The sequence below is a fragment of the Panicum hallii genome, chromosome 1, assembly GCF_002211085.1.
Source record: "Panicum hallii strain FIL2 chromosome 1, PHallii_v3.1, whole genome shotgun sequence".
Lineage (NCBI taxonomy): Eukaryota > Viridiplantae > Streptophyta > Magnoliopsida > Poales > Poaceae > Panicum > Panicum hallii.
Window position 1 is genome coordinate 12,886,032 of NC_038042.1, and position 72,089 is coordinate 12,958,120.

Below are 72,089 nucleotides of genomic sequence, written 5' to 3' on the forward strand. Positions count from 1 at the left end.
TTTCTAAAGAACTCGGGGGCCTAAACAATAAAAATAGGGCCTGACTGTAAATATTTCCAAACGGCACAGGAGCGCGGGTTGATTTTTGAAAAGCGCAAGGGTTCTTTAGCAATTCTGGCAGGCTGAACCGGTACGGGGGAGTTCCATCCGCTGGATCACGATCTGACAGTCCAGATCAAAGGGGATGGGGGTAAGGGGTCCGGCGGCGGCGATTGCTCGCCGGAGTGCATCCCCGTGGCGGCGGCTCGCCGGAGATGGCCGATCTCGGCCTTCCGGGCCCCATTTTGGACGGGATCAGGCCCTGGAGGATGCTTGCGACACGCGTAACCCATCTGGGCAGTTGGCGCAGGTCTGCGGGGGTTGCAATGGCTCACGCCACGGCATGGGCGGCTCGGGTCAGCAAAGCTCGCCGGCGTGCGCGCGTTCCCGTGCCTACGGTGGTCTACGATCCACGACGGCTAGCGCTAATGGTCCGGGGGGGGGGAGATGCGATGCTCACCAAAGGCTTGCAGTGGCTGAAGCTGCAGCGAAAGATGGCCGACGGCGAGATCCTGCGGCTGAGACGGGTCGGTGTTCGTGGGGAGGGGTGTTGCCGAGGCTCTCCGGGCTCCTGGTCACCGTGGATCAACGCGTGGGGGTCCTGTGAAGGCACCAGGGGGATTAGGGGAGTCCGGGGATCACCGGCGACGAAGAATTGCGGGGGCGGAGTGGGATACCGGTGGCGGTCCTCGGCTCGATTCCCGCACGGCAGGGCTCGGGGTCGAGGGGTAAAGACTCGAGGAGCTTCCTGGCGGGGCGGCGAAGCTGCTGCGAGCCTCGGCCGGGGCTGGGATGCACCGGAGCGGCCGACCCACGACGGAGCAGAGGCGCTGCACGGCGGAGCAAGCGGGCGGCGGCGCTAGGGCTTCGGTGGCGGCTGTAGCAGCGAGGGTAGGAGGCAGAGGGAGTTGGGGATCCTACTTGTAGGGAGGCGAAGCACCCTTGGCGTGCGGGCCTAGCGCGGAAGCCTCACCGGAGATCTCGGGTGGCAGGTGCGCGTCGGGGAAGAAAGGAAGAAGGGAGAGGGAAGGGAGGGCGCTGACGCGTGGGACCGGCCTGGCAGAGGGAGAAAGGGAGAGAGGGCGCTCGGGCTGGGGACAGAGGGAGACTGGGCCGAGCGTGGCCCACGCGGGGAGAGAAGGGGGAGAGGGGAAATGGGCTGCCAGGGGAGAGGGCCGGCCCAGGAGGGAGGAGGGGAAGGAGAGCAGACCGGGCTGCTGGGTTGGGCTGCCTTCCTTTCTTTCTTCTCCTTTCCTTTTTCTTTTCTACACTCAAACTATTCAAACAATTCTATTTGAATTCAAATAAATTTGAATTCCCAGGTAGCCTCATCCTCTGTGTGATGACTCCACTGAACACGGCACATCTTGATCTTCTTGTTTCTGGTAACTCTCTCAGATGTCTCCAGAATCCTTACCGGATGTTCGGTGTAGGTCGGATCCTCCTGCACATCCAACCCTTCTATCGGTGCTTGTTCTTCTGGCACCCTCAAGCACTTCTTCAGCTGTGAGACGTGGAACACATCATGCACTCCTGAGAGATTGGGAGGTAACTCTAAATGATATGCCACCTCACCCTTCCGTTCCAGCACCTTGAACGAACCAATGTATCGAGGGGCTAGCTTCCCTCTCACATTAAACCTGCGGATTCCTCTCATCGGTGAGACCTTCAGGTACACATGATCACCCACTGCAAAGGTCAGATCTCGACGACGAACATCCGCGTAGCTCTTCTGACGAGTCTGTGCGACCCTCAGGTTCTCTCGCACCTGCTGTACCAACTGTTCTGCCTCCTCAACAATATCTGGACCAAATATCTGCCTCTCGCCAATCTGATCCCAATACAGCGGAGTCCTGCACTTCCGACCATATAGGGCCTCGAAAGGAGATTTCTTCAGACTGGCCTGATAGCCGTTGTTGTATGAAAACTTTGCATACGGCAGGCATTTATCCCAGCTGGTACCATACTGAATAGCGCAGGCTCGAAGCATATCCTCCAACACTTGGTTGGTTCTCTCTGTCTGCCCATCTATCTGAGGATGATAAGCAGTGCTGAAATGCAGCTTCGTATCCAACGAATCATGCAACTCTCCCAGAACCGTGAAGTGAACTGAGATCCTCGGTCAGATATGATCTTCTTTGGAACACCATGCAGACAGACGATCCTGGAGATGTACAACTCTGCGAGTCTAGCGCCGGAGTAAGTAGTGTTTACCGGAATGAAGTGGGCAACCTTCGTCAACCGGTCCACTACTACCCATATGGAGTTGTACCCTTTCTGAGTACGAGGCAATCCCACAATGAAGTCCATAGTGATCTCCTCCCATTTCCACTCTGGAATCTTCAATGGCTGCAATAGACTTGCTGGCCTCTGATGCTCTGCCTTGACACGCTGACAAGTGTCACAGATAGTCACGTACTCCGCAACGGAATGCTTCATTCCATACCACCAGAATCGTTCCTTGAGATCATAATACATCTTCGTGCTACCCGGATGAATGGAATATGCCGTATCATGAGCCTCGCTCAAGATCAGCTTCCTGAGATCCGCTACATCCGGCACACAGATCCGACCCTTGTACCACAAGGTACCCTGATCATCCTCTCTGAAATGAGGTGCCTTGCCAATCTTGAGCAGTTCACGGATCTCCTGCAGCTTCTTATCATCCTTCTGATGCTGCCTAATCTCTGCCTCTAGAGTGGGTTTTGCCTCGAATGATGTACCCGAGGTGTGATGCAAGAAACCCAGACTCAACTGCTCAAACTCCTCGCATAACTCCTGAGGCATCTGAAAAGCCACGGCCATGTTAACATAGCTCTTCCTGCTCAGAGCATCTGCTACAACATTGGCCTTACCCGGATGATAGTGAATCTCCAGGTCGTAATCCTTGACCAACTCTAGCCATCTTCTCTGGCGCATGTTCAGCTCATTCTGAGTGAAAATATACTTGAGGCTCTTGTGATCAGTGTAAATATCACACCTTTGCCCAAACAAGTAATGTCTCCATATTTTCAGAGCATGCACAACTGCGGCTAACTCCAGATCATGAGTGGGATAATTCAGCTCGTGCCGGCGCAACTGCCGTGAGGCATAAGCGATAACTCTGCCTTCCTGCATCAGAACGCAACCAAGACCATCCCTCGAAGCATCACAATACACTGTGAACCTCTTGCTCTGGTCTGGCAGAGTAAGGACTGGCGCCGTAGTTAACCTCTTCTTCAGCTCCTCGAAGGCCTTCTGACGCTCATCAGTCCAAGAGAAATCCACACCCTTCTCCAGCAAGGAAGTCAAAGGCTTCGCAATCTTGGAGAAATTCTCAATGAACCTCCGATAAGATCCTGCTAAGCCCAGAAAAGAGCGGACTTCCTTCACTGTCTGCGGTAATACCCAGTCAAGCACATCCTTCACCTTGCCGGGGTCCACAGCAATTCCTCCCTTGGAGATGACATGACCGAGGAATGGAACCTCGTCAATCCAGAATTCGCACTTGCTGAGCTTGGCATACAGCTTGTGCTCTCTGAGTCTCTGCAACACAAGCCTCAGATGCTTCTCATGCTCTGCTTCTGACTTGGAATATATCAGGATATCATCAATGAATATCACCACAAAGGTGTCCAGATAATCCATGAAAACTTTGTTCATCAGATGCATGAAGAAAGCCGGAGCATTGGTCAAGCCAAAGGACATGACCGTATACTCGTATAGCCCATACTTACAGGTGAAGGCCATCTTCGGAATATCCTCAGAACGAATCTTCAGCTGGTGATAACCCGAACGCAGATCAATCTTCGAGAATACACAAGCACCCTGAAGCTGATAAAAAAGATCCTCAATACGAGGCAATGGATGCTTGTTCTTGATGGTGACGGCATTCAGATCCCGATAATCGACGCACATTCTCTTCGCTCCATCCTTCTTCTCTACAAGCAATACAGGAAAAGCCCAAGGAGAGAAACTACGACGGATATAGCCCTTGGCTAGCAACTCATCGATGGTCTTCTTGACTTCCTCATGCTCAACGGGTGCCATACGATAGGCCTCTTAGCAATAGGAGCTGTGCAAGGCAAGAGATCAATAGAAAACTTAATGTCGCGATCAGGCGGCATACCTAGCAAATCATCCAGAAAGACATCTGGGAAGTCAGACACCACGCGAATACCATCCGTGGGTCTAGCCTCCATCTGACAAAGAATTCCGGAAGGCTCCGAAGCACTGACTGTGACCTCCTGTCCATCCGGCGCTAACAAGTGGACAGTCCTCTGAGCACAGTCAATCCTGACACCCCATCTAACAAGGGTCTCCATTCCTAAGATCACATCGATACCCTTGGTGTCTAGCACCATCAGATTAGCACTGAACTCTACCCCCCTTATGACAACACTGACTCTGGGACAGAAGATATGAGACCCCAACTGCCCTCCCGGTGAAGATACTAACATGCCCCTCTTCAGTGTGCTAGTATGAATGCCATGACGTTCAGCAAAAGACTGAGTAATGAAGGAATGCGTAGCACCAGTATCAAAAAGCACTGTAGCAGAGTGAGTATTGACCATGAACGTACCAATAACCACGTTGGGAGCCTTAGCCGCTGACTCGGCCATCACGTGGTTCACCCTGCCCTGGGATGGCGCCTTGGGCTGAGCTGGGCGCCCTTGCTATCCAGACTGCGCCTTTCGAGGACAGACGTTGGCGTAGTGTCCCGGCTCGCCACAGTGGAAGCATACCCGTGGGAGTGCTGGAGCCTGCTGCCCAGCAGGAGGAGTAGGCACTCCCTGCCGCGGAGCTGGTGGAGCGGGTGGAGCAGCGCGTGCCGGAGGCGCTGGAAGTCTCTGGCCCGGTCCCACCTGCTGCTGCTGCTGAGGACGAGGTGGGTACTGCTGCTAGCGCTGCTGGTACTGCTGGACCTGTCTCTGGTGCTGCTGCTGCTGCTGCGGGTACTGGTACCGAGGCCGGGTGTTGCTACCAGTCGCAGCAGGAGCCATCTTCCTCTTCTTGTCCTCAATCTCCCGGCGCTTGCGCTCGGTGTTGAGGGCAGCGTCAACCAGCTGGTTGAAGTTGTCGAAGCAGTGGTTCATGAGCGCGTACTCCAGGTGGTCATCGAGTCCCTCCCTGAAGCGCTCCTGCTTATCGCCATCATGGGAGACATCAGCGGGGGCATAGCGAGCGAGCTGGAGGAAATGGTCACGGTACTCTGTCACTGTCATAGCTCCCTGAAATGATAATCACCGGAAAAAGGAGAATGAAAATTACTCAGCATTCCCAATTCCACGAAGATAAACAAGGGTGGGCTTGAGCTCAAATAGGAATTGTGGAAAGATTTTACTCTAATGTACCTGATTAAGCGCAAGGAACTCCTTGTGCTTCATCTTCATTACTCCAGCAGGGATGTGGTGGATCCTGAAACGCTCCCGGAACTGGACCCAAGTGAAAGTGTCACGGTCCCGAGCTGGGTAGGACTCCCACCAATCGAGAGCTGAGCCTCGCAGCTGCCCTGCTGCGTACAGGACTCACTCCCTATCGTCGCACTGAGCGACATCCAACTGGCGCTCCACTGAACGAAGCCAGTCGTCAGCCTGAAGTGGATCAGCCGCGTGGGAGAACGTCAGCGGGTGTCCCCTCAAGAAGTCCGTGCGCCTGTCGCGGGGCTGCTGCGGTGGAGGAGGTGGCGGCTGAGCGTGGATCTGCTGCAGCGTCTGAACAGTGTTGTTCAGGGTGGCCATCATCTGCATCTGAAGCTGGAAGAACTGCTCTGGAGTCAGAGGTGGAGGCATCGGCAGCGGCTGGTCGGTACTCTGATTGTTCTGCCCTTGCTGGCCAGAACCGGTGCCGGTGCTCCTAGTGTTAACCATCTGTTTGCAGCAGAGCGAAATTTATAAGAGATAAATATTGTACAACTTCCGAGAAGAAAACTCTGACAAGATAAAATAGGGAGGAAGGATGTACGGTTTTACTCCCAACGTTCTAACTAGAATTTTGATTATTTAACTCCGGTTTGTATTAAGGTCGTCTTGCATGAACAAGTTCAACTTCTAAACTATGCAATCAACCAAAAATCCAAATCAAACATTTTGCACAATCACAAACATTCAATATTCAAGCGTTAACCGAGTTTATCACTCCACTCGACTAAAACAAACAAGCGCTCTAGCGTATTTTTACAAAGGCATCCTAGACTTATGAGGACAGTCAGAAAATTGCAGGCCACATCTACTGAAAATACCAGACTAATCCTCGGAAAATGCAGAGAGGATTAGCAAAATCGAGGTTTAGAGCTCAAGGAATAGGAGCAGAAACGAATGTTTGAGTTTTGCGGAAGCCAAGCAAGCGAAAGGAGATCCCTAAACTCGACCATTTCTATCTAGGCTTCGTCCTACAGTCGACACGGCTCTGATACCAATCCTGTCACACCCGATTTATAAGAATATAAATCGAGCAATCATATATGCGCCAGGATCAAGTCACGCATATATACAACAGAATCATCAAGATATCACAACACGTATCTCGAAAATAAAAGCATATAAATTATAAATGAATATCTTTATTACAACTGAATCAAGAATCAGTTCAAGAAATGCGGAAGCGTAAAATAAATACATGAAGAGCAGGGCGCCACAGGGACGTCGGCTGGGAGACAACGCCTAGAAATCGTCGAGTCCGCTGATGTAGTCCTCCACGTCGCCAGGTACTGAGCAGCAGTCGAAGATGTCCCAAAGAGAACAGAAGAGTAGAGGAGGCAAGTGTGAGTACACGACTTGTACTCAACAAGTATAACATGAATTATGAGGCTCTAGGGTTAGCTGACTCAACTTCATTAGCTTTTAATCTTGGCAAGTTTTATTAAAGCTAATCACTACAAGTGGATGAATTACCATAACCCGAATTACATAATAATTAATCAGGATTTATTAAAGCTACTGAGAAACCAAACCAAACCAACACACCAAGATAACCCCACTAATCAGACGGAGGATCTGGACCGCTCATGACTGTGAGCACAGCTGATATATCAGTTTTACACTCTCGAGAGGTTGCACAACTTTACCCACAAGTCATAAGCTACGCTAGTTGTCCATCACACTTCCTTAGGTGAGATGGCTAGCAAGCACACTACGAGACCGTTACAAAGGATCACGTTGGTAAGGTGTAACCGCTAAGGTTTTTGTATCAGCGACGATGGGGCCCACCTCCGGAGGTACAAGCACACAGCACAGACCAAGCCGGAGGAGCAGGGACCATTGAAGCTTACCACCCCTCTTGCCCACGCAGGTAAGTTACTCCCAAACCAGAATGACCTAATTAGTAAGTCAAGACCGTCCCATTCCAGTCTTGTGGTTGCGCGGTTATCCCATGTTGTCGCTCTATGAACCGGTCCTTATGGAGAGTGACCAACCAAGCACTAAGCACCGTGCTGGCCCCCTAAACCATGTTTCTAACAAAAACATTTTTTTAGGGAGACGTGAGCCACTCAAGCACACAGCACAGAGGGCCACTCTAAGAATTAAGTTGCATATAACCATTAGTCAAATTTAATTAAAAAGGACCGAGGTATGTGAGAGCACAGCACCTAGCACAACTAACCAAAATGCAACCCAAGGAGTATATATAAAGGATAAGGTGGCTAGGAAGTCCTTATAGGCATACAGAATTAAAATGCAATATGAAATTGTATTTACAAGTGATAGGATGTTCATGTTATACTTGCCTTCCTCGAAGTTCTCCTGCTGCTGCTCAAACTGCTCAGAAGATTGGGGCTCCTGGTACTCATCCAAAGGCTCAGCGTCTACGCACGATCGCAACGCCAAAACATGGTCCAGCACATACACATACATGCAAGCAAGGACAAAAGATAAGAAACAGTACAACATTACATAAAAACAGCACACTAAACTATGATAGAACCATTCTACGCATCACAACGATCGCGTGAGTGTGAGAATCACCTAAAACGGAGCTAAAACGCGAAATCTAGGGTTAAAACAAGGTTAAGGGCTTTTCTGCGAGAAAACAGAACTTCCAGGGGGGTTCCTGGCAAAAATCAGGGACCTAAACGTAATTAAAGGCTAGACGCAGGGGCTAACATGCAAAACTACTGGGACTGGACTGCGGGTCCTATTTCTAAAGAACTCGGGGGCCTAAACAATAAAAACAGGGCCTGACTGTAAATATTTCCGTACGGCATAGGAGCGCGGGTTGATTTTTGAAAAGCGCAGGGGTTCTTTATCAATTCTGGCAGGCCGAACCGGTACGGGGGAGTTCCATCCGCTGGATCACGATCTGACAGTCCGGATCAAAGGGGACGGGGGTAAGGGGTCCGGCGGCGGCGATTGCTCGCCGGAGTGCATCCCCGTGGCGGCGGCTCGCCGGAGATGGCCGATCTCGGCCTTCCAGGCCCATTTTGGATGGGATCAGGCCCTGGAGGATGCTTGTGACACGCGTAATCCATCTGGGCAGTTGGCGCAGGTCTGCGGGGGTTGCAATGGCTCGCGCCATGGCATGGGCGGCTCGGGTCAGCAAAGCTCGCCGGCGTGCGCGCGTTCCCGTGCCTACGGTGGCCTACGATCCACGACGGCTAGCGCTACAGGTCCGGGGGGGGGAGATGCGATGCTCACCAAAGGCTTGCAGTGGCCGGAGCTGCAGCGAAAGATGGCCGGCGGTGAGATCCTGCGGCTGAGACGGGTCGGTGTTCGTGGGGAGGGGTGTTGCCGAGGCTCTCCGGGCTCCTGGTCACCGTGGATCAACGCGTGGGGGTCCTGCGAAGGCGCCAGGGGGATTAGGGGAGTCCGGGGATCACCGGCGAGGAAGAATTGCGGGGGCGGAGTGGGATACCGGCGGCGGTCCTCGGCTCGATTCCCGCACGGCAGGGCTCGGGGTCGAGGGGGAAAGACTCGAGGAGCTTCCTGGTGGGGCGGCGAAGCTGCTGCCAGCCTCGGCCGGGGCTGGGATGCACCGGAGCGGCCGACCCACGACGGAGCAGAGGCGCTGCATGGCGGAGCAAGCGGGCGGCGACGCTAGGGCTTCGGTGGCGGCTGTAGCGGCGAGGGTAGGAGGCAGAGGGAGTTGGGGATCCTACTTGTAGGGAGGCGAAGCACCCTTGGCGTGCGGGCCCAGCGTGGAAGCCTCACCGGAGATCTCGGGTGGCAGGTGCGCGTCGGGGAAGAAAGGAAGAAGGGAGAGGGAAGGGAGGGCGCTGACGCGTGGGACCGGCCTGGCAGAGGGAGAAAGGGAGAGAGGGCGCTCGGGCTGGGGATAGAGGGAGACTGGGCCGAGCGTGGCCCACGCGGGGAGAGAAGGGGGAGAGGGGAAATGGGCTGCTAGGGGAGAGGGCCGGCCCAGGAGGGAGGAGGGGAAGGAGAGCAGACCGGGCTGCTGGGTTGGGCTGCCTTCCTTTCTTTCTTCTCCTTTCCTTTTTTATTTCTACACTCAAACTATTCAAACAATTCTATTTGAATTCAAATAAATTTGAATTCAAACCCTATGCACTCAACACAAATAAACAATGCTCCAGCATGAATGCACAAACAAGTTGATCCTATAATAAATTTTATTTTCTTGTGTCATAGAATTACTTTAAATGCAAGATAAAATTAGAGAAAGCCCTGGAAATTTTATTTAAGCTAAAATAAATTCATTAAAATTGAGGAAAATTACATTAGGGTGTTACATTGTGATGGCAACAATATTTGCCTCGTCCACCTTAATGCCCTGCGATGTAACAACATAACCTAGAAAAGACACACGATCGGTGCAAAAGGTGCACTTCTCAAGGTTACCAAATAAACGTGCATCGCGCAAGATATTAAAAACAGCACGTAAATTTTCAAGATGTGCCTCATATGACTTGTTGTAAACAAGGATATCATCAAAATAAACCACCACAAATTTGCCAACGAAAGCACGTAAAACCTCATTCATCAATCTCATGAAAGTGCTGGGCGCATTAGTTAAACCAAAAGTCATGACTAACCATTCATAAAGACCGAACTTGGTTTTAATGGCAGTTTTCCATTCATCCCCTAAAGCCATATGAATCTGATGATATCCACTACGTAAATCAATCTTGGAGAAAACAACAGAACCACTCAGCTCATCAAGCATGTCATCCAAACGAGGAATAGGATAGCGATATCGAATGGTAATGTTATTGATGGCTCGACAATCAACACACATGCGCCAAGTGCCATCTTTCTTAGGAACCAAAAGAACAGGAACAGAACAAGGAGTAAGGCTCTCATGAATGTACCCGCGGTCCAGAAGGGCCTGGACTTGCCGTTGAATTTCCTTAGTCTCATCGGGGTGGTCCTGTAGGCGGCACGGTTTGGCAAGCTCGCCCCTGGAATCAAATCAATCTTGTGCTCAATGCCTCGCACAGGTGGTAATCCGGGGGGTAGCTCCAACGGAAAGACATCCATATACTCCTGCAAAAGGTTAGGAACAGCAGGTGGCAAAGCAATGGACGCGACCTCAATGGAATATAAAGCATGTTTGCACACTAAAGCATAGCAATGTCCAGTAGAGGCAGATAACTCATCAAGATCGGATTTAGTTGCCAACAAAACAGGATTGTTTAACTTAATAGGCTGCTGATTTTCTGAATTGAAAACACCCTTTTGTTTAGCATTATTCTTTTTATCAGTCTCAAATTGCACAATTTCAGTGGAGTCATTGGCAGCAACACAATTTTCTTGCCCTTATGCATGAGAGTATACTTATTAGATCTACCATACTGAATAGCATCAGTATCAAACTCCCAAGGACATCCCAACAAAAGAGAGCAAGCATCCATAGGCACCACATCAAAATCAGCAAAGTCATGGTAAGACCCAATTGAAAAATGTATCCTTGCTGTTTTTGTTACCTTTACCTTACTGTTGTTGTTGAACCATTGAATGTGATAAGGATGTGGATGCTCCCGCGTGGTCAAGCCAAGCTTCTTGACCACCTCAACATTCACCAAATTGTTGCAGCTACCTCCATCAATGATTGTATGCACACGGCAGTCCTTGACGACAAGAAACATGTTGAAAAGGTTGTAACGTTGGCGTTGGTCGACCTCTCCCACTGTGACGCTCAAAGCTCGGTGCACAATTAAGATTCTGTAGTCTTTGGTCGCAGATGTACCAAGAACCTCCTCAGCACCGTCATCGGAACCTGAAATATTAGCTGCAATAATATGTTCATCTTCAATATTAGAAGCACTAGCGTACCCACCGTCGGCAGTAGCAATGATGGTCTGTTTGCTAGGGCAATCTCGCTGCATATGGCCAAATCCCTGGCAGCGGTGGCACTTGATGTCAGATGTGCCACCAGTGGAAGTGTTAGCCTTTGCTGCAACACCAGGAGGCGTCTAGGACTTGCTGCTATCTTGTCCCTTTGAAGTTGAAGGTGCGGTGCCGTGTACAACACCGGTGGAGGGAGGTGTGGCCGCAGAGGGCGCCGCTTTGGCTGGCGCCGGAAATTGCCGTGGCGTGAAGGTGTTGTTCCGCCGCTGCTGTTGGTGACCCTGCAGTTCTTTTTCTGCCAGCATAGCAAGTTGAAACAAATGTTGTATAGAATGATATTCCTTATAATCAACTATGTCCTGGATCTCATGCCGCAAGCCCCCATAAAACCTAACAATCTGGTCTTCCTGATCCTCAACTACCCCACAACAAAGCATACCCTTCTGCAACTCTTGGTAGTACTCTTGGACAGACATGTTACCCTGATCAAAGCATTGTACTTTCTTACGAAGATCACGTCTATATGATGGAGGAACAAACCTAGCGCGCATCTCTTCTTTTAACACAATCCATGTCTGTGGGGCATTACATGCACTGACAAGTTCATTCCACCAAATGATAGCGAAATCTTTAAACTCACTAGTGGCTTGTCTAACTCTATGATGCTCTGGAACTAGATGGGAACTAAATTTCTGTTCTACCATCATCTCCCAATCTCAGCATCATAAGATCCATAAAATGGTGGAATAGAAAACTTAATCTTAGCATAAGGATCATTATCTTGCTCAGGAGCATGAGGACGACGTCTACCATTACCTCCCATACCTTGACGATTACGCAGAAGGCGACGGCGCTGCTGTGCATCAACCTCGTCATCGTAGAACTCATCCTCTGTGTCGTTGTGGGCAAGGCCGCTGACAGCAGGGATGATGGGGGGTGGATCATGGTGTGGAAAATGAGCCTCCACCGCGTCTAGCCATGCGGCAAGACCATCAACACTTGTATGAATCCTCTGAAATGTGGCTGTTGTAGTGGTCTGGTACTTGTTGAAAGCGTCAGTCATTGCCCGCATCATGTCTTTTAGTTCCATATGTGACACACACTCAGTATCGTCCGGAAGTGTAGAAGGGGAGGTCTCGTCCATCGGCGCCTTTCCTGTCATAGTTAGAACAAAAAAGAAACGAAGGCAAAAGGTTGTGAACCCTACGACTACACTCTCTGAAGTGGAAGTGGAAAAACAAGTAGTAAGATGCATCTTACCCCGCTCTTACCACTGTCCTACCAGCACTGCAGGTGGCAAACGGTGACTGGTATGACAACATGAAGAGAGTGGATGTGATTGCACAGGGTACCTATTCTGCTCAGGAGAAGGTGGAGCTTGGGAAGGCTCAAGTGCATTATATGTATGTGGCACACAAGTTAGTAATAGATAGCAATGCTGAATAAGTGTCCAAAGAACCTGACCTAGTTGCTGGCCTAAAAATGTATTAGAACAGTTGTGGCAGCAAGCAAAGAACAAGGATCAAAGAAGATGAGCCACAAAGACAGTACCAGCAGGTATCCAACAATGCATCTAGAAAACAGCAAATTCCCCCTGTTTTGTCTTTTAGCACTAGTAGGAATCAAATTTTTGTTTTTTTGCTTTTGTTTTTTGATATTTTTGCTCAACTAGGGGCACAAGAGAGTGAACAGCACCAAATGTCAGCTCAAACCGATGAAAGATATGATCGGTACAATTTTAGGAGCGTTTGGGAAAACTGGTGCTAGAACTTCGTAGACCGAATCAAGTGCCTTCCTGACTTTTTTTAATTTTTTTTGAGAACACCGAACCTGGCATAGCGGGGGAATCATATGTGCAACTTTTTGAGAGCTTTCCGAAAAAAAACTTCACCTCAATCGGAGTTCAAAGCGAAAAGTTATGCCCGATTTAAGGAGGACTCTCCGAATTAGGGTTTGTGGCGATGGAAACTGATTCGGATACGAATAGGTGGATCGTGGTGAATGGAAAAATTTCTGTGGCAGAACCAACCTGAATTATACTAGCTCAAGTACGCGAGTCCACTCCCGAGGGCTCCAACGTGCTTCAAACGGTATAATCCCTTGGTCTGTCGGGTAACGTCCCGATAAACCACCGATACACAGGATCAAATAAGGTTACCTCACACGAAGGTGAGTCCAGAGATACAGTCACCATCATATTTTACATCACAGGGAAATACATTGCAAGAGTTTCCAAAAGTAGTATGAAGTTTCAAACTCAGAGAAAACATTACAAACTGTTAAAGTTATGATTTTTAGCAGCGAAAAACATACGCGATGATTTACAACACGTCGTCAAGTCGGATGTCATGCTAAGCCCGGGCACGACATCACTCGGGATCATCAATGTTGGCCGGGGACGGTTCCCAACCCACGGACCAACCTTCCGGAAGAGCACAGGGCCAAGACAGGGGAAGAGTACGGTCTTCAAGACACTACCTGCAAAACATATAACTAGCAAGGCTGAGTATGCTAATACTCGGCAAGGCTTACCTGGGATTGGGTATACTTTAGCCCATAACTAGACTCATGAAAGCTTGAAATGGTTCTGGGTTTAATTTCAGCTGAAAAGCGTTAAAGGGTAGATCCTTAATGTCAAACTTTTAGCTTTCAAATTCTATGTGATTATTCAATCTAGATGAACACCTATAGCTATTCAAGCATGGTAACATCTTTGGTCAAACATCATCTTTGATAACCATATAATTGCTCTTGTTACTCTATGTGGTAAAGGGAATAAGCAGTCTCATTCATCGTGAGAGGCGGACGATTCCTGAATCGAAATTCAACCTTGCAAGGTAAACCTAACTCACACGCTTGGAACACCAAAGGGTCGTTCCGAAGCAACCGTTTGCCTTTCATTCCGACTTACGGATCAGATCCACCACAAGCGACTGCAGGACCATACGCACTTCCAAAGTGCAGGACGTTCGTCTGTAGCGCGACTACAAAACCCGTACTCCTGGTTGCCCTTGCAACACATATTCCCACACGTCGAACTTAAGTAACCAGAAGAAGCAAGACGAGTGGTGGGAGGTATGTCCACTCCTCGGGCCAATTGGTTACTAGGCTTACCGCTTACCATATTTCACGGCATGTGGTTAGTACTTTCAAACGCTTAACCACCGCTACCACACACTGCGACCTTAACAGATTCAACAACACAGACGGGGTATCACCTCAACCATGATATCTCCCAAAACTCCCGTCCGTCATCCTTATAGTGATAACAGGAATGTAAACATTACAATTCCTATATCGCGCGAGTGACAGGAAATCACCCGACTTCTACCGGTCCTATTAGCATAGCAGCTAGTCGGACTTAAATGCTAAGATTCAAAACATTGGTTCCTAGGGAAATGCAACTAGGGTTTCTCATACAATTCCTATGAACATAATGCATAGATAGAGATAGATAGATATAGATTGCAGTGTAAGTAAAATAGTGGTTTATGTCCGGGGCTTGCCTTTACTGGTGGGACTGAAGTCAGAAATGTCAATATCTTCCGAACTTTGGTTCGGGGCTTCAGTTAATCCCTTGATGACGTTCATTTGGTCTTCAGGAAAATCCTTTGCAGACTCCTAGGAGATTTGTAGGTACTGTTTGCAGAAGTAGTCGTATCTACATGCAATGCAACATTACATTCAAGGTGTGCACATAAAACTATCTTACTTCACAATACATTTGCAATCCAATACTCATTTAACATACCACTCATATAACAACCAGAAAGATCTGAACTAAACCTAGACAGAACTATAGGGGAATAACTAATTAGAATCGGCTACTTGTTGAGGGTTACAACAGAGCCGATTGGAAACAACGGGGGTTTAGCTGATTGACGTTCTTAGGTCGTACCCAATAGAGGCGTGTCTATTGTGTTAGCTCATTGATCTAGGGTGGTGTGCTTTGGCTTGTATAGCCGATTAGAGTGTGGTTGAGGGTGTGTGATTGATAGGCATATAGCCGATCTCTCAGTTGATAAATCGGCTGATAAAAGTGTGTGGATAAAGATGGGAAAACTAAAGATTGATAGGCTCTATTTGACCGATATGGAGAGCAACTAAAATCGGCTTGGATCGGCCGATAGCAAGAACCCTAAGATCATGTGCGTATCTCCGATACATCGCCTATGTGTAGCCGATGTAGGACAGAAGAAAAGAATTGTATCGGTAGTAGCCGATATTAGAAAGATAACAATCGTATCAATTAACCAGTCGATGGTAGAAGCATATCAAAAGAAGTGCATCGGCTGACAGCTGTTACACAGAAACATCTTAGACTTAAAAGAAACGATGCTTAGCGGCTGAGCTGACAGCCGATACTGAAGTATAGCTGCCGAGATGTATTGGCTAAGCAACAGATGCACATGAACTAACAAAGATTCTTATATGAAAAGGACCTTAAGAAGACTGAAATCAAGACAAGGATAATGTCTTGATGGCAGAGATAGGAACACTCGTGTGAAAGGATTAACTAGACCTCACACCTTTCTGCCTAAGACATTTATCCTATGATTAACCCTTTAGCTACAATACATGCATACAATTCAAGGTATAAATAAAGCATTCATTTCCTAGTATTCAACCTAGATCACAAATCAAAGATTTCAATTCAAGATCATAACATAAAACTTGTAAACGTTCATTGATTTGAAATAAAGAAAGTTCTGGAAATCTTATAGAAAACACCCTAGAACTTTCTAAATCAAAGCATTTAAGTCCCTAGTCGGGGGAAAACAGAGAGCAGAAAGATAACGATGATATTCCGGCAAAGGGATTACCGGCATTAGGAAGATTCAGTGAATCGAGGCAAACCTTGGGGTAGCCTTGGTTATGGAGAAGAACGAGTGGAAAGTGAATTCCCATGGCGAACAGGATCGACGAAGAGAAAAGCTCGACGATGATGAGATTCCGTGGGTGATGAAGAAGTTTGCCGGAAATTGTAGTGGGTGGAGAATGACCGGAGGAATACTCCTCACGGTGACCCGTGGCGACGATAGTCGGCTTTGCCACGGCGATGATGTTTCAGCAAAGGGATCCTAAGAGGCTCGATGGGGGTCCAGGAGCTTCTTCGAGGTGTTGTGGTCTTGCTCGGACGATCGGTGAAAGGTAAGAGCTGTTGGATGTCGTGGACTCATGGAAGAAACCGATAGGGCCGGATTGGTTCGCTATGCCATCTCTTCCGCGAACCTCAGGGTTTTCCGGCTCACGGGCTGAGTCTTCTCTGCTCATGCACATGCACTGCAGAAACACATCCGGTATGCCCGTGCAGTCACTTGCAGGGCTGCCGTACCTGGCTGCAGCTCCTGTGCGTCACTCTCGCTCGCACAAGGTGTAGTTCTGCCGCCTTTTCCGCCAGCTGCGACGCCATCCGAATCGGCCTACCACCGCCGCGGGCAGAATGCTTCCGCTCCACACTTGCGGACGCGCTAGTCCAATTCGGCCCAGACCTCCGCCTTCGCTTAGCCGCGCCACACTCGCCCCTTCTGCCTCCGCGAGAACCAAAGCCCGCTCGCACCGGGGCCATCTCCATATCCTCCACTTGATCTCATCCGCTGCTTTCCCTTTAACGGCCTCCGACGTCCTCCACGCACGGTCTCGCTGCCGCCGTGCGGATCCGCTTGCAGCCGCCGCGCTGTAGCTTCTCCCGCACCGCGCGTGACTTCCCCGCATACCGACCCGGTCGCGGCCTGAGCGCGTCCAGCGGAGACACCGCTATGCACTGCACGCCGTTGTCTTGCACGTTGTCGCTCTGCACGTCATCGCTTTGCACGTCGTCGCTCTACACAGCTCCTCCTCCTTCTCCTGTTGCCGGGCCCGTGCTCGCCTCGGCCTTGCCGTGCCTCAGCTCCATCCGTGCACGCCCGTGCCGCGTGCATGCTGTAGTTGCTCGTCTGCACAGGAGGTCGCAGGGGAGTAAACCTAGGACGTCACCGTCGTTTGACCCCGGGTGCCTGCACTGACTCGCGCAGAAATCCTTCACTGCCACGCCCTGCGCCGCCTACGTGCCGCAGTCGTTAGCCCCGCATCAGTCGCCGCAGCTCCTCCCGCGCGCACGTGCTTGCGTGCTCCAGCCCCGCACAGCTGCTCCTCTTCCACGCTGCTACTGAACCCATGGGCTTCGGCCTTGCCGCTCCAGCGCCCGTACACGTGCCGGTCCAGCTTCTGCACCTGCTCCACCTCTGCGCTCGCCGGCCGTCTAGAGCTGCGCCCCGCCTGGAGTCACCCGCTGCCTACTTCCGCGTCACCCGAGCCGCAGCCAGCGCCCGCGTCGCCTGCTGCCTGGAGCCGCCAGCGCCGCTCCTGTGCTCCGCCCGGCTCACGCGCTAGCGCCCAGCGCCGCTCCCTGCCGCGCGCCTCCACGCCCGTCTGCGCCGCGCCTGCCGCGGCCCGCGCCAGCCGCTGCCTCCGCCTGCGCCTGCGCTCGCTCAGCCGCGCGCGCTCGCTCCCGCCTCGCGCTGGCGCTGCTCCGCGCCGCCTGCAGCCGCTCGCAGTGCCTGCTCCCACGCGCTCGAGCCGCGTTCGCCTCAGGCTCGCCCGCGTCGCACGTCCTGCGCCTACGCCCCAGCCAAGCCGCAGCAGCGCGCTGCGCCGCCGCCCGGGGCAGGAGCGCCCCAGAGCGCCGCCATTGGAGCCAGAGGGAGGGAGGTAGGGGGAAGAGCTCCCTGGAAGAGGTGCTGCCAGAACAAGTGACGCCAGGAAAGGATAAGAGAGAGAGAGAGAGAGAGAGGAAGAGCAGAGAAGAAAGAGGAATGGACTTCCCCAAGGACTTATGCGCAAAATTAGAAAATCACAGGGACCTTTTTGTAAAGTCAAATTTCCCATCAATCTAAAAGCCGAATGAAGAAATGCCCAAAACGAAAGTTGGAGAGTTTTTCAAACTCTACAACATTTCTTTAGGGCTCAAGTTCAAAAACTCAAAACTTATATTTTTACACGTGAATTTTTGAACAAAAGTTGGATTTGAATTGCTTTTGTCCTAAAGAATGTAACTTCACAAAATTTAGGATCTAAATGCAAGAATTTATGACACGTCATAATGATTGGATAGACATGTCATAATGAATTGCACCTTTTACACTTTAATCCTAAGTAACTTTGAAAGTTACTTTTGTAAATCAAATATTTGCGTAAAAGGACTTATACTTTTATAAAATTACATAAACACCCTTATTTTTACCATTTTACCCAAAAATTTTTACACACTTCAACACATACATTTCAAATACAACTTTCAAATGAACATATATTTTTACAAGGGATAACATAAGAAAAACATGTTTACAAAACCACCATTCACTTATTTCGAAATTATCCTTCTCCAAATACATTTTACAAAAACAACCCTAGGTTTTTCTATAATTACAAAAATACCCTTTTTACTTGCACTTTAAATTTTCAAAAGCTTCACACCAACACACATGAGCTTTATACTAACAATATATATGTCTAGCATTACAAATACATGAACTGTCACAGCCTCCCCCCCTAAAAAGAATCTCGTCCCAAGATTCGGACGAAAGACTCTGAAGGGAAGAGATGTAAATCACCCATCAAAAGTGACAAAAAGCAATCACACCAGAAAAGGTTGATGTTGATAATAAAAGCCGTGGAAGTATGACGAGATGAGTATAACGAAAGCATGGATAGATTGTATATGGATGAGTTTGACGAGAGAAGAGAGAGAAAGGCGATCAAGTTCTCATAGAATTGAGATCACAATCATGAGAATGATAATGTCGGCGACATTCATCACAAAACTTATGGATAGCAAGCGAAAATAGTATGAGAGATTGATAAGTGATGTGCGAGACATTCCTGCTCAGAGTTTATTATCTAAATAATTTGGATGATGTTGATTGCAAAACAAGGATGCAATCAAGGAATTTGTTATGATGCAATCAAGGAATCATGACAAAATGCTCCAATTCAGAGTGCAATGGTCAATATATAACCATGATCATGATGCACTGTTGAGATGTATGATTGCAATGATGGTACAACATGAGAATGGAGGATTCCATGCACGACTGAAATGGTGCATATGACATAATGCAATTACCATGATGCTGGCCCAATGATGCATACACCATGATGCAAGAATGACGATGCTTGCAATGTATGCACGTAAGAAATGCATAGAGTATGAGGCATGAGTTGATGATGCACATGTCTCGTACCCTGTAACCGTTCTCTCATGACTAACACCTAGGTAGTCCTATATCCTTGAGCAAAGATCAAGAGTTAGGACACTAGTAAGGTTTCATAAGAAGAGATTGCAGTGGGGTTACGTCACATATACCTAGTCACCAGTGCGCTCCTAATGACTCAATCATGTGACTGCAGTACACATGAGGCCTTAGGTTCCGACACGGCATCCTGGTCATGTGATTAAACACCACCACAAAAGAGAAATAGCAACCCTATAGTGCCAACAGCAACGAGATAGACTTAGGAAACCGAAGACAACCTAAAGTTGTACTGGAGGCACACCCGTTAGTCAGTCTACAGGTTTTTGATGACGATGCAAAACCATGCACTGACCAAAGACAGTATATGTTATGATGCATGACTTTTGCTGGAAGAACTGTATTCAAAAAGTAATTATTGTCATACATCTTTTTAATTTATCCAAAATCATCTGAGCAAAAATTGAAGGTGCAACTTTTAGATGTTGTAACCAAAATAACCAACAATATAAGGTACAACATCAAGAGAGGACTGATGAATCACTGAAGGATGGATTCATGGGTTTGCTGACAATTATCAAGGTTTAACCATCAAAGGAAAAGCTCAATGTTTCTGCCACAGCAGATTCAAAGCAAGATCAAGGATTTACTTTGGCTGTCAAACTAAGATCGGCGATAAGGTCTAAACATGACCCAACCCACTTGATTCACAAAAGACGTTCTCAACTCTAAGTTAGCCTAGTAGATTACGTTGGCTCCTACAACACAACGTCTAAACAGGCATTCAGATACAAGCAACATATTTCAGTACAACAACGTAACAAACAAGGCAATCAAATCAATCCAAGATAACATGATGCATGCATGTTCTACACGTCCTCACAAACAAAAATAACTGCCAAATAATCTTGGTCTTACGTGGTTAAGTACGGTGGCATCATATAAATACGTCTCTCCCTATCATATCTAGTCGATAATCCTAACCGTTCAGAACCTATCGAATCGTGGTTAGCATTCCTGCAGAAAACACAATATGTATATACTGAACCTTTCATGCCAGCATGTCATGAAAGCGTCCCCAAACATTACTGTTCACTATAGAAACAGCATCTGTACAATTACCGCCGTACAGACAACGTTAACATACGTTGTCGAAACAACGTATTCACGGGGGTACCGCAAAATGCGGGGTGTCGCTGTTCATACCCCATACCTAACTATATACTCCCAATATAGTCAATTGAAGTTGGTATATTGGCAGCATCTCAAGTAGGCCACTGCTTGAGAAACAGCGTTCGGTTCGCATCACCGACGGGAAGGCCAAGCTCCCTCAGTTGGCTGAGGATCCTTACCTCCTTACCTCATCGTCGAAGGTGTCGTTACAGAAAGTAACATTGTATTGTGCATGAATTTAAGTTTTAACAGAAAAGTAATGCTGGTAGTTAGGGTTATATATATATATACTATAGCCACCTCTATTTCCCTCATAAGCATTACCCTAGGGCTTTACATACTAAGCATAATCCTTAACGAATCCAACGTGACTTTTCCAAACATTTGGTTGGTCAAACTTTTATACTGAAAGCATTTTTAAGGTAAAATGTATCTCCAGGGTAACCTTATAGCTCTGATACCAGCTATGGCAGAACCAACCTAAATTATACCGGCTCAAGTACGCGAGTCCACTCCCGAGGGCTCCAACGTGCTTCAAACGGTATAATCCCTTGGTCTGTCGGGTAACGTCCTGATAAACCACCGATACACAGGATCAAATAAGGTTACCTCACACGAAGGTGAGTCCAGAGATACGGTCACCATCATATTTTACATCATAGGGAAATACATTGCAAGAGTTTCCAAAAGTAGTATGAAGTTTCAAACTCAGAGAAAACATTACAAACTGTTAAAGTTATGATTTTTAGCAGCGGAAAACATACGCGATGATTTACAACACGTTGTCAAGTCGGATGTCATGCTAAGCCCGGGCACGACATCACTCGGGATCATCAATGTTGGCCGGGGACGGTTCCCAACCCACGGACCAACCTTCCGGAAGAGCACAGGGCCAAGACAGGGGAAGAGTAGGGTCTTCAAGACACTACCTGCAAAACATATAACTAGCAAGGCTGAGTATACTAATACTCAGCAAGGCTTACCCGGGATTCGGTATACTTTAGCCCATAACTAGACTCATGAAAGCTTGAAATGGTTCTGTGTTTAATTTCAGCTGAAAAGCGTTAAAGGGTAGATCCTTAATGTCAACTTTTAGCTTTCAAATTCTATGTGATTATTCAATCTAGATGAACACCTATAGCTATTCAAGCATGGTAAAATCTTTGGTCAAACATCATCTTTGATAACCATATAATTGCTCTTGTTACTCTATGTGGTAAAGGGAATAAGCAGTCTCATTCATCGTGAGAGGCGGACGATTACTGAATCGAAATTCAACCTTGCAAGGTAAACCTAACTCACACGCTTGGAACACCAAAGGGTCGTTCCGAAGCAACCGTTTGCCTTTCATTCCGACTCATGGATCAGATCCACCACAAGCGACTGCAGGACCATACGCACTTCCAAAGTGCAGGACGTTCGTCTGTAGCGCGACTACAAAACCCGTACTCCTGGTTGCCCTTGCAACACGTATTCCCACACGTCGAACTTAAGTAACCAGAAGAAGCAAGACGAGTGGTGGGAGGTATGTCCACTCCTCGGGCCGATTGGTTACTAGGCTTACCGCTTACCATATTTCGCGGCATGTGGTTAGTACTTTCAATTGCTTAACCACCGCTACCACACACTGCGACCTTAACAGATTCAACAACACAGACAGGGTATCACCTCAACCATGTTATCTCACAAAACTCCCGTCCGTCATCCTTATAGTGATAACAGGAATGTAAACATTACAATTCCTATATCGCGCGAGTGACAGGAAATCACCCGACTTCTACCGGTCCTATTAGCATAGCAGCTAGTCGGACTTAAATGCTAAGATTCAAAACATTGGTTCCTAGGGAAATGCAACTAGGGTTTCTCATACAATTCCTATGAACATAATGCATAGATAGAGATAGATAGATATAGATTGCAGTGTAAGTAAAATAGTGGTTTATGTCCGGGGCTTGCCTTTACTGGTGGGACTGAAGTCAGAAATATAAATATCTTCCGAACTTTGGTTCGGGGCTTCAGTTAATCCCTTGGTGACGTTCATTTGGTCTTCAGGAAAATCCTTTGCAGACTCCTAGGAGATTTGTAGGTACTGTTTGCAGAAGTAGTCGTATCTACATGCAATGCAACATTACATTCAAGGTGTGCACATAAAACTATCATACTTCACAATACAGTTGCAATCCAATACTCATTTAACATACCACTCATATAACAACCAGAAAGATCTGAACTAAACCTAGACAGAACTATAGGGGGAAAACTAATTAGAATCGGCTACTTGTTGAGGGTTACAACAGAGCCGATTGGAAACAACGGGGGTTTAGCTGATTGACGTTCTTAGGTCGTACCCAATAGAGGCGTGTCTATTGTGTTAGCTCATTGATCTAGGGTGGTGTGCTTTGGCTTGTATAGCCGATTAGAGTGTGGTTGAGGGTGTGTGATTGATAGGCATATAGCCGATCTCTCAGTCGATAAATTGGCTGATAAAAGTGTGTGGATAAAGATGGGAAAACTAAAGATTGATAGGCTCTATTTGACCGATATGGAGAGCAACTAAAATCGGCTTGGATCGGCTGATAGCAAGAACCCTAAGATCATGTGCGTATCTCCGATACATCGCCTATGTGTAGCCGATGTAGGACAGAAGAAAAGAATTGTATCGGCAGTAGCCGATATTAGAAAGATAACAACCATATCAATTAACCAGTCGATGGTAGAAGCATATCAAAAGAAGTGCATCGGCTGACAGCTGTTACACAGAAACATCTTAGACTTAAAAGAAATGATGCTTAGCGGCTGAGCTGACAGCCGATACTGAAGTATAGCTGCCGAGATGTATTGGCTAAGCAACAGATGCACATGAACTAACAAAGATTCTTATATGAAAAGGACCTTAAGAAGACTGAAATCAAGACAAGGACAATGTCTTGATGGCAGAGATAGGAACACTCATGTGAAAGGATTAACTAGACCTCACACCTTTCTGCCTAAGACATTTATCCTATGATTAACCCTTTAGCTACAATACATGCAAACAATTCAAGGTATAAATAAAGCATTCATTTCCTAGTATTCAACCTAGATCACAAATCAAAGATTTCAATTCAAGATCATAACATAAAACTTGTAAACGTTCATTGATTTGAAATAAAGAAAGTTCTGGAAATCTTATAGAAAACACCCTAGAACTTTCTAAATCAAAGCATTTAAGTCCCTAGTCGGGGAAAACAGAGACCAGGAAGATAACGACGATATTCCGGCAAAGGGATTGCCGGCATTAGGAAGATTCAGTGAATCGAGGCAAACCTTGGGGTAGCCTTGGTTATGGAGAAGAACGAGTGGAAAGTGAATTCTCGTGGCGAACAGGATCGACGAAGAGAAAAGCTCGACGATGATGAGATTCCGTGGGTGATGAAGAAGTTTGCCGGAAATTGTAGTGGGTGGAGAATGACCGGAGGAATACTCCTCACGGTGACCCGTGGCGGCGATAGTCGGCTTTGCCACGGCGATGATGTTTCAGCAAAGGGATCCTAAGAGGCTCGATGGGGGTCCAGGAGCTTCTTCGAGGTGTTGTGGTCTCGCTGCCCCCGTGCGGATACCGACGCGGTCGCGGCCTGAGCGCGTCCAGCGGAGACACCGCTATGCGCTGCACGCCGTTGTCTTGCACGTTGTCGCTCTGCACGTCATCGCTCTGCACGTCGTCGCTGTACACAGCTCCTCCTCCTTCTCCTGTTGCCGGGCCCGCGCTCGCCTCGGCCTTGCCGTGCTCAGCTCCATCCGTGCATGCCCGTGCCACGTGCGTGCTGTAGTTGCTCGTCTGCACAGGAGGTCGCGGGGGAGTAAACCCAGGACGTCACTGTCTTTTGACCCCGGGTTGTCACACCCGGTTTTTAAAGGACAAAACCGAATGCAAAACTATATGTATGCCAAGATCAAGTTCCATACATATAGTGACTTCATCAGTGAATAATTAGCAACAGTATCACGAAAGAGAATTTAAACACTATAAAGATTATCAGAGTTATACAGCTTATCCTGGAAACGGAGACTTCAAACTTCACAGGGAATCGACCAGGGGTTCCGCAGGCCTAGAACTTAGCATCATCTTCAAAAGACTTCACATCACTTTCTCCTCTGAGCAGCAATTATAACAAGCGTCAGTACACTTATGGTTGGTACTCAGCAAGTGTTGGGAATTATATGACATGAAGGCCAAAATCAAGGAAAGGATGACTGGCTTACTGCGACAAGCAATTTTAGTTGGTCAAATTTTATTAGCACCTGATTACTATGGTATAAGTTCATTAATCATGTGAGGGTCCAAGCCGCTCTTAATCGTGAGCACGGCTGATATATCAGTTTTCACTTTGCAGAGGTTGTACACTTTACCCACAATTCGTGTCTCCCGATTTGCCCGAGGTAGCTAGCCTCTTAAACACTTCCGAGGTGAGTGGCAAGGGATTCACTACGAGGCCTTTACAAAGATTCCCTAACTTATGACAATCCGCTAAGGTTTCAGGCCGCAGTGGTCATAACCCTCCCTAATGAGGAAGATGCCTTACCCAGGAACATATCTACACCTCAAGAGGACCGGGCTATACCCCATCAACGCACTCCCCTCTTGCCCTTTCGGTAAGATCATCACAAGCTAGAGTTTCTAATTAATTAGCCAAGACCAGAGCCATATAGTATTGTGGTTGCACTGTTTTCCTGGGTGGTTCTCCATGTTCCGATTAAACATATAATCTTGTATTAACAACGCATAGCGCATGAACATCGATAAAACAGGTAAAACGTCATCATTGTTATCATCATGGCTATAAATTATCCCCAAACCGGAACCAGTTATAGCAACTAAGCAATAGCTACCCAACGATAAAGATAAAACCCAGGTTGACAAGGAATGATCATAAAGACTAGGCATATCCTTAATTAGGATCCATCAAAATTAGGACACATGCATGCATATAAAGAAAATATTGTATTTATTGTGATTATTAGGACAAAAGCATGATCAAGAAAACACTTGCCTTTCTTTTAGAGAATAGCTGCTCAGAGTCTTCAATTCTTGTTCTTGAATCTCTAAATCTTCAAAGCTCTTCGACCGCACTCCTTCTAACGTCACACAAGCAACGGGCCCAAAACATACAAGCAAGCAAACAAACAAGAACGACTAAGAACAGATACAACAAACAAAAGAAAAGCTTTACAAGAGCGAACTAAAGGATAAGGCTCGCTGCTACGGTCACGAGGGCGAAAGGAACGCAGAAAACGGAGCTAGGGTTGAAAAGATACAGCTATCGGGAGATTTATGTTATAAAAGAAATAAAAAACTATAGGCTTTTATTTATTTTAATTTAGAAAACTAATGTAAAAGATATTCAAAAGAGAATATCCCTATTTATGATTAACTCATATTATATTTGCATTTATAAAGACGAAATAGAACTTAGTCAAATTTTATATACAATTCTCTATGTATAAATTACACTAATTAAATAATTAATTAGAAAAGAAAACTTGTGAGAACATCTAAACGCATAACTTTATGATTCGAGTTGAACTAAACAAATTAAATTACAAACACATTTGAGTTGATATTAATCAAATTAACATTAATTATGAAAACCGGAGAAAAGACTTAATTGGATTTTATTTCGAAAAACTAGATGAGAGGATATTATTCAAATTAAATTGATATCTAATTTTAAAAATAGGAATTACAGCACAACAACGCTATTAAACGATAGCTTAGGATTTTAGAAGACTAACACAAAAAGAACGGATCAAAACGAATCTAAAACGCGGAAACTACGCATGAAACAGCGCTGCAGGGACTTATACGCAATTAACTATAGACTTCAAGGGTTAGCTGAAAAGAAAAACAAGACACAGAAAAATAGGGCTCACAAATATAGAAAAGATTAGGGTTAGATCTGAAAAATTCCACGGTGGGGCTGCATTGAAAAGATGGAAAAGATATAGGGGGTTTTCTGCAAAATCTGCAAGACACAGGAAAGAACAGGAAAATTACATCCTTCTCCGGGGACTGGATTGCAAAAGCTCGAGTTTCCTCCATGGCTGCTGCACGGAAGCTTCCTGTCGGCCAAAATTGGAGCGATTTAGACCATGGGAGAGCACGGGAAGTGGGGGAAAAGAAAGAGGAGAGGGAGGGGGTTCGATTCCATGCCTTACCCGCAGCGGAGATGCACCGAGGCGATCGAATTTCATGGAGAAAGATGGCACTGGCGGCTCTGTTCATGGGCGGCTGTTCTGTGCAGTTTTGTCCTGCTCATGGTGGCACCTGGGCATCAATGGGCAGGGCAAGGGCAGCGCATAGGGGAAGGCAGGGCGCTTAGGTGACGCGCACGGCACAGAAGCACGCAGGAGAGGGAGGGGGCGGCGCTGGGCGGTTCTGGGCGCACGAGATGCAGAGCCTCAAGCGCGCAGGGGCGGCGGTCTGCTGGGCAGGCTTGGGTGCACGGGATGTAAGCAGCGCAGGGTCCTGGCGGCGGCCTGCTCTGGTGGTGACAGCGCCTGTGCGGGTCGCCTGTTCCTGGGCGGCGCAGGGAGGCGTGCAGGGCTGGGCAGGGGCGTGCACAGGGGGGATGCAGGCAGGTGAGGGCGCCGGGCGATGCAGGAACGTGAGGAGGAAAGCGCACTGCAGGGGCACGGCGGCGGCTGTGCAGAGACGAGCGGAGGGGGAGGATGTGTGGGGCAGCAGGGGCTAGGGCAACGGCGCTGCACGGGAAAAAGATTGCGAGCAGGAGGTCATGCTGCGGCCTGAGGGTTTTGGCTCGCCCTTTATAGGGGTGCTGTGTGCGAGGAGTCCGAGTTCTCCCCGTGCACGGGTTGGGCCTCAACAGAAAACGAAACGGGTTGGGCCTGAACAGAGAGCGAAAAGGGGAAAAGGAAATGACAGGTGGGGTCGAGGTGGCGCATCGGGATGGGACTCGTTCCTGAGTCCGCATTGCTCACGGAAAGCGAGATTAGGTTCACCAGCGGGTTCCACAATTTAACGAGCAAAGAGAGACGATAGAAGAGATAACGGAAAGAGGAAACGAGAAGGGCTGAGTGAGTTCGTTTATGAGCCGAAACATGATCGGGTGAGGGCTGAATACAAAAATGAGCTGACAGAGCTGATTGAACGTGAACCATTTAATCAGGAGCGCGAAAAGAGAAGGAAGGGACCAGGCCGAGTTGTTGGGGCTGCTGATGATCAAACATCGTCGGAAAAACACCGAAGACGTGCCACGAGATGTCGTTTTCAAGCATGTCTTGATCGGGGGAAACGGTTAGAGGATCGGGAACTCGATGGGACATCTCAAAGATTCGGAGAGGACAAGGTTAAAAGGACGTACATCAAGATACGGCTCGGTCCGACTGCGATGAAAATCAAAATAGAAATATTTTCCCAGAATATATTTTTAAGTTTAAAATAAATCTAGAAAAGTCCAGATAAATATTTCAAACCAAGGAAAATATATCCGGAAGAATCCCAAAATTTTCCGAGGAAAACTCGGGAGGTAAATTTAGGACACGAGGAATCCAAATAAAATATTTGGAGCTGATGAAAAAGAATTTTAGAACTTTTCAAATAATAAAATAAATGGATCTAGCTTTAGGATAAATAGAATAATTGCCAGAAAAATCTTTAAATTCTTGGAAAATCCTATTTATAGATGAACGCATTGTAAAAGACATTCACATCCTAAAATTAAATATTTTAGGGTGTGACACGGGTGCTTGCACCGACTCGCGCAGAAATCCTTCACTGCCACGCCCTGCGCCGCCCGCGTGCCGCAGTCGTTAGCCCCGCATCAGTCGCCGCAGCTCCTCCCACGCGCACGAGCTACTGAACCCGTGGGCTTCGGCCTTGCCGCTCCAGCGCCCGTACACGTGCCGGTCCAGCTTCTGCACCTGCTCCACCTCTGCGCTCGCCAGCCGTCTAGAGCTGCGCCCCGCCTGGAGTCACCCGCTGCCTGCTTCCGCGTCACCCGAGCCGCAGCCAGCGCCCGCGTCGCCTGCTGCCTGGAGCTGCCAGCGCCGCTCCTGTGCTCCGCCTGGCTCACGTGCTAGCGCCCAGCGCCGCTCCCTGCCGCGCGCCTCCACGCCCGTCTGCGCCGCGCCTGCCGCGGCCCGCGCCAGCCGCTGCCTCCGCCTGCGCCTGCGCTCGCTCAGCCGCGCCGCGCGCCGAGCCGCGCGCGCTCGCTCCCCCCTCGCGCTGGCGCCGCTCCGCGCCGCCTGCAGCCGCTCACCGCGCTAGCTCCCACGCACTCGAGCCGCGTTCACCTCAGGCTCGCCCGCGTCGCGCGTCCTGCGCCTGCGTCCCAGCCAAGCCGCAGCAGCGCGCTGTGCCGCCACCCGGGGCAGGAGCGCCCCAGAGCGCCGCCATTGGAGCCAGAGGGAGGGAGGCAGGGGGAAGAGCTCCGTGGAAGAGGTGCTGCCAGAACAAGTGACGCTAGGAAAGGATAAGAGAGAGAGAGGAAGAACAGAGAAGAGAGAGGAATGGACTTCCCCAAGGACTTATGCGCAAAATTAGAAAATCACAGGGACCTTTCTATAAAGTCAAATTTCCCATCAATCTAAAACCGAATGAAGAAATGCCCAAAATGAAAGTTGGAGAGTTTTTCAAACTCTACAACATTGCTTTAGGGCTCAAGTTCAAAAACTCAAAACTTATATTTTTATACGTGAATTTTTGAACAAAAGTTGGATTTGAATTGCTTTTGTCCTAAAGAATGTAACTTCATAAAATTTAGGATCTAAATGTAAGAATTTATGACACGTCATAATGATTGGACAGACATGTCATAATGAATTGCACCTTTTACACTTTAATCCTAAGTAACTTTGAAAGTTACTTTTGTAAATCAAATATTTGCGTAAAAGGACTTATACTTTTATTAAATTTCATAAACACCCTTATTTTTACCATTTTACCCAAAAATTTTTACACACTTCAACACACACATTTCAAATACAACTTTCAAATGAACATATATTTTTACAAGGGATAACATAAGAAAAACATGTTTACAAAACCACCATTCACTTATTTTGAAATTATCCTTCTCCAAATACATTTTACAAAAATAACCCTAGGTTTTTCTGTAATTACAAAAATACCCTTTTTACTTGCACTTTAAATTTTCAAAAGCTTCACACCAACACACATGTGCTTTATACTAACAAATACATATTTCACACTAACAATATATATGTCTAGCATTACAAATACACGAACTGTCACAATTTCTGTAGATTTATTTTCTTTTTATGGATGGCAGCGAATGGAAGAAACAAAACTGAACTAAAAAAAATCTAAACCAGCAACCAAACTCAACCTAGGACACGAACTCAGAACTACGGACTCCGAAACTAAATTGTGCAAAAGGCCGAGTGAGGGTTGTAGGTCGGAACGAGTAACAATTTTTTTGGCATTTTGTGGACTATAGGACAAAAACAAAACAAATCTAAAGGCACACGAGTATACCTCATGGGCAACCTGATAACTGATACCACTTGATAGGAGGTTGAATCCCGATCTTCCGAGAGGTACGGCAAACTTGATTGGTGGAGAACTCGACGTTGATGATCCAAGGCTCCGAACGAACAGAATCCCGCAATCACTACGCCACTGCTCCATTGGTTATCACCTGTGTCACACGAATGACCTCACCATGAAGGCTTATCCCTGCAAGCGCAATCAAGAACACAAGCAAGAATAGGAGATGCAATCAAACAGACTTGATTACGAGGTGGAGTCTCACAAACCGATGAACGGCGTCACTGTTCGAGGACAGATTGAATCTAAGCAAAAACCCAAACCCTAAAGTGGCGATGGCTACTGAATAAAAGGGAGTTAGGGGCGTGCAAGTCCCCTGGACGCAACCCTAGCGGGCTTCAACACGGTACACAGGGCAACGGCCCAAAAGACGGTGACACAGCACCCTGTCAGATTCTGGACGCCCACTTGTGTCGACAATTCCTATCGACTCAGAAGGAATTTTAAGGTGGGACTGGTGCCATTGGAAGCTCTATAAAATTTTGGTTCCAACCATATATAGAACGTCCAAATCCGACTCCGTATGTGGCCAGGGCATCAGTTTTGGTGAAGTAAGGTTCTGAAATCCGAGGTGGAGTCAAAGTCGAGTTGGACATGGACTCCTCCTTGGTGTGGACGTCCTAGCTCCTCCTCCTTGAGTCCTTGGCCTTCTCCAAGTCCTTGCTAGTCCTCTCCATTGTTCTTAATCAATAACACATGTATGGAACCAAGCGTAAGTTCTGAAAAATAATTGACAAGGTTAGAACGTACCTGGAGATCCAACTGCCGCGCACATGCTCTAGTGATCGGTCCTTGCATTGTATGCAAAGGAGAGATGTTCTCATCAAGATGTTTGTCCTGTTTGTGGTGCAAAGTGGTATAAGATCAGGCAAAATGATACTGGTGATGTCGATGGGAGTCAGCCAAGAAAAAAATTCCCACTAAGGTTATGTGGTATTTCCCTATAATACCATGTTTGAAGGGCTTGTTCAGAAACAAGGAACACGCTAATTAAGTTGATGCCGTGGCACAAAGAAGAGCGTAAGCAAGATTGGATGCTAAGACACCCCGCAGATGGGTCCTAGTGGAGAAACGTTGACAGATAATTCCTAGATTTTGATAAGGGTGCAGGGAACATAAGATTTGGTTTAAGTACGGACGGATTGAATGCATTCGGTGAGTGGGGCAGTAGTCACAGTACATGGCTTGTGATTCTATGTATGTTCAACCTTCCTTCTTGACTATGCATGGAGCGGAAGTATATCATGATGCGGTGCCTGTCCAAGGCCCAAAACAACCTGGCAATAATATTGACGTGTACCTAAGACTGTTGGTTGATGAACTTTTATTGTTGTTCAAGAAAGGTGTACGTGTGTGGGATGAGTATAAATAGGAGACTTTCGACCTCCGACCATTGCTTTTTGTAACCATCAATTATTGGCCTCCACTTAGCAACCTCTCGGGACAGTGGAACAAGGGATACCAGGCCTACACCCACTATCTAGATGAAGCTAACAGATTTTAAAAAATATTATCGGAAGGTCATGTACATGGGCCATCGTCGATTTCTTCCCCTCAATCACCCCTTAAGAGCGAAAGGGAAACATTTTAAAGGGGAACCAGAAACTCATGCTAAGCTTATGTTCTGTGATGAAAAGTGTGTTTTCTCGATGATAAAGGATGTGCATGTAGTATTTGGAAAGGGCCGTGGCAGCCAACAAGTTCCGAATGATGAAAATGGACATGCACCAATGTGGAAGAAGAAGTCTATATTGTGGGAGCTACCTTATTGGGAAGTCTTGGAGATTCGCAGCGCAATTGATGTGATGCACCTAGCGAAGAATCTTTGCGTCAACCTGCTAGGTTTTTTTGGTATGTATGGGCAGATAAAAGATACAATGGAAGCAAGGCATGACCTGAAAGAAATAAAACAACAAGAAGACCTACATCCTGAAAAGAGAGACAATGGATAACTCTACTTGTGTCCTGCTAGCTACACTCTCAGCAAAGTGGAGATGGAAAGTATGTTTGATTGCTTGAACCGTATGAGGGTCCCGTCCGGGTACTCCTCGTATATACATGGAAGAATAAATATGAAAGCGAAGAAATTCACAAATCTTAAATCTCATGACTATCACGTCCTTAGGACACAATTGCTTCCGGTTGCACTGAAGGGTATTATACCGGAGAATGTAAGATTGGCAATCGTGAAGTAGTCAGGTTTTGAGATTTGCTTTGTCTTTTATATCATGAATTAGTTCTGATATTGTAGAAAATAGTTTTACTGTATTCGAGAAAAAAAATAAAACTAGTTTTACTCACATGTTGTACTTAAATTTAAAGCAGCACTGTCAGTAGTTAAAATTTGTATACCTGATGGTCTGAATGATGAAACATCACATTCATAACAAGGCTAGGCTGATTTTCTCTTGCAATTATTTTCAGCTGTGAACTGCGGATTTGAGAAGGCAACCATGTATTAGCAGTAAGTATTAGTTCTCCCTTTATTAGCTGTTTCTTGCATTTATACTACTTGGCACTGCTTCTATTTCCCTATCTTTTTTTGCCTATCATGTTTGATTGCTAGTTGTCAAATTGTTATGAAATTGAAAGACATTATCTTGCTCATTTTTTTTAAAACAGAACATGGCAAACCCTGAATGGATGTATAATGGCTGGGCTCGTGGGCAGCCTCCCTCTCATGAGTGGATTGAAAACACAAACAGGTTTTTAGATCGTGCATTCTCCATGTTGAGTCTGGTTGAAAATGACACCATTAAGTGCTCGTGTGCCTTATGTTGAAACTATGTTAGGCACAAAAGGTTTGATGTAGAGATCCACTTGTGTAAAAATGGGTTTAGGGATGACTACAGAATATGGACATCACATGGAGAAAGTCATGTTGAAGTTGGAAGTGATGAGAGTTCTTATGAAGCTGATCATATGGATGATATGTTAGCTGACCTAGGTGGTTACCCTGCACCAACAATTGATGAGGAGCCTACAGCCTCAGCACGTGCTTTTTATAGGATGGTTGCTAGTGCTGATCAACCAGTCCATGAGAACACAACACACTCATCTCTTTCCACTGTTGCACGTTTGCTAGCTTTGAAATCACAGTATAATATGTCAGCTGCACACTTTGAAGGGTTAATCAGTGAACTTCTGCCTCCTGATTCTAAGATTCCTAAGGACTTCTACCAGTCAAAGAAATTATTGGAGGGTTTAGGTATGCCGAATGTGAAAATTGATGTGTGTTATAACAACTGCCTGCTTTACTATAAAGGGAATGAAAATAAAGAAAAGTATGATGTTTGTGGTACCTCACGCTATGAGGAAGGTCGTAATAGAGTCCCACATAAAGTGTTGCGGTACATTCCCATCAAAGATAGACTACAAAGACTATATGCCCATAAAAAATGTAACACCTCAGGTGTTTAGCTTTGTTTCAAACATGCCTTAACACCAAATAATCAAGACTAATTAAATCAATGCATTTCATACATGTATGCATGCATGTGTATGTGTCTGTGTGCATATGAGGCTTTTTCATAAGTATGTCTGTAACTACACATGCTCAACTTGTCATGGCAACTGTAGTATAAAAACACACTTATATTTTAGTGGCTTACAAGTTTTCCTAGAAGTCCATTTGCAAATTCAAAGTCTAACCACATGAAATGACACTAAATTCAAGTCCTACATGCAGACCGGCAGCCAGCACCACGTGGCCACCGATTCCGTTGACTACCAAAATTGGCACGACTGTGCAAACCGGTCAGACCGATGTGCCCAAACTGGTCAGACTGGTTTGGGTGATATTACTTCACCATTGCGTAGCTCTCGTCGAGACGATCGAAATGCATATATAGAGCATCCGATTTGTAGTTCGTATGAGGGTGTTATGACTTTGGGAAGACTAGACCCACATCGGACCGGTCAGACTGCTTGAGTAGGGCGGTCAGACCGGTCCAGGCTGTATAGTCCGAATTAGAAGTTGTATTTTGACACAGGATTCATATAAGATTTGACTCCTAATGGGGTAAGACCATCCCTCCCTATAAATATAAAGGGCCATGACCGATTGAGAGTATCTAGTCGATCAAACCAGATCAATCTATCACTTTTAGCTTTTACCTTCTCCGAACCCTAACTTTTCCAACCCTGATATGCTGTTCTTTCTTCATCTCTATGGCATTTGAGGACGCTCTAGGTGGCCTATCGATCTTAGGGCAACCCAAGCTATGCCTGCCCCGACAAGGTCCCTCCCGGGCGGGCGTTTGTTGGATCCTTATCAGGCTGCCCCGACGAGATCGGTTTGACCTGTCCACCATACCGGTCTGACCGGTACATGCAGAGGCGCTGCAAGGTGCGCCGCTGCGTGCTGCAGTTCAGTCCCCGATATTTGGCACGTGCGTACCATGTTTTCGCGTCAACAGATTCGTGGCAGCCACGTCGCACCAAGGCCTCCCCGCCGATCGGCCGTCGACAGGCCGCTGCCGTCGCCGCGCTTCCCCTCCCCCGAACACCATCATGCCCTGCCATCGGCCGCCACGCGACACAGGATGTGTGGCAGAACCGCCTGAATTACGCCGGTTCAAGTACGCAGACCATCGCTATATAGGCGACAGGGTCTCAACGCACTTCAAACGGAACAACTCATTGGTCTGTCGGGTCACCGCCCGATTCAACCACGGTTACACAGGATCGACGTAGGTTTACCTCGCATGAAGGCGAGTCCAGCCTTACAACAGCTCGCAACTATTACACTACAAGATAATTAAATATTATTACACAGAGGTTTTGTTTACTCCTAGCTGAAACAAATTTAGACAGGTATTACTCGAAACTTCAAGTTTTAACCGACATTATTCAGAGGGGCAGCGGAAAAGATATAACAACATGACTACATAAGTCGCAGAGGTAGGCACCATACTTAGCCCAAAGCATGGCGTCATTCCGATGGGTCATTGCCAACCGGGGACAGATCCCATTCCACGGACCAGCCAAGCGGAACAAAACAGGACCAAGGAGAACTGGCCACAGAGTCCTCGAACGGCATACCTGAAAAGCACATTACTAGCAAGGCTGAGTATACTAATACTCAGCAAGGCTTACTCGTCAATTGGGTATACTTAGCCCATAACTAGACCATGAGTGGTTGACAGGCTCTAGGTTTTATTTTGCTGAAAAGCAACAAAAAGTATGTCTTCACTTTCATATTTTAGTTTTCAGATTCTAATTTCTTTTAATCATTCTAGGTAAGCACCCATACTATTCAAGCAAGTAGATATTAATCATTCATCAAAATTATTCCATGAACTGTTACTGTTATTACTCTATATGGTAGAAGTATCAAGCAGTCTCAATCTCCGTGAGAAACGGACGATTCCTGAATCGAATTTCATAACCTTGCAAGGGATCCTAACTCACACGCTCGGAAACTTTCCTTTCCGGGCAACCATTCTCCTCATATTCCGGGGCGTGGATCAAGGCCACCACAAGCGACTGCGGGACCATACGCACACCCAATGTGCAGGACATACGTCTACAGCATGACTATATGACCGTACTTCTGTCTGCTATGCAGAACATATTCCCACACATCGGTGCGTGTGTGCGACAAAAACCAAAATTCAAGTGGTGGGGTAAGTCCACTTGCCGGGCCAATTAGGTACTAGGCTTACCGCGTACCATATTTACGGTATGTGGCTAGTACTTTCAAACACTTGACCACCACTACCACACACTGCGGCCTTATCAAATTGATCAACACAGATGGGTACCATTCCAAGTCATGGTACTGCATATAATCCCGTCCGTGATCCTTATAGTGATTGCAAAATAGTAAACAATCAACTCCTATATCGCGCGAGTGATAGGAAATCACTCGACTTCTGCCGGTCCTATTAGCAGAGCATCTACTCGATAAGGACTTGGAAACATTACATAGGCTCCTAGATTTCATGCAACTAGGGTTTCATAACAACTCCTAACACTTAATGCACAAGATAGATATATAGTAATATAAGTGCATAATTTAAAATACTGGGTTATGCATCGGGGCTTGCCTTCTTGGGTGGGGCTGGGGTCAGGGATGTTAACAAATTCCGAACTTTGGTTTGGGGCTTCAGTAAGATTCTCGGCGACGTTCACTTGGTCTTCAGATATACCATGCTCGGGTTCCAGGACCAACTCATAGGTTCCGTCTTCAAGCGCCGTCGATTCTACATGATATGAAATAATTTGAATTAAGTAATTTATTATATCAATAATTTTCTTTTCATGATAAAGTTGCAATCTAACAACTCACATTCAACACATCACAAAACAATAGATTTAAATTCCAAGAATTCAATTTCACTTATCATAAATTAAACCAATTAACTCTATTAATATTATGATTAATTTCTATAGCTTCAAGCATATGAGTACTGAGGTTAAGAATTTAACTACAAACATCTGAGTTAATACAATACTTCTGTTATTTTTTCATATTTTTAAACCTAATAGAATAATAGTATAAAAATAGACAAATTCAAACATAAGATAACAAGTTTTATTTTTAGTTTGAAATCTACAGAGGTTCTGGCCTTGAATTTTGATAAATATGTTTATTTCTATCAGATGAGCTCGCCATAAATGTTTCATAAATTTTTGAAAGTAGAAGCTAAATTACTTGAATTATATTCTAATTTCAAGTTTAAATCAAATCCTAAGGCAAAACAATGCTATAAAATTATTGAAAATTCCCTATGAATTACTCAACATCAGAATAACACATGGTAAAAATATTTAAGTATGGAAGCATCAGTAGCCTACTTGAATAAATTTACTTTAGTTCAAACTTACTTTGCACAAGTTTAAATTGGTTCAAGTTTGAGTATAGTACTGGTGGTGAAATTTGCACACAAGTTCACTCATATCACATACAAGTTGCATACCAAAAATCACATGAAATAAAGCTAGCATGCAAGTGATACATACAAGATTCCCTTTGGTTAAACCTTAAAATAACACTTTAAGCATTAAGTCTCAAACTAAACTTCAGTAACAAAAGTTTTAAAACTGGACTTATAGAGTATAACAGAACTAGTTTGACAATTTTTTGATTTTTCTACAAATTTCTACAAATTTTCAAAGCTGGCTGATTTGAATTAAGGGGGGTACTGATATTTTGCAGAGAGGACCCTAGAAAGAAAAGAAGGTCTGCAATTGGGTCCCTGGCCGGTTTGAACCGAGGGACAGCATGGTGGCGACCAAATTCCGACGAGGAGGATCACCGGCGGTGAGGGGAAAGTGGGGGAAAAAGTTCAGTAGCTCATGTCGGGCTCTGGGGTGGCCGGAATCAAAGAAGGATGGTACGGAGATGGTGGTTCGACGGAGGACCGAGCCGGTGCGGCGAGATCCCGAGACGGCGGCGGCGTTCCGGCGGCCGGAGTGCAGGAAGGCAACGAAGAAGCGGCTAGGAAGCTTCCACGCGTAGATGTGGTGCTAGTGGTGAACTCGGGGAGGGCCAACAGGGAGCGGAGCGGCGGGACGACAGTGACATCGAATGGCGGCGGTGGACAGGACTGGCGGCGCAGCGTTCTGGTGGCGTGAGCGTGAGTGGATGGAGAAGAACTACTCGGAAAGCTCTAGTGGCAGGTAGTGGTGCCGGTGGAGCACGGGATTGCGGGTGTGGGGCGGCGGAGGTGGTTGACGACGGCGAGCGGGACGGTGGCGGAGGTCTGGAAGCGGCGCCGAGCGGAGAAAAAGCCGAGGAAGTGAAATGCAGCCGTGTGAGGAGGTAAAAGAAGTCGATGAGGACTCCTGGACATGCGGCGGAACCAAGAAGGGGCACTGGCAAGCGGGAGCTGTTGCTAGCGACCGGCGGCGCAAGGTGGCGGCTTCGGGCGACGGCAGCTCGACGTGGCGGGGCGGGGAAAAAGCCAGCAGGGTCGGGCAAGCGGCGGGCGGGTGAGCTGGAGGGCCAGGTGGTAGGGTTAGAGCGGCGAGGGGCAGCTGGTAGCACGGGAGCTCACCGGCGAAGGGCGGCGGGCGGTGGAGCAGAGCAGCAGAGAGAAACAGAGAGGGAGGGGAGAGAGGAAGACAACGAGGACCCCTCCGTAATTTTCTAAAAGAGCAAGGAGTGCTCTGTAAAGTAAAATTTTCTTTCAAACCATAGCCCAAATAAAAATTACCCCACCTTCAAACACATTTAGCAAAAGAACCCTAATTTTTCCATAATTACAAAAATACCCTTTAACTTGCATTTAGGTTTTAAAAGCATTTATCAAAGCAACACACACTTCATTCTAACAAGCACAACATATACTAGAATTTAGCGTGCCTATCTCCTAAATACCTGAATGTCACAGCCTTCCCCCTAAAAAGAATCTCGTCCCGAGATTCCGGAATAGGATGGAATCAGATGATTAGATATGTGGATTGGCTTTAAGAAAGTCTAGAAAATTGTGTTGGAGATATGACTCGGTTTTCCAAGTCGCTTCTTCTTCGGTGTGATGGTTCCATTGAATTTTAAACATTCTGAAAGTCTCTCTTCTTGTGCTTCTTTCCTTGATATCCAGTATTTGGATCGGGTGTGTGACAGTTTGTGTATTTGTAATGCTAGGCATATATTTTGTTAGTGTGAAGTATGTGTTTGTTAGTGTAAAGCTTGTTTGTGTTTATGTGAAGCTTTTGAAAATTTAAAAGTTCAAGTAAAAAGGGTATTTTTGTAATTACAGAAAAACCTAGGGTTGTTTTTGCAAAATATATTTGGATGGGAGGTAATCTCAAAATGAATGAAGGGTAGTTTTGCAAATATGTTTTTCTTATTTTATATCTTGTAAAAATATATCTTTATCCAAAAAGTTGCATTAGAAATGCATGTGTTGAATTGTGTAAAAGTTTGGGTAAAATGGTAAAACTAAGGGTGTTTATGTAATTTTATAAAAGTACAAGTCCTTTTGTGTAAGTATTTGATTTACAAAAGTAACTTTCAAAATTTACTTAGGGCTAAAGTGCAAAAAGTGCAAGTCATCATGACGTGTCATAAATGCTTGCATTTAGGTCCTGAATTTTATAAAGTTACGTTCTTTAGGACAAAAGCAATTCAAATCCGACTTTTGTTCAAAGATTCACGTGTAAAAATATAAGTTTTGAGTTTTTGAACTTGAGCCCTAAAGCAATGTTGTAGAGTTTGAAAAACTCTCCAACTTTTGTTTTGGGCATTTCTTCATTAGGGTTTTAGATTGATGGGAAATTTTGCTTTACAGAAAGGCCCTTGCAGTTTTCTGAATTTACGCATAAGTCCTTGGGGAGTTCCATTTCCCTTTCTCCTCTGTTCTTTCTCTCTTTCTGCCTTATCTTCCCCTGGCGCCCTGCCTTTTTCTCCCCACCAGCGTTATCTCTTTCTCTATCTCTCCCTACTTTTCCCCTTTCTCTCCCCAGCACAGGCAGTAGCAGCTGACGGCGGCAGCAGGCGCTGGGCGGCTCGGGCCGAGCGGCGCGCGGCGCGGCAGGCGCAAGCATGGGCGAGCACGCGGCGCGGGCGAGCGCACGCGGCAGGCGCTAGGCGGCGCGGCCCAGGCGGGGCCCGAAGGGTGGGCGGCTCCAGGCGTGGCGCGGGCCGGCGACACGCGGAACGCAGAGCGGCTCGCGGGCGCGTGAGCTGGCGGTGGCTGGGCGAGTGGTGCCAGAACGGGGCGCGCTCGAACGGGCGCGGCCAGGCTCGGCTCAGGCGGGCGGGTCCAGGCACACGGTCGCGGCTCGAGCGGAGCGCAGGGCGGCGGCCCGGCGTGCGAGGCGCGCAGTGCAGGCCCGAGCGGGGCGGCGGCTGCAGCAAGCGCTGGAGAGCTGCGGCCCAGGCGGAAGAGGAACAGCGCGGCCCGGCAAGGACGAGCGCGCACGGCAGGCGGACTGGCGGCCAAGCGCGCGGCGCAGTGCAGCGGTTCGGGCGGCGGAACCGGTGGTGCGCAAGCGGAGTGCACGGGCGGCGGCACAGGCGTGTGGAAGTGAGCAGCGCGGGCAGGAGTTGGAGCGCTGGCGCTGGGAAGCGCGGCCCCAGGCGGCGCGAGCAGTAGCGCGCGGAGCGAGCAGGCGCGCGCGCGGGCAGAGGCAGCGGCTGGCGCTAGGCGGCCGGAGTCGAAGCGTGGGCGTGCGAGCTTAGCGCGCGCGGCAGGCGCTGGAGTGAGTGGCGCAAGCGCGTGGTGGCGCGGCAGACGCGGAGCTGAGGCGCACGCGGTTCGGGCGTGCGCGGGAGCGATGCGGCAAGGCCGAAGCAAGCGACGCCGAGCTCCTGCGCAAGGACCGGCGGTGCGTAGCGGGGCTTCTGCGCGAGATGCAGGAACACGGTGGCGTCGACCCTGACTACACCACGGTGATCTTTGTTGGTGCAGGAGTGGCAGTATCGAAGATGCAGTTAAGGTGTTCGATGAAATGCTGGCCGCGGGAGAAGTGATGCCAACTGCAGTGATGTACAACGCATTGGTCGGAGGCCGTCGAGGAGAGGGCAACGGAAGGCATGGCCCTAATGCAAGCAGACCACGGTCCTCGCGAAGGCGGAGGTGAGAATATGGCGTGGCGAATCAGAAAGAGAAGCCGCGAAGCGAAGACAGTGGTCGGGCGTGACGAGCTCGGAGGAGATGCGGTGCAGCCAGGCACGACGAGCTCCCTTCACCCATGCGGAGGTTGAGACGGGAGCAACGCGACGCGGGTTTGATGTGCAATGCAAGACCGGCGGCGGTGGTAGGTCAAACCGGATGGCGTCGCAACAAGTGGAGGGGACGGCGAAGTTGCAGGACCTGGAGGTCCGAGCGAAATTGAACCGGCGCGTTCATGAGTGCGAACGCAAGTGTTTTGCCAGTGGCCAGCTCGACTCGATTCAGCAGGCGCGTGCATGTACAAGACAACAGGCCACGCGCGAACAGGTCAAGAGCCAAGGGTGCGTGAGCAGAGAAGGCTTAGCCGTGAGCAGGAAAACCCTGAGGTTCGCAAAGGAGTTGGCGTAGCGAACCAATCCGACTCTGTCGTCTCGTCCCAGGGGTCCACGACGTCCAGCAGTTCCTACCCTCGTTGATCGCTCAACGAACCACCATCACCACAAATCACCACGGGGATTACCTCTTCGGCCATTCTCTACCCACTACAATCCCCGGCAAGCTTCTTCGTCAACCACGGAGTCTCGTCATCGTCGAGCTAATCTTATCGCCGATTCTGTTCATCGCGGGAGTTCACTTTCCGCCTATTCTTCTCTACAACCAAGGCTACCCCAAGGTTTGCCCTGATTCACTAAATCTTCCTAATGCCGGCGATTCCTTTGCCGGAACATCGTCATTATCTTCCTGTTCTTTGTTTTCCCCGACTAGGGACTTAACTGCTTTGATTTAGAAAGTTCTAGGGTGTTCTCTGTAAAGTTTCCAAAATCTTCTTTATTTCAAATCAATGAACTTCTACATTTTATAGATTTTCATAAGAAGTTCATAAAAGTACAAAATCAGTTTTGTTTGAAACCCTAGGTCGAAATCTACAAGTTTTTTGTTATGATCTTGAGTGAAAGTCTTTGAATTGTGATCTAGGTTGAATACTAGGAAATGAATGCTTTATTTGTACCTTGAGTGGTATGCATGTGTTGTAGCTAAAGGGTTAATCAGAGGATATATGCCTTAGGCAGAAAGGTGCGATATCTAGTTAATCCTTTCCCACGAAGTGCTCATATCCTTGCCGTCAAGACGTTATCCTTGTCTTGATTGCCATTTCCTTAAGATTCTCTTCGTATAAAGATCTTTGTTAATTCATGTGCATCTGTTGCTTAGCTTATACATCTCTGTAGCTGCGTTTCAACATCAGCTTTTGGTTTAGCCACTAAGCATCCATTTCCTTGAGTCTATGATGTTCCTGTGTAACAGCTGTCAGTCGATGCTTCTACCATCGGCTGGTTAGCTGATACGATTGTTACCTTTCTAGTATCGGCTACTGCCGATACAGTTCTTTTGTTCTGTCCTACGTCGACTGCATATAGTCGATATATCAAAGGTGTATACACAATCTTAGGGTTCTTGCCATCGACCGATTCAAGCCGATTTTAGTTGCTCTCCATATCAGCTATGGCCGATCAATCCTTAGTTTTCTCATCCTTATCCACACACTTCTATCAGTCGATTTATCGACTGAGAGATCGGCTATCTATATCTATCAGTCATATACCCTCAACCACACTTCAATCGGCTGTACATCACTCAATAGTTGTGCTGATGTAATCGAGTCGATACAACCACACCTAGTTACCTAGAATAACACTTAAGCACATCTCAGTCAAGACACAACTGTTTTAGGAATCATCCCTCTGCTAAAGTGATCGATGTTTTCATCGATCAATCAGGAAACCGGTGCACCTATCAATCGGCTACCCAGACCAAAGTACACAACCCTAGATCAGTAAGATAGCACAATAGACACGCCTCTGTTAGGCACGACCTAAGCACATCAATCAACTAAACCCCGTTGTTTCCAATCGGCTCTGTTGTAACCCTCAACAAGTAGCCGATTCTAATTAGTTGTCCCCCTAAAGCTCTGTCTAAGTTTAGCTTAGATCTTTTTGAGTGTTATATGAGTAATATGTTACATGAGTGTTGGATTGCAACTTTGTCGTGAAGTAAGATAGTTTTATATGCACACTTTGAGTGTAATGCTGCATTGCATGTAGATACGACTACTTCTGCGATGGTACCTACAAGTTTTCCCAGGAGTTTATGAAGGATATGTCTGAAGACCAAGTGAACATCACCAAGGGATATCGCAAGCCCCGAACCAAAGTTCGGAAGATATTGATATTTCTAACTTCAGCCCCACCAGTAAAGGCAAGCTCCGGTGCATAACCCAGTAATTAAATTACTTCATTATGCAATCTTATACTTATATATTATATTCTGCATTAGGTCTAGGAGTTGAAATGGAACCCTAGATGCATTGATACTAGGAACCAATGTTTTGAACCTGAGTCCATATCAGCTAGATGTGCTGCTAAATAGGATCGGTAAAAGTTGAGTGATTTCCTGTCACTCGCGCGATATAGGAATTGCTTGTTTACAATTCTGCAACCACTATAAGGATGATGGACAGGGTCGTGTGTTGTATCATGACCTGAAGGTTTACCCTGTCTGTTTTGTTAAAAGTGGTAGTGGTGGCTAAACGTTTGAAAGTACTAACCACATACCACGAAATATGGTAAGCGGTAAGCCTAGTAACCAATCGGCCCGGCAAGTGGACATACTGACCACCACATGTATTTGGTTCTTTTGGTTACTTGATTCGACGTGTGGGAATACGTGTTGCAAGGGCAACCAGGAGTACGAGTTTTGTAGTCGCGCTACAGACGTACGTCCTGCACACATAGGGTGTGCGTATGGTCCTGCAGTCGCTTGTGGTGGCCCTGTCCACGACCCGGAATGAAAGGCAAACGGTTGCTTTGGAACTATCGTTGGATGTTCCAAGCGTGTGAGTTAGGTTTACCTTGCAAGGTTAAATTCGATTCAGAATCGTCCGCCTCTCACGAAGATTGAGACTGTTTATCCCTTTTACCACATAGAGTAAGAAGTGTAACTAATGATGGAACAATCTTGATGGATGATAATCTCTACCTTGCTTGCTTAGTGTAGGTGCTAACCTAGAATGGATAATCAACTAGAATGTGAAAGCTAAAATGTGAAAGTAGTTCATACTCTTTGTTGCTTTTCAGCTGAAAATAAACCCAGAACCTTTACAATGCCTCCATGAGTCTAGTTATGGGCTAAAGTATACCTAAACCCGGGTAAGCCTTGCTGAGTATTAGTATACTCAGCCTTGCTGGTTTTATGTTTTTCAGGTAAAGCCTTTGAAGATCCTACTCTTCCCCTGTCTTGGCCCTGTGCTCTTCCTGATGGTTGGTCCGTGGAATGGGATCCGTCCCCGGCCAATGCTGATGATGCCGAGTGATGTCGTGCCCGGGCTTAGCATGACATCCGTCTTGACGACGTGTTGTAATCATCGCGTATGTTTTCCGCTGCCAAAAACTATAACCTTAACAGTTTTGTAATGTTTTCTCTAAATTTGAAACTTCATACTCCTTTTGGAAACTCTTATATTGTAATTCCCTGTGATGTAAAATATGATGGTGATTGTATCTCTGGACTCACCTTCGTGTGAGGTAATCTTATTCGATCTTGTATCGGTGGTTTATCAAGACGCTACCCGACAGGCCAAGGGATTATACCGTTTGAAGTACATTGGAGCCCTCTGGAGTGGACTTGCGTACTTGAGCCGGTATAATTCAGGTTGGTTCTGCCACAGGGTGCTCAGTATAAGACAGATCTGATTCGATTTCAATGGCTCCTGAATCGATGATCTCAGTAGGGATTTTGATGCATTTCCTAAGTTAGGACACATGGAAGACATTATGAACGGCTGCTAGTTGAGGAGGAAGTTGAAGACGGTAAGCTACGGGTCCACAAACTTCAAGAATTTCAAAAGGTCCAACATATCGAGGAGCGAGTTTTCCTTTTATGCCGAACCGTTGAATACCTCTGGTAGGAGATACTCGGAGATATACGAAGTCACCAACTTCAAATTGTAATGGTTTTCTTCGTTTGTCTGCATAGCTCTTTTGTTGATATTGGACTGCTCTTAGATTACTTTGAGTGATCTTCTCTTTCTCTTCTGCTTCAGTAACAAGATTGGGTCCAAAGATTTTACGTTTGCCGGTTTGAGACCAACTCAAAGGAGTTCAGCATCGGCGACCGTATAATATTTCAAATGGAGCCATCATGAGACTCGATTGATAACTGTTATTATAGGAAAATTCTGCCAAAGCTAAGCATTTATCCCAATTCTTATCATACTGGATTATACAGGCTCTAAGCATATCCTCTAGGATTTGATTTATCCTTTCCGTTTATCCGTCTGTTTGTGGATGATATGCAGAACTTCGAATTAATTTGGTTCCAAGAGAATGTTGGAGTTGCTCCCAAAAACGAGCAATGAACTATGCTCCACGATCAGAAATGATCATCTTAGGTACTCCATGGAGACGAATGATTTGGTCAAGATATATCTCGGCATACTTTTTAGTATTATAAGTAGTATGCACGGGAAGGAAATTGGCGGTTTTGGTTAATCGATCAACGATTACCCATATAGAATCATGCTTTTGGGAAGTGTTGGGTAAACCAACGATAAAATCCATACTAATATCTTCCCATTTCCAAGAGGGGATTGTCGGTGTTTAACCGGCTGCCCACCGTGGGATATACCCAAGGTGGTAAGTTTTGGGTTAAGGGACGCCGAGATCAGGAACTCGAAGGTGCAAGGAACACAAAGCTTAGACAGGTTCGGGCCGCAAGATGCGTAACACCCTACGTCCTGTATGGTGGTTTGTATTGCCTTTGGTGTAGAATGACCTAATGATCTTCTGTTTTGAGAGGGGTCCCTGACCTCCCTTATATATCCGAGAGGCCAAGGTTACAAAGATACTAACCAACACCAGCTGAGGAATCGTACCAGGACATATCTCGAGTAGATTCCCCCTGTATCGGTTAGCCTTATCTCCTATTTAAACGGAATAAATAAGAGATAAACAAGATGAATAAGAGATAAAGCGGACCTAATCTCTTAGACCTCCTTAAACTACGTTACGTACCCAGCCCGGTCGCCCCGGGTCTGACAAGCCCCCGAGCTCTTCGTAGCTGAGCACTGCAGGCTTATTGAGTACTTTTGAGGCAGTCTTCGACTTCTTCTGAAGCTTCGTCTTGAAGACCTTCTTCGAGTACTTGCTTGGCTGCATCGAAGCTATGAGGTGCTCATGCCCCGAATCTTTGTTATGGTGTGTGATTTAAAAATCGCACTCCATATGGAGTAGCCCCCGAGCCTTAGGTTGAATCGGAGAATCAGGCTGAGGGTCCCATTTGTCTGTAATCCTCTTTATCCTTCAAAGAAATTTGAAAAATAAGTAGTCGATGCCACGTATCCCGCAGCCCCCGAGCCTTGAAGCCAAATGCCACAAAATTTGGAGATAAGGATCCAACAACCGTGGCATGCAGGCAAAAAATGACGACTTACAAAATTACCAAAATGATGGTACAGATGATGGGTATTAGATTACTAATTCGAAAAACCCCTTTTTTCGGGCTAACTAACCCTGGAGAAATGGTTAATCCAATATCTAATCCAAACGATCCACCAAATGACCCCTCGACTTCGGAATATTCTCGGAGGTGACTCCTGAACTTCGGAACAGTAACTTTTCCCCACTCTGCTGGTTATTTAACCCCGCAACAATAGTAGGGAAAAAACCGTGCTTTCAATCCGCATTCCGCCTAAAGTCACCAAAATCCCCAATCTGAGCCAAGCGCCGCCGCCATCCCCCCAAGGAGATCCTCCCGCTCCAACCTCCCCGCCGCTCTCCCCGCAACCCCCGAGCATCTCGTGGCCAGCGAATCGGAGATGGCGCCCAAGAAGGCGGAGATCGAAGGGAAGAAGACGGAGGAGGCGCAGCCTTCAACCGCGGAGTGGTCACACAGTAAGTGCTCCCTCAACCACTTTAAGAGCCTAGTTTCCGAGGGGTTGCTGCAAGAGAAAACCCTTGTCAACTGGCGCCCCTCTTACCGCGAACCTTTTCCCATGGAAAATGTTGATGAAATCGTCACATTTCTTCATTTTGCCGAACGGGGATTGGCCCTCCCCTCTTGTTTCTTCTTCCGAGGCCTTCTGTATTACTACGGGCTTGAGCTTCACCATCTCAACCCAAATTCTATATGCCACATTTCAATTTTCATCTATTACTGCGAGGCTTTTCTTGGAATCGAACCCCACTGGGATCTTTTCTGCTTCCTCTTCCGTATCAAACCACAGCCCACCTCCAAGAACCTTTCCGTTGTGGGGGGCGCCGGCATCCAACTGCGTCAGCAGGCCGGCGACAAATATCTCACATACAAATTCCCCTCCAACCTTCCTGGATGGAAAAACCATTGGTTTTACATCGAAAACCATGCTCCCCATCTGCCGACGAAGTCGAACAGACCACCTGTAATCAGGGGGGAATGGAACCTGGAGCCCTCCGGCGGGGAAATGGACCAAGTCAAAGAGCTGCTGGATTTCATTGAGGCTCAGAAGAAGAAGGGAGTGACCGGCGCCTCCGTCATGTTCGCATTTTACAAACGCCGCGTCCAACCCATCCAGCAGCGCCATCGCCTGGGATTCGAGTACACAGGCCCCGCTGATCCTTCTCGCATGTGCGCAGAGGATTTGCCAGATGAAGTCGCGCTGCAGCGAGTTCAGCGGGTGCTGCTAGATGTGGACGCCGTGCCATACGTGCCCACATTGTTTTCCGCACGGAATCCACCCAAACCAGTGAGTATTCGACTTCTTTTGCTGAAGATAACCGCTTTTGCTCCATTACGTAACCGGAGAACTGCAGGGACACACAGAGCTGTACCGCAGCTACCCGCCATGACCTGACGTCCCCCGACCGGACCACCTCCTCCCTTCTGCCACCGCTGAAGCCAAGAGGGCTCGCCTTGCTGCAGCTCCACACAGCAGCGAGTCGACCGAAGGCATGAGCTCGCAGGCGGGAGAAGGAGCCGAAGGAAAAATGCGCCAGGACAACTCCTCTGATCAGAGCATGGAGTTGACCAGCGCTCTGCCACCGGTGCTACAAGGCCATCGACTAGTGTGCAAGCGCAAGGCGCAAGAACTCGAATTCACCGAGTAAGAGCCTACTTGTTTGTTGTAATGTATGTAACCTGATGTTGAATTGTGCTTATAACATCCACCTGTAGTCCTTCGCCATCCTCCGCCCGGGCCGAGCCCGAAGAAGAAAGGGCGAGCCCGGCGACCGCTGCCGCTGTCACCATCTCCGTGGCAGGGACCGCGCCACAAGCAGATGAAACCCCATCATCGGCAACGGAGACGCCGTGTCAAGCCGTGCGGATGAAGAGAGCCATTAAGAAAAAAATCTGTACTATAAGTCTGCCTCAAGTTGCATTGCAAAAGATTTGATCTTTCGGCTTATGTGTTGACTAACTTCGACTTCATTAGTGCTGCAAGTGCCGCGGACCTCCAGCTGACGCCAACTTCGACTGCCCTAGCCCCCGGGTCCTCGATCTGGGAGGAATCATCAAGTGCTGGGCGAGTCGCCGCAGCGTCAGCCCCTGAAGCATCGGCCCCCGGAGGGTCGACGCCCACGGAGCTAGCCCCCGGGGCCGACACCGTGCTACCCGACCTGCCGCCTCCCGAGCTCCAACAAGTCGAGGCCGGGGCCGGTGGTGAGAAACAGGTCGAGGCCCCTGGCGCCGCTCCAACAGATGGCGCAGGTGGGTGTCTGGCCGCCTCGGCTAGCTACCGGGATCCGCATGCGGTATGATGAGGACATTTGTGATTGTAGGTGCCCAGTAGCTGACCACTGAAGAAGCCGTGGGAACCTCCGGGGGACCCAATGAGCTGCTGCTGGCCGGATCGGGTAGTCAGGAAGCCGTCGCCACCGACCTGGCAGATGACCTGCTACTGACGGATGATAAAGTCGACAACCTAAAGAAGGTGCATGACTTTGCCCTGGTAAGACCTGAAACCATTTTCTGACAGAGGCTAAGTCGAGTTGCTAATCTGGCTTTTCCCTTTTTATGCAGAGTGTGATCGCCCGCTCCCGGAAGCAGGCGGAGGAATTGAAGACCCTTGCCCGCGACCGAAAGGAACTCGATGCCCTGAGGAAGCGCCTTGACGACGAGAAGACGGAGAATGTACATCTTGAGAGAGTCAACGCCGAGCTCCAGCAACAACTCGAGGCACAAAAGAAGGAGCTCGAGGCACATAAGGAGCAGCTCAGGGAGCAAAAGAAGGCGCACCAAGGTAGACCGTTGCTTCCCTCGAGTATTTTGCTCTGTATGACTCACCCTGGGTTCTGAAATGCTTGCCACCACAGAGCTTAGGAGAAATTTAATCAATAAAGAAGAGCTACTTACTGACGTGAAGAACCTGCTCTATCGCCGTACAGATGACGTCGAGAGGCTACAGAAGGTGATCGGCGACACTGAGCGACAGTTCGCCGACAGCCTTCAGCGAATCAAGACGCTGGGTGAGGAACTCGAGAGCATCAGGGGGGCCGCCCGGGAGCTGGTGGACGTGGTGGACCCGCCAGAAGAAGGCGAAGCGAACCCCCGGCCCCTGCTAGAGCGTCTTCGTGAGGCCCCGAAGAAAGTGATGAAGTTCCTTTCCGAGGCACCTGTCACGTGCGTCAACAATGCCCTCGCAATCGTGAAGTCCTTCCTGCCGAGCGCGAAGCTGGAGATATTTGCTCAAGGCATGGCGGCGGACTGCACCGAGGAGCAGTTCGACAGATACCTCCTAGAGGCCCTACCTGTATCAGAACACATAGTTCAAAGTGTGATGCAGGATTAGGGTACTGAAAACAAGTATTCACTTCCTTGTATATATGGCTTCTTTCGATGTCTCTACTTGTGTGTGTGCCTGTGCTGAATTGATATCCAGGCTTACAAGGCGTAAGTAGAAGACACTACCCAGGTGCAACGACCCTGAAGGTAGCCGTAGCTCCATGTAGGAGGATATCTAACAAGTTGTCCACAACCCGAACTCGTGGGTCTAAAACTGTTAGAAAAGAACGCGAGCGTCGTCGCATAATTGCCAGGTTTTAAGGCAAAACTACTCCGAGTGCATTGACTCTGGATGGAGTCAGGGTCGCTCCTTATATGAGCATGCTCCGCAAGTTAAGTGGGATCCGGACGGACGGATCGGAGTTGTTGGGAGCAAATGCGGGCATCGCCGCTGTTGTGCCGTGCTCTTGGCAGAACCGAGACTACTCTGGTACACAGGATGTAGTCGAGGTAGCTCTTTATATGAGCTTATCCAACAACCTGGGTATAAACCAGTTGAACGGATTGATTGTGTTGGGAAAATGCGACTGCTGTCACGTGCGACCATCCAAGGTCGCGGCGAAAACTGATATGGAGCGGGTTTGATCGGGGCGGAGGGTTCCGTCGAGAGATGAAGCTGATAAGTAATGAATGTGGCCATAACCTTCGTATCACTCACGACAAGTAGTCGATTCACACAAATGTTTTTGAGTGACAATGGCCATCGTGTGCCTGTGAAGGAGAGTATAACCCGAACATTGTGGCATACAGCCTCCAAATTGTTTCGAGGAGAAGAGATCTTCCACGCCCCCGGGGATTGGGACATCACCGGGCTTTTTCTTATGGGTAGAACTTGCGCAGGTTCTGAATGTTCCAGGAGTTCGGGATGTCATAGCCCTCGGGACATTGTAGTCGATATGACCCTGGTCGGGTGACCTGCTTGACGACGAACGGGCCCTCCCACCTTGAGTTGAGCTTGTGTAGGCCAGATTCGTCCTGAATACGATGCAAGACCAAATCACCAACACTGAATGACCGCTCCCTGATGTTGCGATCATGATATCACCGGATCCCCTGCTGATACCGAGCTGACTTAACAAGAGCGGTGCAGCGAGCTTTCTCCACAGAATCGAGCTCTAACTGCCGCGCCTCGTCCGCCTCGCCTTCATTATACGTTTCGACCCTGGGAGACTTCCACATGATGTCGGTTGGTAAAATAGCCTCAGATCCGTATACGAGGAAGAAAGGCGTTTGCCCTGTGGCTTTGGACGGTTGGGTCCGAAGCCCCCAGACGACATGCGGCAACTCATGTACCCACTTGCCTCCCTTTTTACTATTTTCATCATATAATCTCTTCTTGAGGCCGTCAATTATCAAGCCGTTTGCCCTTTCGACTTGTCCATTGGCCCTTTGGTGTGCGACTGAGACGTATTTAACTTCGATGCAAGCATTCTCGCAGAACTCCCAGAACTGGTTCGCCATGAAGTTTGATCCCAAGTCCGTGATGATGGTGTTGGGGAAGCCAAAACGATGCAAAATATCTGAAATGAAGTCGATGACCCGATCTGGCGTGAGTTTGGCTATCGGCTTGTACTCGATCCACTTAGTAAACTTGTCGATAGCCACCAGAACATGGGTGAAACTGCCTGGCGCCATCGTGAAGGGCCCGATCATGTCAAGAGTCCAACAGGCAAAAGGCCAGGATGGCGGTATGGTGATGAGGCTGTGAGCTGGAACATGCGTCTGTTTGCCGAAGAATTGACAATTTTTGCACCTGCGCACGAGATCCTCCGCGTCAGTTACTGCGGTGGGCCACTAGAAACCGGCCCTGTATGCTTTCCCCACCAGCGTTCTTGAAGCTGCATGGTTGCCGCAGATGCCTTCGTGGATCTCCCGCAGTATGTCGTAACCATCTTCCTTTGTGACGCACTTCATGAGAACTCCTAACCGAGCGCCACGCCGATAGAGCTTGCCGTCGACCAGGACGAAGCCCTTGCTTCTTCGTAAGACGCGTGCCGCCTCTGCGCTCTTGGCATCGATTCCCGCTGGTAGCCGTTGATCTCGAATGAAGTCGATAAAAGCCTCTCGCCAGTCCTCTTCCAGCACCATAACCTCTCGATCGGGTTGTTGGGGACCCGCGTCGATGGTTACCTGCGGAGAAGACTTGATGGATGGCTGCTTGAGCTCCTGAACGAAGACTCCCGGTGGGACCTGGGCGCACGTGGACCCCATTTTGGACAGGATATCCGCGCCGACATTGTGCTCCCGCAATACATGATGAACCTCCAGGCCGGAGAAGTTGCTTTCCAATTTGCGCACTTCCTGTACAAAAGCATCCATTGTCTCCTTGTTGCAGTCCCATTCCTTGTTGACCTGTTGAACGACATGAAGAGAGTCGCCATATACAAGTAGTCGCTTGATCCCTAGTGATATCGCCAAATGAAGCCCGTGAAGCAAAGCTTCATACTCGGCTTCATTGTTGGATACCGCCCACAGGATCTGAAGGACGTATTTCAACTGTTCACCTCGTGGAGAAATAAGCAGAACCCCGGCGCCGCCACCGTCGAGCTTGAGAGACCCGTCGAAATACATGGTCCAGTGCTCTGGCTTGTCCACTGGGGTTGGGACTTGATTCTCCCTCCATTCAGCCATGAAGTCGACTAGAGCCTGTGACTTGATTGCAGTGCGTGGCCTGAAGTCGATTGACAAAGCCCCCAGTTCCACTGCCCACTTGGATATGCGCCCCGTGGCATCTTGATTATGAAGAATATCCGCCAGCGGGAAGTCCGTGATCACAGTGATCTTGTACTCGTCGAAATAATGGCGTAGCTTTCTTGATGTGATTAAGATTGCATACAAGAGCTTTTGAACAGCTGGATACCGTACCTTGGATTCAGAGAGGACTTCATTGACGAAGTAGACAGGCCTCTGCACTCCAAATGCATGGCCTTCTTCGCCTCGCTCGACTACAATAGCACTGCTGACAACATGAGTTGTTGCCGCGATGTAAAGTAGTAAATCCTCCCCTGGCAACGGGGCTGTAAGGATTGGGGGTAACTGCAGATGGTGTTTCAGATCCTGCAAGGCCCGCTCAGCCTCCTCCGTCCATTGGAACTTATCCTGGCGTTTCAGGAGCTTGAAGAAGGGTAGTCCTCTCTCCCCGAGTCGGGAGATGAACCTGTTCAGGGCCGCCATACAACCTGTTAACTTCTGCACATCCTTGATTGGCCGGAGCCTCCATATCAGTGATGGCCGTGATCTTGACAGGGTTGGCTTCAATGCCCCGGTTGCTGACGATGAACCCGAGCAATTTCCCTGAAGGTACTCCAAAGATGCACTTGGTGGGATTGAGTTTCCACCGAAATCTACGCAGACTCCTGAATGTTTCCTCCAAATCTGCAATTAAGTCGCTTGATGCCCTGGTCTTGATGACGACATCGTCCACATAAGCCTCAACATTCCGGTGCAACTGATTCGCGAAACACATCTGGATCGCGCGCTGATAGGTTGCTCCTGCATTCTTCAACCCGAAGGACATTGTTTTGTAGGCGTAAGTCCCGTACGGGGTGATGAAAGCAGTCTTGATTTGGTCCTCCTCCTTGAGCGCGATCTGATGATAACCTGAGTAACAATCAAGAAAACAAAGAAGGACACAACCAGCAGTCGAATCAACAACTTGGTCAATGCGCGGCAGCCCAAAATGGTCTTTTGGGCAATGCTTGTTGAGATCAGGGGCTTAAACGAATAAAACAGGACCTCACAGCAATTTCTTTTGAACTACACAGGAGTGCGGGTTGATTCCAGGAAAAGCCGGAGACTCTTTAGCAAAACTGCCATGGCTGAAGGGGTATCTTCTAATCTAGGCCGTCGGATCTGGATCGAACGGTTTGGACCCGATCTAGTTCGGACGGTCCGAACTGCACGGCGGGGGTCCGGACGGTCCGATCTGGATCGGACCGGTCCGATCTGACAGAATGCGGCCGGCGGTAGGGGAAGGTCGCCGGAGGTTGGGCGATCTCGGTGCTCCGGGGGTCAAAACAACTTGAGCTTGGGTCTAGAAGGTTCAGCGCGACCTGGGGAGACCATCTAGGGCTAAGGCGGGGCGCGGGAAGGACTCAGGCTGCGCGCACGACGGCGGGGGCGGGTCGGCACGGCGGCGCATTGCCGGCGCGCGCGTTCTGGCCACAAGAGCGAGCTTTGGTCTACGACATCTAGCGCAAGACGACCAGGGGAACGATGTGGTGCTCACCGAGGGCCTTAACGGGCCAGAGAGGCAGCGCAAGATGGTCGGCGACGAGGGCCGAGCGGCGAGGACGGGCGGCGCTCGCGGAGGAAGACGATGCAGGGGCCTCCGTGCTTCTGGTCACCGTGGATCAACTCGTGGGGATCCTGCGAAGATCCTACGGGGGTTAGGGAGGTCCGGGGATCACCGGCGGCAATTAATTTTGGTAGAGACCGAGCTCACCGGCAATGGCGGTCGTGGGGAAATTCGACGGCGAGGGCGAGCTGGGCGCGGCTAGGGTTGCGATCGCGGTTTAGGGAAGTCACAGGGGAGGCGGCCTGGTGCTTAAGAGGCGGCGGGGTTGCCCTATGCGCGCGTGCCGCGGACCCTGCGGTGAAAGCGGATCGCGCAACGGATTTGCGAAATCCCAGGCTTTGGGGGCTCGGCTTCTAGAAGGTGAAGGCGCCGGTGAGCCTGGTCGGTGGGCCTCGAGCATGCACACCGGGGCGGAGCGGGGCCACGGGCAGCGAGGGAGCAGCCGGGACAGCGGAGACAGAACAGAGAAGGTCGGGCACGAGGAAGAAGAAGGAAAAGAAAGAGATGGTCACCGACAGGTGGGGTCGGGCTGAGGGAATGACTAAGAAAGAAGGGGCTGCGGAAATGACTGAGAAAGAAGAAAATGATTGCGAAAAGAAGAAATGACTGAGAAAAGAAGGAATGACTGAGAAAAGAAGGAATGACTGACCTACTTTTCCGTTTCCTTCCTTTTCTTTTCCCGCACCAACTCAAAACTATTTGAATTCAACTCAAATTTGAATTCAACTCCTATGCACTCGACCAAATAAAACTTATGCACCAGCATGAATGCACAAACATGTTGAACCTAGAAATAAATTTTAATTCTTTGTGAATTAAATTATAAATAAATGCAAGCTAGGCAAAATAAATCCTTAGAAAAAATTACTGGAGCCCAATTAAATTCATTATAAATCTCGATATTTTACCTTAGGGTGTTACAGTTTTCTTTTGCTGAAAAGCAACAAAGAGTATGTCTTCACTTTCATATTTTAGTTTTCAGATTCTAGTTTCTTTTAATCATTCTAGGTAAGCACCCATACTATTCAAGCAAGTAGATATTAATCATTCATGAAAATTATTCCATGAACTATTACTGTTATTACTCAATATGGCAGAAGTATCAAGCAGTCTCAATCTTCGTGAGAAATGTATGATTCCTGAATTAAATTTCATAACCTTGCAAGGGATCCTAACTCACACACTCGGAAACTTTCCTTTCAGGGCAACCATTCCCCTCATATTCCGGGGTGTGAATCAGGGCCACCACAAGCGACTGCGGGACCATACGCATATCCAATGTGCAGGACGTACGTCTACAGCGCGACTGTATGACCGTACTCCTGTCTGCTATGCAGAACGTATTCCCACACGTTGGTGCATGTGTGCGACAAAAACCAAAATTCGAGTGGTGGGGTAAGTCCACTTGCCAGGCCAATCAGGTACTAGGCTTACCGCGTACCATAATTATGGTATGTGGCTAGTACTTTCAAACACTTGACCACCACTACCACACACTGCAGCCTTATCAAATTGATTAACACAGACGGGTACCATTCCAAGTCATGGTACTGCATATAATCCCGTCCGTGATCCTTATAGTGATTGCAAAATAGTAAATAATCAACTCATATATCGCGCGAGTGATAGGAAATCACTCGACTTCTGCCGGTCCTATTAGCAGAGCATCTACTCGATAAGGGCTCAGAAACATTACATAGGCTCCTAGATTTCATGCAACTAGGGTTTCATAACAACTCCTAACACTTAATGCACAAGATAGATATATAGTAATATAAGTGCATAATTTAAAATACTGGGTTATGCACCGGGGCTTGCCTTCTTGGGTGGGGCTGGGGTCAGAGATGTTAACAACTTCCGAACTTTGGTTCGGGGCTTCAGTAAGATTCTCGGCGACGTTCACTTGGTCTTCAGATATACCCTGCTCGGGTTCCGGGACCAACTCGTAGGTTCCGTCTTCAAGCGTCGTCGATTCTACATGATATGCAATGATTTGAATTAAGTGATTTATTACATCAATAATTTTTTTTATGATAAAGTTGCAATCTAACAACTCACATTCAACACATCACAAAATAATAGATTTAAATTCCAAGAATTCAATTTTACTTATCATAAATTAAACCAATTAACTCTACTAATATTATGATTAATTTCTATAGCTTCAAGCATAGGAGTACTGAGGTTAAGAATTTAACTACAAACATCTGAAGTTAATACAATACTTCTGTTAATTTTTCATATTTTTAAACCTAACAGAATAATAGTATAAAAATAGATAATTTCAAACTTAAGATAACAAGTTTTATTTTTTGTTTGAAATCTACCGAGGTTCTGGCCTTGAATTTTGATAAATATGTTTATTTCAATCAGATGAGCTTGCCATAAATTTTTCATAAATTTTTGAAAGCAGAAGCTAAATTATTTGAATTATATTCAAATTTCAAGTTTAAATCAAATCCTAAGGCAAAACAATGCTACAAAATGATTGAAAATTCCCTATGAATTACTCAACATCAGAACAACACATGGTAAAAATATTTAAGTATGGAAGCATCAGTAGCATTCTTGAATAAATTTACTTTATTTCAAACTTACTTTGCACAAGTTTAAATTGGTTCAAGTTAGAGTACAGTACTGGTGGTGAAATTTGCACACAAGTTCACTCATATCACATACAAGTTGCATACCAAAAATCACATGAAATAAAGCTAGCATGCAAGAGATACATACAAGATTCCCTTTGGTTAAACCTTAAAATAACACTTTAAGCATTAAGTTTCAAACTAAACTTTAGTAACAAAAGTTATAGAACCGGACTTCTAGAGTATAACAGAACTGGTTTGACATTTTTTGGATTTTTCTAAAAATTTCTACAGATTTTCAAAGCTGGCTGATTTGAATTAAGGGGGGTACTGATATTTTGCAGAGAGGAACCTAGAAAGGAAAGAAGGTCTGCAATTGGGTCCCTGGCCGGTTTGAACCGAGGGACAGCACGGCGGCGATCAAATTTCGGCGAGGAGGATCACCGGCGGTGAGGGGCAAGTGGGGGAAAAAGTTCAGTAGCTCAGGGCGGGCTTGGGGGTGGCCGGAATCGAAGAAGGACGGTATGGAGATGATGGTTCGACGGAGGACGGAGCCGATGCGGCGAGGTCCCGAGTGGTGGTGGCGTTCTGACGGCTGGAGTGTAGGAAGGTGACGAAGAAGTGGCTAGGAAGCTTCCACGCGTAGATGTGGTGCTAGTGGTGAGCTCAGTGAGGGCCAAGAGGGAGCGGAGCGGCGGGATGACGGTGACGCCGAACGGCGGCGGTGGACAGGATGGCCGGCGCAGCATTTTGGTGGCGTGAGCGTGAGTGGATGGAGAAGAACTGCTCGGAAAGCTCTAGTGGGAGGTAGTGGTGCCGGTGGAGCACGGGATTGCGGGTGTGGGGCGGCGGAGGTGGCTGACGATGGTGAGCAGGATGGTGGCGGAAGTCTGGCAGCGGCGCCGAGCGGAGAAGAAGCCAAAGAAGCGAAATGCGGCCGCTTGAGGTGGTAAAAGAAGTCGATGAGGACTCCTAGATGTGCGGCAGAACCAAGAAGGGGCACAGGCAAGCGGGAGCAGCTGCTGGCGATCGGCGGCGCGACGTGGCGGCTTCGGGCGACGGCGGCTCGACGTGGTGGGGCGGGGAAAAAGCCAGCAGGGTCGGGCAAGCAGCGGGCGGGTGAGCTGGAGGGCCGGTGGTGGGGTTAGAGCGGCGAGGGGCAGCTGGCAGCGTGGGAGCTCGCCAGCGAAGGGCGGCGGGCGGTGGAGCAGAGCAGTAGAGAGAAACAGAGAGGGAGGGGAGAGAGGAAGACGATGAGGACCCCTCCGTAATTTTCTAAAAGAGCAAGGAGTGCTCTGTAAAGTAAAATTTTCTTTCAAATCATAGCCCAAATGAAAATATGCCCAAAATAAAAAGTGTAGAGTTTAGAAAGATCTACAACTTTGCTTTAAGGGTTAGCTTCAAAATAGTTAGGGTTTTGAAACTATTTTGAAATCCGACAAACTATTAAATTTCACATAAAACCTATTTAAAATTCATATTCCACTTGAAACCTGAGGGTAATTCCACTTCTTACAGTGGTTTAAAAGTAAATACTAGTTTTTGCAACACCAACCTTCATATATTTTGAAATTACCCCACCTTCAAACACATTTAGCAAAAGAACCCTAATTTTTCTATAATTACAAAAATACCCTTTAACTTGCATTTAGGTTTTAAAAGCATTTATCAAAGCAACACACACTTCATTCTAACAAGCACAACATATACTAGAATTTAGCATGCCTATCTCCTAAATACCTGAATGTCACAGGATGCTTGCATGCACCTAACGAGAAGGCCATGGCCGCCGGCCTGCCTCGGCCACGCACCTGCCCTATTGCAGTGCGCCCCCGGCCGTTCCCTCCCCTCTACCGACCTCCACCCTTCCTCCTTCACTCCCCTGCTAGCCTATAAAAGGCAGCCCCAACCCCTTCCTACTCGCACTCGAGCTCTCCATGGCGCCACCATTGTTGCCGGCCACCCCCTCACGTTGAAACCAGCCCTGTTCCTCAGCCAGAGCTAGCCCTCGGAATGGGATGCCCTCCGTCGGTGTTTTTACCGCCGGCCTACCTAGGGATACCCTAAGGTAGGTGATTATTTGGTGAGGGATCGCCGGATCTGGAACTTGAAGGTGAATGCAAGGACACAAGACACAAATTTATACAGGTCCGGGCCGCTAGAGTAGTGTAATACCCTACATCCTGTTTTGGGGTGTTGTATATTGCGCCCTGCACTTGGGTGTTGAGTTGCCTGTTGGCTGCTCTCTGTTGGTTCTCTCCTATCTAGGTATCCCCGCCCTCCTTTATATATCCCAGGGGACGGGGTTCCTAGTAGGATTATAAGGTATGAGTCCTAGTAAGATTACAAGGTATGAGTCCTAATAGGATTACAGTGGAATCCTAGTAGGAATCAGACTTCTTTTTCCTCACGGGTAGCTTCCTTGCGGTACCCAGGGGATCTATCCCTGACAAGCCCCCAAGCTCTTCATAGCCGAGTGCTACAGGCATTTCGAGTACTTCTAAAGTAGTCTTCGGCTTTTTCTGAAACTCTATCTTGAAGGTCTTCTTCGAGCACTTCCTTGGTTGCATCGAGGCTATGAGGTGCTCATGCCCCGAATAGCTTCAATTCTTCTTTTGTATGGGGGGCGATGGAAAATCGCACTCTATATGGAGTAGCCCCAAGCCTTAGGTTGAATCGAAGAATCAGGCTGAGGGTCAAAAATCTTCTTTTCTTATCCTTCGAGTACATTCAAAAAAATAAATAGTCGATGGCATGTATCCTGCAGCCCCCGAACTTTGAATCCAAATCTCTCAGGTTTGGAAAAAAGGATCCAAGAATCGTGGCATTGGTGTTACTCTAAAATCCCGAGAAAAACTCTTCGCCTTCTGCACAGTGAAATTGAGCCTCCCGCTGGTTTATTTAACCGCGTGGTGACTTAGGGTTTCTTTTGCACTCTCAGTCTTCATATGAGTCGTCTTCGAGTAGTTTTGCGGCATTCAGCCCCCGAGCTTACGAGCCAGGAGAGCCGAAGGAGCCATGTCAAGTAGTGTGCATCGCACAGCCCCCGAGCCTGAGAACTAGCAGAACTGTGATGGCACGCCGTGCTGCCTGGAGGGTTGTTGCCGAAGCTTGATCTGAAAAAAGACAATGCATACATTATGTAGCATAATGCGAAGATATCGAGTAGTACTCAGTAATAATGTGAAGACACCAAAATTTATTCGGTGTAAAAATTTCTGTGTCGAGCTCTTTTTTAGGCCATTTCAATCTCCCGAGTAATCCACCTTTTATGTTCACCCGGTCCCAGCTTAGCCTTCGCCCATAGCATGTACAAGTCGCTTAGGTCTCTTGCCTTCGCTCATACAGGACAGGTCGCTTAGGTCATGACTGGAGACTCGAGGTTTCACGGATTAAGGCATTTGCTACTTGAGTAGATTAGTGACCGTTAAGAGGATGCGCAGTGCACAAAAGGTAGTCATCATGCGACAAAGAGGATGCGCAATGCGCAAAAGATAGTCGACAAAGTGTAGCTCTGGAGGGTTTCAATACCCATTGACAGTCATACACGGATAAGTAGTCGGCGAAGTGTAGCTCCGAAGGGTTTCAATGCCCGTCGAGAGATGTACACAGATAGGTAGTCAATCATGGTGTATCCCTCGAGGGTTTCATGCCCGTTGAGAGGTGTACCCAAAAAGATAGCCGAACTTGTGAAGAACAAGTCGGAAAAGGTATAAGTCATTAGCTTGATTCATGGACGAATGTTGACGAAGCCGTGGAGCTCGTTGATGGAGCTGCGATGGTTTGTTGATGAAGCTCGACTAGTCGGAGTCGATTCCGACTAGTTTTCAAGTCCAGATGAGTAGTTGATGTAGTCGTTGCTGTGAGGCTCGCCCTCGACTAGTTTCTAGTCGAGACGAGTAGTCGAAGTAGTCGGCAGCGGGCCGCCGATCGTCCTCACGAAGTCGAAGTAGTCGAACTCATCGGTGCTGCACGCGGACATTGCAGCACAAGCCGAAGTTGAACTGGGTCATCGAGGTCGGCGGCCGCGGTGCATCGACGTTGTAGCGCGAGGTGAAGTCGAGCCGAGTATTCGAGGTCGATGTAGCCGTTCGCTGAAGGACGATCCGATCTCGAACTTGATGAATCGATCTACCGATGCATGTGTACGAAGTAGCAATCCGCCACCTTGAGTGGATTGATGTTGATGAAGAGGTCCTTCAAATTCGCCCAATGATCACGACGATCTGCCCTATGGTGGGCGCCATCTGTTAGTATTTTTACTGTCAGCCTACCTAGGGATACCCTAAGGTAGGTGATTAATTGGTGAGGGATCGCCGGATCTGGAACTTGAAGGTGAATGCAAGGACACAAGATACAAATTTAGACAGGTTCGGGCCGCTAGAGTAGCGTAATACCCTACGTCCTGTTTTGGGGTGTTGTATATTGTGCCCTGTGCTTGGGTGTTGAGTTGCCTGTTGGCTGCTCTCTGTTGGTTCTCTCCTATCTAGGTATCCCTACCCTCCTTTATATATCCCAGGGGATGGGGTTTCTAGTAGAATTATAAGGTATGAGTCTAGTAGAATTATAAGGTATGAGTCCTAGTAAGATTACAAGGTATGAGTCCTAATAGGATTACCGTGGAATCCTAGTAGGAATCAGATTTCTTTTTCCTCACGGGTAGCTTCCTTGCGGTATCCAGGGGATCTATCCCTGACACCCTCCTCTCACTGAAGCTTTCCAGTCTAGCCCCACTCGCCCTCCCTCGTCCGAGCTCCGCCGAGTGCCACCACACATCACCGGCGAGCTACTGCTTCGCCGGTGACCACCCCCAGGCCTCCCCGAGCCCCAACTGGGCCCACCTACATGTATCTCTCGCTTCCCTAGTGCTTCCCCACCCCTTTCTCCCCACCGTCGGTGAGCCCCCTCACCGGATTTCGGTTGGGAACCGTCGCAAGTCCGGCCAAGGACTACATTGCAAAATACAAGATCTTTTAGGGTCCTTAGCACAAGAAACCAGGAGCTTATCTGTGAAACCTTGTTTCAATCTTGTTTCTAAAGCTGTGAACTTGTAAAATATGGATAAAATTGTAGAAAAATCAGAAAAATGTGAACTAAGTCTTCCTGTGATCCTCTTGATGAGATCTACAACTTTTGTACAGGATCATGACCAGTTTCAAACTAAAACTTGTTCTAAAATAAATCTTAGTTTTATTATCTTATAAATATATCTCTTGTTCTAGGCCAGTAATGAGGATGATCTTTGGATTGTAGGATATTCTCTTGATCTGCATAAATGAATCTACATTCTAGTAGTAGCTGCTCACTTTATTTTTCATGATTAATCAACTGCATAAAAATGTCTAAAATTTTGAAAGTAAGATGTTCACGTGGAGATGTGCTCTACATAAAAATTTGAGCAACACAACCTACACCTAGAATTAGATATGAGTACCACATGGTTGCCTTGTGATGGTTTTTGAAAAATAGAAACTACTGCATGTAATGAATTATGAGAGCACCATCTTCACCTAATGAAGTAAGTAAAACTAGTTAATATTCTATAAATGATTGCCCAAGGAAATGTTAATAAAATGTTCTATGGAATGACTTGGAGTTTTATTGGATTACAACTTTATATTAAAATAATTATTGTGATCTTCCATCAACATAACTCATGCATGTGCATCTCATACGGACTCGACTATTCTCGCTGACGGAAGTACGAGCTGATTCCCGAGTCTGAGAGTGAGCAGCGCAAAGCTGATATAAATCTAACTGAATTTGTTGAAGATCCAAACCAAAGTTCGGAAGAGCCCAAAGCTAAGTTTGCTCAGGAAGGCAAGCCTCGGAGCATGAACCCTATTTTGAACTTATGGAATGTTATTACTTCTACGTACATGTGCATTAAGTTGATAGGAGTTACTTTGAAACCTTAGTTGCATGATCCTACTACCTATGTTTGAACACTAGTATGTGTAGCCGCTAGATTGCCATGCTAATAGGAACTCTGGTAAAAGTCAAGCGGTTGTCTAGCACTCCGAGATATAGGAGTTGTTTGTTTACTTATGTTGGAATCATAAGGTCGATGGCGCGGGGCTGTTCACGATATTCATGTTGATGACTGAGGCCCGTCGGTGTAGCAAAATTGGCTAAGATCGCATTGTGTGGTAGTAGTGGTTAACCTTTTGAATGTACTAACCACATGCTGAGAATATGTCAATCGGTAAGCTTAGTACATGATTGAACCGGGGCATGGACTTTTTTTGCATCGTCTTGACTAGTTTGACTTTTGAGGATATGGTTGCTAGTTTGATTTGGCCATGCACTCTTCCTTCTAGTTGGTCGATGGAATGAGATGCGTCCCCAGCCAATGATGATCGCGCTCAATGATGTCATGTACGGGCTTTATCATGACATTTTGTATCGTCGTTAGAACTGTCACTTTATTTCCGCTGCACTATTGAACTCTGAAGTACCTTGTTTATGAATTCAAACTTTGTTTGTAATAATAATTCATGTTGAACTCTATGATGTAAAATTTATGGATTGTTGTAATTTCTGGGCTCACCTTCGTACGGGTAGTATGTATGCTTTGTTTCGATCGAAAAAACAGGTGGTTGCATCAGGATGTTACCCGGCAGACTGTCGTTTTACTCCGTTTTAAGTGTGTGTCAGCCCGGATTGCTTTTATGGTGATAGTTAGCGCACTTAAGCCGGATTAATTCGGATAGTTCTGCCATAAAAAGACAGCAAAGATGATGCAATCTCACGAGCAGTCCAGATCTGGTAAGATGATGCACTCATGTGATGGGGAAGCATGGCAACAGTTTGACAGACTTCCCAGAATTTGGCGATGACCCTAGAAATGTGCGCCTTGCTGTGGCGACAGATGGTTTTACACCCTTTAGTATAAATGCAGCTCCGTATTCGTATTGGCCTGTTTTTGTTACCGCATTGAATCTTCCACCCGGTGTTATCATGAAGTCAGAGTACATATTCCTTGCCCTTGTAGTCCCTGGTCCTGAGCATCCTGGAAAGAAACTAAACATACTAATGCAACCTTTAGTGGATGAACTACCAAGCTTGTGGGAAGGGGTTGATGAAACATGGGACGCTTCACGCAAGCAGAAGTTTAAAATGCGAGCAGCTTATTTATGGTCAACACATGATTTTTCTGCCTATGGTAACTTTTCTGGATGGAGTACTCATGGGAAGCTTGCATGCCCAGTATGCTTGTGTGACAGTAATGCATTTAATTTACGTAATGGTCGCAAAGCATGTTGATTTGATTGCCATAGGCGCTTCTTACCTAGAGAACATGAATTCAGATCTCAAGCTAATGCATTTAGAAAGAACACGGTGGTGCATGAAGAGCCTCCAAGACTATTAACAGGGGAGGAAGTCCTAGCCCAAATTAACGCATTGGTGGCTGATACAAAAAACTATGGTATACTGCACAACTGGATCCATATTAGTTGCTTTTGGCAACTTCCATACTTCCATAAATTGTTGCTGCGGCAAAACATTGATGTGATGCATAATGAGAAAAACTTGGGTGAAGCTATATCGAATACATGCTTCGACATACCTGAGAAGACTAAAGATAATGCTAAGGCTCGAAAAGATTTAGCTTAAATTTTGTAATCGTCCCTCACAGCATTTGAAGCTAAAGCCAAATGGCAATTGGGACAAGCCTAGGGCCCCATTTTGCATTGATAAGAATGACAAGCCAACAATTCTGAAGATACTGCTCAAAATAGAGAGGTTCACGGAATTTTTCTGAGACACAACTCCTGGTATAAGAAATTCTTGCGTCTTATAAGCCATTGACCTCTACAAAGTTTTCTCATGCATAACTTGTTGTTTCTGGTCTTGTAGGAACATAATTTTGGTCCTAAGGAGGGTAGCACTCTAAACACATATGCTGTAATGAAATCTGGTTATAAAACTATGGGTGGTACGCATGCGCAAAGCGAACGTAGTCGAATCCACGAGCTTTGGGACCACCGTCTCGTGGAATTGTCAAGTCTTGTGGTTGTTGGATGCTTACTTTGTTTGTGTTGCAGTCCTTCTTCTTCTCCTCCGACCCTAAGCATCGAAAGGTGGTCGGGACCGCATTTGCTAGGGATGATGTTCCAGCAGATGGTTCTATAGAAACTGCTGGGATGGGCCCGTCGACTACTTCTGCAGGGGTCATGACCATTGCCGTGGCGGGTACCTCGCCGGGGCATCTCGCGCTCTCGGCTGGTGTGACCCCGCCACCGGTAATGAGTACCATGGTTGTAAAACCACTGGTACTGAAGCTAAAGAAGCCCGCCATGAAGAAATCCTCTCTGTGAGTGTAGCTCCTTGCTCATAATGTATCTTCTGCTCTTTTGACTTGTTTGATGATATATCTGATTCTGCTTTGTTAGGACTTCGTCTGCTTTGGGGTTTGATGAGCCAGAGCCTATCTCGGCTACTCCAGCCCCCGAGCCACCAGTTGGACAACCTGAAGCGAAAAGCGCACAACTGCTATCGCCCGGGAATGAGGATGCGACTCTGCCCGACCCACCACCTCCCAAGCCCCAGCAAATCTAATCCAGTGCTGGTGGTCGTGAGCAAGTTGAGGCCACCGATGCCGCTCCTGTGGAAGGCACAGGGAAGTGTCTGACCCCCTGCGGCTAACTGCTTAGATTGTGGGCTTCGTTTATTGAATGCTTTTCGACTTGCAGGTGCCCTGCAGCCATCAACTGAAGAGGCTGTGGGTACTTCTGGCAACTCTGGAACTCTGTTGATGTCTGGGAGAGGATTCAAGAACATTATCACCAATGATCTGTTGGATGATCCTCTCCTCTCGGTCAACAACATGAGGTATTTGCAGAAGATCTCCAAGGAGATGTATAGGTTTACCCTGGTAAGGCATGACTGCTCTTCTGCCATTATGCTTTGTCGAGTTGTTTTGTCTTCTCAGTCTTCCCCCTTATACAAGATGTGGCCAGACGCTCTTAAGAAAAATCTGAGAAGCTGAAGGCAGTCGAGAGTGGCCTCTGGGAGCTCCAAGCGAAGGATCGATGCATCGAGGAAGAAATCCGAAAGAACATTGATCTTCGCAAAGAGCTCGACAAGCTGAAGCAGGAGCGGACACGAGAAACATGGCTGCTCAAGAACGACATCCGTAATCTTGAGAAGTCCAACTCCGAGCTTCGAGAACAACTCAAGGAGTAGAAAAAAGCGCATCAAGGAAAGTCCTTTCCTCGCTCGAGTACTTTCTCTAGCAGTTGGTCTTGTGTTCTGAAACACTGTCTTCACCGCAGAGCTTAAGAAACTCTTAGCTTATAAAGAAGAGTTACTTACTGATGTGAAGAATATGCTGTATCGTCGCACAGATGATGTCAAGAAGCTGCAAAAGGTGATCACCGATACTGAGAAGCAGTTCGTCGATGGCCTTCAGTAGATCAAGACGCTGGGCAAAGAGAAGGAACAGCGCCAGAAAGAGCTGGAGGACCTAAGGGTGGCCGCCCAACAGCTGGTTGAAGTGGTGGATCCACTGGAAGATGGCGCAGTAGACGGGCGATCCCTACTGGAGCGACTCCACCGAGGCCTCCACAACATATGTTAGCCATGCCTTAGGTCTTGTAAAGTCGTTTTGGCCTAAGGCTTGACTAGAGGTACTCGCACAGGGTGTAGCTGCAGACTGCTCTGAAGAGCAGTTCAGCGAGTATGTTCTAGAGGCCAGGCCTGTAGCTGAAAAAATAGTAGAGAGTATAGAACAGGATTGAGTTATTGTAAAGACAAGTACACTTTTCCATGTAATATATCTATCAGTGCTGTCTATACTATCGTTGCCTTGTGATTTCTGAACTGCCATCCACGTTCATAGGCTAAGTAGTAGACACTACCCTGGGTGCAGCGACTCTGGGAGTAGTCGATACAGCTCCTCAAGTGAGCCCGTCAAACAAGTTAGATTGAATCCGATTGAGCGGATCTAACCTGTTCGGAGTACACGATGCTCATCGCGATGACTATCATGCTTGTAGCAAGTAGTCAATACTACCCCGAGTGCAGCGACTCTGGGAGTAGTCAATATAGCTCCTCAAGTGAGCCCATCAAACAAGTTAGATTGAATCCGATCGAGCGGATCTAGCCTGTTTGGAAAAACGCGATCCTCATTGCAACGACAGTTATGCTCAGGGCAAGAAGTCAATTTATATGAAACTTGAACGTGGCTATAGCCTCCGAATTTTAATAGAGAATTTACATTCCTGATTCTATGGCACATGGCCTCCAAATTGAATCGGAAGGAAACCGCCTTGGCGCTCGAACAACAGCTATCACTGCGTGTCTTCTTATGGGTAAAACTTTCGTAGATTCTGTACGTTCCAGGCATTTGGGACATCTTGGCCCTCGGGGTTTTGTAGTCGATAAGACCCCGGTCTTGTAATCTACTTGAATTGAGCTTGTGTAATCCTGACTCGTCTTGGATGCAGCGTAGGACCAAATCGCCTATACTAAATCACCGTTCTCTGATGTTGCGGTCGCGATATCGTCGGATCCCCTATAGGTATCATGCTGACTGAACAAGAGCAGTGCAGCGAGCCTCTTCGACAGAGTCTAGCTCTAGCTGCCTTGCTTCATCCGCTTCGCCTTCGTTGTACATTTCAACCCTTGGGTATTTCCACATGATGTCAGCTGGTAAAATTGCTTCGGAGCCGTAGATAAGAAAAAATGGTGTTTGTCCTGTGGCTTTGGACGGTTGAGTCCTGAGCCCCCAGATGACATGTGGCAACTCGTTTATCCACTTTCCACCTTTCTTGCTATTTTCATCATAGAGTCTTTTCTTGAGGCCCTCGATTATCATGCTGTTCGCCCTCTCGAGTTGACCGTTGGCTCTTGGGTGTGCAACGGAGACGTATTTGACTTCGATGCACGCATTTTCACAGAACTCCCAGAACTGGTTAGCTGTGAAGTTTGATCCCAGGTCTGTGATGATGGTGTTCGGGAAGCCGAAGCGATGCAGAATGTCGGAGATGAAATCAATGACTCTGTCTGTTGTGAGCTTGGTTATCGGCTTGTACTCGATCCACTAGGTAAACTTGTCGATTGCTAACAATGTGTGGGTAAAACCGCCTGGTGCCATTGTAAATGGCCCAATCATATCAAGGCTCCAGTAGGCAAACGCCCAGGATGGCGGTACGGTGATAAGATTGTGGGCTGGGACGTGAGATTGCTTGCCAAAGAATTGGCAGTTTTGGCATCTCCGCACCAGGTTTTCAGCGTCTCACACTGCGGTGGGCCACCAAAAACCAGCTCTGTATGCTTTCCCGACTAGCGTTCTTGAAGCTGCATGGTTGCTGCATACTCCCTCATGTATCTAACGCAGTATGTCATAGCTGTTGTCACACCTTAAAATATTTAATTTTAGCATGTATCTTTTAGAATGTGTTCATCTATCAATAGGTTTTTCCGAGAATTTTAAAGATTTTTCTGGTGATTATTCAATTTATCCTAGAGCTAGATCCATTTATTTTTATTTGGAAAGCTCTAAAATTCTTTTCGTGAGTCCCAAATATTTTATTTGGAATTCTCGTATCCCAAATTACCTCCTGAGTTTCCTCGGAAATTTTTGAGATTTTTCTGGATATATTTTTTGTGCGTTATAATATTTATCTGGACTTCTCTAGATTTATTTTAAGCTAAAAATATATTCTGAAAAATATTTCTATTTTGATTCTCATCATAGTCTGACTGAGTCGTATCTTTGTGGTATATCCTTTTAACCTTATCCTCTCAGAATCCTTAAGAAGTTCCATCGAGCTCCCGATTCTCTAACCGTTCTCCCTGATCAGGTCATGCTCGAAAATGACGCCTCGTGGCTCGTCTTCAGTGTTTTTCAAACGATGTTCGATCACCATCAGCTCCAACGACTCGGCTTGATCCTTTCCTTCTCTTTTCCACAATCTCAAATAACTCGTTCATGTTCAACCAACACAGTCAACTCGTTTTCACGTTCGGCCTTCACCCGAACCTATTTCGGCACATAACCGAACTCGCTCGGTCAATCTCGTTTTCTCTTTCCGTTACCTCTTATATCCTCTCTTTGCTCGCTAAATTGTGGGACCCGCTGGTCAGCCTAATCTCGCCTCCCGTGAGCAATCCAGACTAAAGAACGAGTCCAGCCCGATGCGCCGCCGCGTCCTTATCCTCGTTCGATTTGGAGCCCAGCATGATATCTCCAGGCCTATTTAAACGCGTCTTGCACCACCTGTTCCCCAGTAGCTGGCCCTAATTTTCTCCCCTGCGTCGGCTCCTGCGTGCCCTATAAATTCTCGCGAACCCAAGCCGCATCTTCTTTGCTCGTGTTTTGTCCTGCCGCCGCCGCCGTCTGTTCCTGTACCCGTGCGCCACCAGGCCAGCAGCCGAGGCTCTGCCTCGTGTGCTCCTCCTCCTGCACCCGTGTGCACCACCAGAGGTGCCGCCGGCCAATAGGGCGCTGTGCCCCCGCCTCTGCGTCACCCCTCCAGCGCCGCCCCTTCTCCTGTGCAGCATCGCCACCCCTGCTCCTCCTCCTCGCCTGCATGCGCACCACCAGGAGCCGCGCTCGCCCCTGTGCCCCCCGGAACCAGCGCCACCAGAATAGAGGAACCCGCTGCCTGTAACAGACTCGTCGTCGCATCCTTCTCCTCTTGCAGCTGCGCGCACCACCAGAACCGCTGCCGGCCGATTCTGCGCGTCACCAGGGTGCCGCCCCCTCCCTCTTGCACGCCGAACCCCTGCAGCCGCGGCCCCCTGCAGGCCACCGCCCCAAACAGAGCCATCACTGCAGGCTGCTACCATGAATAGACGCTCAGGAATAGAACAGACCCGACGTTGCCATTTTCTCTCGCGAAATTCGATCGCCTCGGTGCTCCTCCGCTACGGGTAAGACATGGAATCGAACCCCCTCCCTCTCCTCTTTCTTTTCTCCCACTTCCCGCACTCTCATGTGGCCAAAATCGCTGGGATTTAGGCCAACAGTGGCCGCCGGCATCATTGGAGCTGTGCTGTGAAGCTTTTACAAATTAGTCCCTGGAAGATTCTGTAATTATCGCGTAAATTTCTGTGTCTTGCAAAATTTGCAGAAAACCCCCTAGATCTATTACATCTTCTCAATCCAGCCCCACCATAGAATTTTTCAGATCTAACCCTGAACTTTTCTGTATTTGCAAGCACTATTTTCTATGTCTTGAATTTCTTTCCTGCTAACCCCTGAAGTCTATAGTTAATTACGTATACATCCCTGCAGCGCTGTTTCATGCAAAGTTTCCGCGTTTTAAATCCGTTTCGATCCGTTCTTTTTGCGTTAGTCTTCTAAAACCCTAAGCTATCGTCTAGTAGTGTTGTTGTACCGTAATTCCTATTTTCAAAATTAGATATCAATTTAATTCGAATAATATCCTCTCATCTAGTTTTTCGAAATAAAATCCAATTAAGTCTTTACTCCGATTTTTATAATTAATGTTAATTTGATTAATATTAACTTAAATATGTTTGTAATTTAATTTGTTTAGTTCAACTCGAATCCTAAAGTTCGACGTTTAGATGCTCTCACCAATATCTTTTATGTAATTAATTGTTTAACTAGAATAACTTGTACATAGACAATTATATATAAAATTTGATTAAGTTGTACCTCGTCTTTATAAATGAAAATATAATATAGGTTAATTATAATTAGGGATATTTCTCTTTTATATCTTTTGCATTAGTTTTCTAAATTCAAATAAATGAAAGCCTATAGTTCTTTTGTTTCTTTTATAATATAAACCTCCCGATAGTTGTTTCTTTTCAACCCTAGCTCCATTTTCCGTGTTTCTTGCGCTCTTTTGACCGTAGCAATGAGCCCTATTCTTTAGTACGCTCTTTTAAAGCTTTTCTTTTGTTTGTTGTATTTGTTCTTAGTCGTTCTTGTTTGTTTGCTTGCTTGTATGCTTGGGTCTGATGCTTATGTGATGTTAGAAGTAGCGTGATCGAAGAGCGTGGAAGATTTAGAGTTTCAAGAACCAGACTTGAAGACTCTGAGCAGCTATTCTCTAAAAGAAAGGCAAGTGTTTCCTTGATCATGCTTTTGTCCTAATAATCACAGTAAATATAAATTTTCTATATGCATGCATGTGTCCTAATTTTGATGAATCCTAATTAAGGATATGCCTAGTCTTTCAGATCATTCCTTGTCAACCTGGGTTTTACCTTTATTGTTGGGTAGCTATTGCTTAGTTGCTATAACTGGTTATGGTTCGGGAAGAATATATAACCCTGATGATAACGATGATGATGCTACACCTGTTTTATCCATGTTCATGCACTTGGTGATGTTAATCGCAAGATTATATATTTTAATTGGAACATGGAGAACCACCTAGGAAAATAGTGCAACCACAATACTATATGGCTCTGATCTTGGCTAATTAATTAGAGACTCCAGCTTATGATAATCTTACAGAAAGGGCAAGAGGGGTTGCATCGTCGGGGTATAGCTCGATCCTCTTGAGGGTATGATATGGTCCTGGTTAAGGCGTCTGCCTCATTAGGGAGAGTTATGACTGCTTTGATTTGAAACCTTAGCGGATTATCATAAGTTAGGGAATCTTTGTAAAGGCCTCATAGTGAATCCCTTGCCACTCACCTCGGACGTGTTTAAGAGGCTAGCTACCTCGGGCAAATTGGGAGACACGAATTGTGGGTAAAGTGTACAACCTCTGCAGAGTGAAAACTAATATATCAGCCGTGCTCACGGTTACGAGCGGCTTGGACCCTCACATGATTAATTGAACTTGAAGATGAATTAAATTGTGGACCATGGTTATGGTTATGGTTATGGTTATTGTGGACCATCTTTATGGTTATGATTATGTTTATGCTGTATCTCTTCCCTCTCTTTTAATGTGGGTTTTGGTATGAACTTATACCTTAGTAATCAGGTGCTAATAAAACTTGACTAACTAAAATTTCTTATCACAGTAAGCCAGTCAGCCTTTCCTTGATTTTGGCCTTCATGTCATATAATTCCCAACACTTGCTGAGTACCAACCATAAGTGTACTCACGTGTGACACCCTAGGTGTCAAAATTTTAAAACATTAGGAAAAAATGTGTAATGTGTGTATTGAATTGAGTGAAATTGAGTGAATGTGTGAAAATAATGACTTATGTGTAATTGTTTCAAAAATATGAGTCCTTTTATGCAAAATATTTGAATTACGAAGGTAACTCTTAAATTTTACTAGGGGTCAATGTGTAAAAATGTTAGTCATCATTGCAGTTTATAAAACTTGCAATTAAGTCCAAGAATACATGAAATTTACCTAACTAAGGACAAAAACTTTGAAAAGTTTGACTTGAGTACAAAGTTTTAAAAAACAGCTATATCCTTTGAGTTTTTGAATCTGAACTCTGAATCAAAGTTGTAGGTTTTGAAAAGTTCTACAACTTTTATTTAGACCATTTTCTCATTTGAGCATTAGAATAGTGGGAAATTCTATGTTATAGTGAGGCCCCTGGGGTTTTTGAAGTTCACAACTCAGCCCCTGGCGCCCCCCCCCCCTCTTTCTTCCTCTGTGCCCCCTCTGCCGCGCAGCAGCGCTGCCGCTGGCCGC